This window comes from Leucopleurus acutus (genome assembly GCF_964270905.1).
Source record: "Leucopleurus acutus genome assembly, chromosome: 13".
NCBI classification, from domain to species: domain Eukaryota; kingdom Metazoa; phylum Chordata; class Mammalia; order Artiodactyla; family Delphinidae; genus Leucopleurus; species Leucopleurus acutus.
The window spans coordinates 88560279-88631638 of record NC_139155.1 but is presented as its reverse complement, the minus strand read 5'-3'; the positions used below and the strand labels follow the sequence as shown (position 1 = coordinate 88631638).

Genomic DNA, 71360 nt, shown 5'->3' with positions numbered 1-71360 from the left:
CACTGCAACAAAAAGAATAAAATATCTAGGAATAAACCTACCTAAGAAGACAAAAGACCTCTATGGAGAAAACTATAAGACACTGATGAAAGAAATTAAAAATGATACAAACAGATGGAGAGATATACCATGTTCTTGAATTGGAAGAATCAACATTGTGAAAATGACTCTACTACCCAAAGCAATCTACAGATTCGATGTAATCCCTATCAAATTACCACTGGCATTTTTTACAGAACTAGAACAAAAAATTTCACAGTTTATGTGGAAACACAAAAGACCCCGAATAGCCAAAACAATCTTGAGAAAGTAAAATGGAGCTGGAGGAATCAGGCTCCCTGACTTCAGACTATACTACAAAGCTACAGTAATCAAGACAATATGGTACTGGTGCAAAAAGAGAAATATAGATCAATGGAACAGGATAGAAAGCCCAGAGATAAACCCATGCACATATGGTCACCTTATCTTTGATAAAGGAGGCAAGAATATACAAATGCAAAAAGACAGCCTCTTCAATAAGTGATGCTGGGAAAACTGGACAGCTACATGTAAAGAATGAAATTAGAACATTCCCTAACACCATACACAAAAATAAACTCAAAATGCATTAAAGACCTAAATGTAAGGCCAGACACTATCAAACTCTTAGAGGAAAACATAGGCAGAACAGTCCATGACATAAATCACAGCAAGATCCTTTTTGACCCACCTCCTAGAGAAATGGAAATAAAAACAAAAATAAATAAATGGGACCTAATGAAACTTAAAAGCTTTTGCACAGCAAAGGAAACCATAAACAAGACAAAAAGACAACCCTCAGAATGGGAGAAAATATTTGCAAATGAAGCAACTGACAAAGGATTAGTCTCCAAAATATACAAGTAGTACATGCAGCTCAATATCAAAAAAAACAAACAACCCAATCCAGAAATGGGCAGAAGACCTAAATAGACATTTCTCCAAAGAAGATATACAGAGTGCCAACAAACACATGAAAGGATGCTCAACATCACTAATCATTAGAGAAATGCAAATCAAAACTACAGTGAGGTATCACCTCACACCAGTCAGAATGGCCATCATCAAAAAATCTAGAAACAATAAATGCTGGAGAGGGTGTGGAGAAAAGGGAACCCTCCTACACTGTTGGTGGGAATGTAAATTGATACAGCCACTATGGAGAACAGTATGCAGGTGCCTTAAAAAACTACAAATAGAACTACCATACAACCCAGCAATCCCACTGCTGGTCATATATCCTGAGAAAACCATAATTCAAAGAAAGTCATGTACCACAATGTTTATTGCAGCACCCTTTACAATAGCCAGGACATGGAAGAAACCTAAACGTCCAGGACATGGAAGCAACCTAAGTGTCCATCGTCAGATGAATGCATAAAGAAGATGTGGCACATATATACAATGGAATATTACTCAGCCATGAAAAGAAACGAAACTGAGTTATTTGTAGTGAGGTGGATGGACCTAGAGTCTGTCATACAGAGTGAAGTAAGTCAGAAAGAGAAAAATAAATACCGTATACTAACACATATATATGGAATCTAAAAAAAGAAAATGTACTGATAACCTAGGGGCAAGACCGGACTAAAGATGCAGACGTAGAGAATGGACTTGAGGACATGGGGAGGGGGAAGGGTAAGCTGGGATGAAGTGAGAGAGTGGTATGGACATATATACACTACCAAATGTAAAATTGATAGCTAGTGGGAAGCAGCCGCATAGCACAGGGAGACCAGCTCGGTGCTTTGTGACCACCTAGAGGGGTGGGATAGGGAGGGTGGGAGGGAGACGTAAGAGGGAGGGGATATGGGGATATATGTATACATATAGCTGATTCACTTTGTTATACAGCGGAAACTAACACACCATTGTAAAGCAATTATACTCCAATAAAGATGTTTTTAAAAATAAATAAATATATTAGAGTCACAAATTTTAAAATAGGCAGGAACTTTGCTAAGTTCAAATTCAAACTCTGCAGCTGGCCAGAAATTCACAAACCTGTAATTTGCCGTTAAGTTTCCCACCACGGTAATAAAGTTTACTTTTGAATGAATACATGTATTAAGCAAATTTTGCAGCATAAGTTGTTCAACAAATATTTATTACACACCTCCTATGTGCTGGGCCCCATTCCAGGTGTTGGCGAGAATTGCTGAGCAAAGTGGACAAAAATCCCTGCCCTAGATGGAGTTGACATTTCGGAAGAGAAAGACAAATAATAAGCAGCATACAAAATAAGTGGTCAGAGGACATAGGACATAGTTGGTCGGAGGGTGTAGGTGTTAAGGAGAAAAAAGAACAAGGTAAGAGGGTTCAGGGTGTGAAGAAGAAATGGCAGTTCTTAACAGGGTGCGGCAGGACTGGCCTTGCAGAAAAGGTGTCACTGGACCAAAGTCTTAAAGGAAGTAAGGGACCAAGCTACACAGGTATCTGGGGGAAGAGCATTCAGACAAGCACAGCCAGTGCAAAGGCCCTGAGGTGGCACATGGCTGGCTGGGAGTCAGTGGAGGGAAGTGCAGAGGGAAACAAGGCTCTGGAGGTCTTGGAGGATGATCAGATTGGGCAGGACCTTGCAGGCCACCATAAGGACTTTAGTTTTTACCCTGAGTGAGTAATACTTTATATATATATGGTTTATAAATGGTCCCATCAATCTGCACATCATGTTATCAGTGTGCTGTAACCTCCAGAGTGTTGGCTTCAACTTCAGTGTACTGAAGAATCAACCATTTCTGATGGATGAATCAGGTGGGAAAAATAAAAGCGATGATCTAGATGAAAATTCTAGGCTGTGTAAGAGAAGGCTGGAGCCAATGTGTTGGGGTGTACGTCACCCTTAACTGTGAGTCTCTGCCCTGTGAATTGTCCATGATTCCCACCGTGATTTCAGGAGGCATTCAGTTCTCTTCTAGCTCTGTGTAGGCCCTTCTCACGCTGTGGCACCTAAATGTATGATTTATTTATTCAGTTCATGTCAACCCAAAACACAGCTATGTGGGGAGGACATATAGAAGGATCAGTGTGTCACCATCCTTGCCCTATTCATTCTTTCATTCATTTATTTGTAACACTCCTTGAAAAGGGACACATAATATTAAGAAATATGCCCTATCTTCCAGGAGCTAAATTCCTAATTTTAGTAAATGACTATATTAGTTTTCTATTATTGACATAACAAGTTATTGAAAACTCAGCAGCTTCAGACAATACATAACTATTAGCTCACAGTTCCGTAGGTCAGAAGTCTGGGTGGCCCAGCTGTGTTCTCTGCTTGGGTTTCATACGGCTGAAATCAAAGTGTCAATGCCCGGGCCCTTATAGGGAGGTATAAGGAAGAATCGGCTTCCAAGCCCATGCAGGTTGTTGGTAGAACCCAGTTCCTTGCAGATATTGGACAGAGGGCCCCATTTCCTTGCTGGTTGTCAGCTGGTGTCCACCCTTAGTGCCTAGAAGTCTCTTGGGTCCTTGCACATGACCCTTCATTTCAGAGTCAGTGATGGGGCATTGACACCTCACATTTGCAGTTTCTCTGACAGCCCCTTCTGCCACACCTTTTTCACCTGCAGAAAGTTCTTTGCTCGCGAGGGCTCAGGTGACTAGACTGGGCCCACCCCTACTAATCCAGGAAAGTCCCAGTGCCTGCAAGACCCCTTTTGCCATATAAGGTAACACAGTCACAGGTTCTAAGGATTAGGGTGTGGCCATCTACAGGGGGCCATTATGATGCTTATCCCAATGACTAATGGCCTTTCTCCTTGCCCCCATTCTCTCTGCCTTCTCTCCTTTCTAAGGTGGCCTACTGTAGGAGAGGATACCTTTTCAGGCCTTGTCTAAGTCCAACTCACAATGACCCCCTTTCTTCGAGAACCACCCCCATCCATCATGGGGGTGGTAATCAGATTCTCTTTCTTAGGAACACAGGCCTCTTTCAATCTTGATAAGCAGCTGTTTTGAACGCACTACCATGATCTGACTAATATTTTGACCCCCAGAGACGTTTGACTGACTATGTATGGAAGTAATAAGGAAAAATTGACAAATTATGTATTAGTAGTCACACCCTCATTCTTCCCCTGGCAGGATAAGAAAGTTCTGGTTGACAATTCAACGTTATCCAACTGCTCCCCCTATTATATGCTTTCGAATAATCTGTTGGGGGGAGGCGGAGGAAAAGGTAGGGCCAATACTTATTGGAGAGAAATTAACGATCGCGGTGGATGGATGGAAAGTGCTGACCCAGTATGAGTGCCCTGGTGGGTAAGTTTAGAGGGTGCTGAGTGAGAAAAGAGTACTCTGAGAACTGTAGGGTATAAAAGACATGAAACACTAGAAGACTGTAGAAAGGATTTAAAGAGTGATCTTGGGGGTTACAAATGAGACCTCTTTTAATATTCGTAGGGATAACTTAATAAAGATTGGAATCATTTTTAATTGCTTTGACTGTGGGACTCCATTTTTTCAAGTGAGATACCACAGAGACTGGATGTTTAGATGCCACATTCAGAATCCAGGGAACATTTATGGATAAACACATTTAGTCAAAATTGTTCTGACATCAGTAAGGATTCATTAAGAAAGTGTTTTCCAGAGGGAACCGTGTTAGGGTAATTCAAGGCCTTAATTAGGGTTCTACACAACAATGGAAAGACCACAATGTCTTCCTTTTTCATTTCTTGCTAGTGAGTTTATCTTCCCTGGGATGGAGTGGCATGGGGCGGTTACTCCGCTCCGCAGAAACCCTTGTCCTTTTGCAAGGTTTGGCCCTGTTCATTAGACCTCCCTCTGCCAGGGAATTCGAGTCAGGCATTTCCGGTCCCAGGGAGGTCACATGACCGGGTTTGACCTATCACAGCCGCAGAGCCACCTGACCGGTGATTGGTTTGGGGGTAGACAAATGACCCCAGTTGATCCAATCAGAGTGAAGTTCGGAAATCTGAGCCTGCATCCCAGAGAAGGTGCTCTTTTCTTTTCCCTAGGACTGAATCTGGCTCCCGCTAGAGCCAGAGCCCGATAAAGAGGAGTCACCTGCGGGATGAAAGCTGAGCCCTGATGGCTGTCTGAGTACCCGGATCAGACCCGCCTGTCTGAGTCACTACTCAAACCTGAGTAGTCTACTACTCAGTACACTACCCCTGTATTTTCCGCTACCAAGATTTTACTCATTAATCAGCTCTTCAGTATAAAACGTTTGTTTATTACAGCTTCTGGCATTGGAAAGTATTGGTGTGTGTGCAGGTAGTTAAATAAGTTTTACTCAGTGCAGTTTCTCCAGGCTTCATTTTGCACATCTAAGGTTTGTTAAGATTTGATGCTTTCATCAATTTTTAAAGAGCAAATTTTGCAGTGTGCATTTTTAGGATGTTAATTTTATGTTAATGATTCTTTCTACGAAGGCTAATTTTCCTGAGTAATTTTTTCTGCTGTTGCTAACCAGATATAACTTTTCAATCGGTTTTTAAAATTTGTAACACATTTTACCATGTGTAGTTTAGATTTCTATTACTTGTTAATTGCTTCTAAGAGTAATAAGCATAAATTGATTAAACAGACATCATTCATACTTATTGTTTGCAATTAAGAGGGCAAATGAGTAGGGTGAATCAGTCTCTGGAGGCATAGTGGGGTCAAAATGGGAAAGTCACAGCCTTTCAGCTTGAAAGCTGCCTTTTCACCGCTTCACAGGCAGGAAAATTGAGGCTTAGAGAAATTCGTCTTTTTGTCCTGTTAACCTGAAACAATAAAAGTCAGTTATTTTACCAGCAAAATGGGTTTATTCCTGAGCAGCAAAGAATTTCAATTTGGGATGTGCAACTATGGCAACCTACAAGCAAGTCTGGTAAAACAAAAGAAAGGAAACTCTTATAGAGGAGAAGGGGAACTTGGGAGGGGCTGTTATGAACAAAAAGTCCGTTGGAAGAAACTGGGAATTTGAAATACAGTGGCTTTCATTGGCTGAGGTGTGATGGTCTCTCACTGGCTGAGCTGTTGCCAGGCCAAGAGAAAATCTTCCTCTCGCTGGTGGTAGTAATGTCACTTCCCACGGGATGTGAGGTACCATCTCTTCCTGCTGGGATCTGTATTGACATTGAGTGAGAGCACCCCCTCTGGCCTCTTGACTCCATTTTAGTGAGGTTTCCCTTTATTAATTTTCACAGTCCAAAGTTGCACAGAGAGTACATAGCAGAACTGGGATTCAAAGCCAGGACTGGACATCTATTATTATTATTATTTTTTTTAATTTTATTGAAGTATAGTTGATTTACAATGTGTTAATTTCTGATGTGCAGCAAGGTGATTCAGTTACATATATATATATATTCTTTTTCATATTCTTTTCCTTTATCACAGGATATTGAATATAGTTCCCTGTGCTATACAGAAGGTCCTTGTTACAATATACAGTATACAATTGTATATACAATCCTATATACAATAGTTTGCATCTGCTAATCCCAAACTCCCAAGCCATCCCTCTGCCACACCCCTCCCCCTTGGCAACCACAAGTCTCTTCTCTATATCTGTGAATCTGTTTCTGTTTCATAGATAAGTTCATTTGCATCATATTTCAAATTCCACATATAAGTGACACCATATGGTATTTGTCTTTCTCTCTCTGACTTGCTTTACTTAGTATGATAGTCTCTAGGTCCAACCATGTTGCTGCAAATGGCATTATTTCATTCTCTTTTAATGGCTGAGTAGTATTCCACTGTATATATGTACCACATCTTCTTTATCCATTCCTCTGTTGATGGACGTTTAGGTTGCTTCCATGTCTTGGCTATTGTGAATAGTACTGCTATGAACATTGGGGTGCATGTATCTTTTTGAATTAGAGTTTTTGAACATCTATTATTTTATTTTACAAATTGTGTATTGAGTGCCTACAATGTGCCTGACATTTTTTAGGAATCGGAGACACAATAGTGAACAAAACAGATCAAAGCCCCTATTCCCTGGGACCTTACATTTCAGAAGTAGCTTACCTCTTAGTCTGTAAATTCTCACAGCAATGTATTAGGATGTCTTCATTCTAAGTGAAAAAACTGAAAAAGGAATTCATTGGCTCGTGAAAGTCCTGCGGTATGTGGGTTTCAAGTACTGCTTGACACAGGAGCTCAAATGCTGTGTCCGGGACCAGGTGTTTTTCTACCCTCGCTCAGTTTTACCCCCTGTATATTAACTCCAGTCTCAGAAAAGCTCTGTACAATGACTGCCCCCCTGCTCACACCTCATTTTAATTGCTTCGTCAAAAGGGAGGATTTTTGTTCAACCCAGATCCATCAAATTATTGATTTTGATTTAAATTATGAAAAACATAACAAAGTCATAAATTAAGAAGAGACAAATTTGCCCCTGGTCCACCCAAGTTTAAGTCCCTATCTTTGGTTTCTAAACTGTCTAGTCTCTGCTTCCCCTGCTCCCCTACTCTAATCCAAGAACCCAATCATGCCCAGAACCAAACCCCAAATTCCCTGCTTTTTCTGTCTAGACTATTCTCAAATATATTTCTTATGGCTGCTTTCTTTACCTTAGATCATAGCACAAAAGACACCTATTCAGGGAGGTAGTAAAGAATTTAACCTTGTCCAAAAAGAAATCTGTCCTTTGCTCTCACTCCTGGAAGTAGTATTTGTTTGCCTGGGGGCCTTTGGACTAGCCAAAGGAGAGAGCGCACATGAGAGCGCACATTTGGAGAGCACCAATGTGATTTAGGATGGGACTTTTGGGTTACATGGGTACAGGTCAACCTGGAGACTTAGATCAACCAGGAGGGTAATCAATCAACAGTCATGCCTATGCAATGGAGCCCCAATAAAAACTCAGAATTTGGTGGCTTGGGTGAGATTTCCTGGTTGGTGACTTCGTGTATATTGACACACATCAATGCTTGAAAGTAATGTGCCCTGACTGCCCAAGGAGAAGACAACAGAAGCCTCCCATTTGGTGCAACCGGTCTCCCCCCATGCACCTCTGCCCTTCGCTGATGTTAATCTGTATCCTTCCCCTGTGATAAACCCTGTCAGCACTGCAGTTTTTAGTGAATTCTGAGTCCCTCCAGTGAATTATTGAACTTGAGTGTGGTTGGGGGAACCCCCAGAACTTGTAGTTGGTGTCAGAAGTGAGAGTGGTCTTGGGGACTGTTCCCTCTAACTTTGTTGGCCTAAACTCTGGCGCCTCTTACGCCCACCTTTCTGATGTAGCCAGCCCTCTTTCAGCTCTCCTCCAAGTGCATGCCCCTATTTTCTTTGCTTATTTATTTATCTGCTTCTGTATCCTATTTCTCCACTAGAACTGCATCCCAAGGCCTGAGTCCCTGCATATCACCATCCCATGCCATTTTAAGTTATATTCTTTGTTATGTTCGTTAAGCATTACAGGCCTTACTTTATCTCTTGTCCTTTATTCACACAAAAGGCTGGTATGAAGCCTTAAAGAGAAGGCCTATGTTCAGAATACGCATATGCAAAGCTGCACCCAGCTCATCTCCATAGGCTTGCTAAATTTGTCACCAAATTTACCACGAATTTTTAAAATAAATAAAATGAATGCGAAAACACAAAAGCAATCAAGAAGGGTAAAAGGTGCATCTATTTGACCAGGCTAAGAGGCCGCCAGAACGCAGCTCGGCCGGGCCCCGCCCCTCCATGCCCAGCCCCGCCTTTTCCTCAACAGGCCCCGCCCCTCCACTTTCATTGAGGTTCTGCCCTTTCCCCCACCAGGTCCTGTCCCTGTCCCGGCCTAAGACGCCCCGCCTCTTTCCCCTCTCTGGCCGGCCCCTTCCCTCCCCGATAGTCCCCGCCCACCCCGCCAAGGCTCCTCCCCTCCCCGGCGGGCCCCGCCCCTCGGGCCCCGGCATTCCCGCAGGAAGGCTCCCGCCGTCTGCGTGGGCCTGGGCGCGGCGCGGGCCGGGCGTACGCAGAGCGCGCCGGCGCGGTTGCCGTGGCAGCGCCGGCGGAGGGGACGGCGACCGGCGGGCTGAGGCGGCGGCGGGGCCACCGAGAGGTCGCGGGCGGCCGGAGGCGGCGCCGGGCAGGCCTGAGCGGCGGCGCGCGGCGCCCGGCCCGCGGGGATGCGGGACCGGCTGCCGGACCTGACGGCGGTGAGTGGCGGGCGGATAGCGGTTCGGGCCGGGAGCACGGGGGCGCGGGCGTTGGCCGGGGCCTGGCGGGAGGGGGTCGCGGGCCGGGCTGGGGGCGGGGGCGCGGGGACGGGCGGGAAGGGGAGGCCAGGTCGGGGGGCGCCGGCCCGTCGGGGCGGCCTAGCGAGTGGGGTCGGGGCGGGGGCGCAGGGCTCCCCCAGCCCGCAGCGCCCCGCCTAGGTCGCCGTCCCCCAGTCCCCCGGACGCCCCGACAGCCCAGAGGCGGGCGCTGTTCTGCCCTCGCTTCCGCGCGGGGGGGAAAACAGCTTTTGAAAGGGCGTCTCAGGGGAGCGGCCGGACTGGACCTCGAACCCCTTTTCTGAGCTGGGCTCTGCCGCTTCTTCAGCTTGATTCGTTCCCTGGAGTCACTCCATCCTGTCGCCTGGTTTGAATCCTTGCACAGCACTCAGCACGACCAGAAATTACTTGCTGAATTATGGTCCGTCCCACCCTAGTGGGTGTCAGCTCCTGGGGAGCAGGACTTGTCCCCTCGCCCCCTGTCTTGTCCCTGGGGTCTAAGACGGGGCCCCGCGCGGTGGGAGTGAATGCACCTGACGCGCCTCCGTCGGGGGGGCCTTGCAGGGCTGGATGCTGGGAGGGAGCGGCGAGGCAGGTACGGAGCGGCGCCTTTTGTTTCCCCTGTAAATAGTTTGCTTTGTGCTTGTTTACTGCCAGTAAGCCCAGCTAGTGGAGCGTGTAGGTGCTCAGTGAGTAGCGACAGCAGATAACCGATTATTTTAGTAAGAGAACAGTGTTTTGTTCACTTAGGCGTTGGACTAGTGTTTGATGCATTCCACAGACAATACTGTGAATGAGATGGTGACGTTGAAACTGTAGTGGATGTTTATACTGTGGGAGAGTTGAAAAATTTTAGGCCAACAGAATTAATTCTTTTTCTTTAAAAATATTCAATACAAGTACTAATTGTGCTGAACGTTTGCATTTTGTTTCCCAGTGCACAGAATCCCTGGCAGCCTCAGACCTGCGCTAGGCCCACTGCCCTAAGGCATCCATTGAATGTCATGAATTAACTTCTCTTCTTTGCTTCTAGAATGGATCTAGCTGTGCCCCAGGCTTAGGAAGTAGAGAGAATAGTCAGATTATTATCTGTGTTCTGTCCGCCAGATGAGGAATCTTAGTTCAGAAAGGCAGTGAATTATTCATTCTTAAGATTATGGAAATTATGCTTTTACAGTCATCCCCAGAAAGTTTCTTCATAGTGATTTTTCTTTCCTTCCTTTTTTTGTTAACGGTCAGGTACTTTGACCTCTGCACTTTGCAGGTCAGCATCCTGTGAAACAGCAAATTACTGTTCTGTTATCTCACTCAAGGGAGTATCTTTCCTTGTTAGAATTAGAAGCTCAAATATTTGTTAAGAAATGACGAATGTATCATGAGAGGATAGCCAAATTTTTGAATGTTGGGGAATAGTAGAAAAGATCTGTCAGTGGAGTATGTGACAAGCTTTTCTTGGCTTGATTAGCAAAAAATAAAGAAGACATTTATTACTCTTCAGTGTATGTGTATTTCAGCTCTCATGGCAACAGTGTTGGTAAGACATGTTTTGATCTAGAATTTTAGAGCACGAAGTGACCTCTTCTGGTCCAATATCATCTTGCAGTAGATGAAGGCTAAGCAGCTGTAGAGCGAGTCAGCAAAAGTTTCTACGTCTGCAGTCGTCGAATCTTGGGCAGAGAATTTTTAAACCTCTCAAAACTTCACTTTTCCTGTATATAAAGTGGGGATAGTAACATCTTTCTTGTCTACTCTCATGGAAGAAGCTGTGAAACATAAAATTATCTGTTGCGTGTGCCACTCTGGGAGAAGGTGGGAGAGAGAAAATGGTCTGTAATTACAAGTGCTCTTAATATTTATTAGTTTTTAAAAATGTTTTCAGGAAGTTATAAAAAGGAACCTTCTCCCTGGCATAAAATATTAAGTTAAAATTGAATTTGAAAGTTTGATAACTTTTAATATTTAAAAACTTCTCTGAAAATTATCAGATATAAAAGATAATTTTTTTTCCAGGAAATGTGTCCTCTCCAAGTAGTTCTTGGAGAAGTTGACAGTCCTTTCACAACCGTGTTTCTAAATGGCTGGTGTTTTTTCCCTAGGTAAAGTTTAATATTTAATTTTGGTAGTTAAAATGCCTGTGATGTCCACATTGACAAAATATTTGTGATGCGTTCTAAAGATTTCTTTATTAGCTGCTAAGGATTCCTCCTGAGAAGAAGATTCCCACTGATAACTACTCAGAAAGGACTTAAAAGTTAGTTTGTCTAATACAGTTTGTCAAATATAGAGTTAGCTGCTTCTAAGCAGTGATTCTCCTTTTGAGCAGCCAATTCATCTGGGTGCAGAAAGTTTAACTGACTTGCCCAAGATTGCCTAAACTCTAAATCCAGAAAGATGTTTCTGGATTATAAAAAAATAAAAGGACGACCCATTCAGCAGGCACTTGAGTGCCAGTGCTCTACGAGGTAATGTGCTAGGTGCAGGGGACACAGAAATGAACTGGGTGTGTGCGGTGGGTGTGCACAGCCCGGGGAAGGAAGAGTGAAGAAGCAGAAGGAAATACTGTTTAGGAAATAAGTCAATCAGAACGGAATTGCTGTCCTGTAAGATAATGACCCCAAATATATTTTGATTACCTTTAAGAAAAGTTTGCAAATGCAAATGGCTATATTTATTATAGTTAAAAATAGAAAAATTGCATATTTCAACTGTGGGAACTTGCAGGGTAATAAACATAAACACACAGTAGCTATGTGGTATTCATTAGTAGATGTATGAGAAAATTACCTTTTTAAAAACATTTTATTGAAGTATAGTTGATTTACAATGTTGTATTTAATTTCTGCTGTACAGCAAGGTGACTCAGTTATACATGTATATATTCTTTCCCATTATGGTTTATCACAGGATGTTGAATATAGTTCCCTGTGCTATACAGTGGGACCCTGTTGTTTGTTGAGAAAATTACTATTTTTTTTAACATCTATATTGGAGTATAATTACTTTACAATGGTGTATTAGTTTCTGCTTTATAACAAAGTGAATCAGTTATACATATACATATGTTCCCATATCTCTTCCCTCTTGCGTCTCCCTCCCTCCCACCCTCCCTATACCACCCCTCTAGGTGGTCACAAACCACCGAGAGTATCTCCCTGTGCTACGTGGCTGCTTCCCACTAGCTATCTATTTTACGTTTGATAGTGTATATATGTGCATGCCACTGTCTCACTTTGTCACAGCTTACCCTTCCCCCTCCCCGTATCCTCAAGTCCATTCTCTAGTACGTCTGTGTCTTTATTCCCCTCTTACCCCTAGGTTCTTCATGACATTTTTCTTTCTTAGATTCCATATATATGTGTTAGCATATGGTATTTGTTTTTCTCCTTCTGACTTACTTCACTCTGTATGACAGACTCTAGGTCTATCCACCTCACTACAGATAACTCAATTTCGTTTCTTTTTGTTTGTTTTTTTGTTTTTGTTTGTTTTTGCGGTACGCGGGCCTCTCACTGTTGAGGCCCCTCCCGTTGCGGAGCACAGGCTCCGGACGCGCAGGCTCAGCGGCCATGGCTCACGGGCCTAACCACTCCGAGGCATGTGGATCCTCCCGGACCGGGACGTGAACCCGTGTCCCCTGCATCGGCAGGCGGGCTCTCAACCACTGCACCACCAGGGAAACCCTCGTTTCTTTTTATGGCTGAGTAATATTCCATTGTATATATGTGCCACATCTTCTTTATCCATTCATCTGTTGATGGACACTTAGGTTGCTTCCATGTCCTGGCTATTGTAAATAGAGCTGCAATGAACATTTTGGTACATGACTCTTTTTGAATTATGGTTTTCTCAGGGTATATGCCCAGGAATGGGATTGCTGGGTCGTATGGTAGTTCTATTTGTAGTTTTTTAAGGAACCTCCATACTGTTCTCCATAGTGGCTGTATCAATTTACATTCCCACCAACAGTGCAAGAGTGTTCCCTTTTCTCCACACCCTCTCCAGCATTTATTGTTTCTAGATTTTTTGATGATGGCCATTCTGACTGGTGTGAGATGATATCTTATTGTAGTTTTGATTTGCATTTCTCTAATGATTAATGATGTTGAGCATTCTTTCATGTGTTTTTTGGCAATCTGTATATCTTCTTTGGAGAAATGTCTATTTAGGTCTTCTGCCCATTTCTGGATTGGGTTGTTTGTTTTTTTGGTATTGAGCTGCATGTACTACTTGTATATTTTGGAGACTAATCCTTTGTCAGTTGCTTCATTTGCAAATATTTTCTCCCATTCTGAGGGTTGTCTTTTTGTCTTGTTTATGGTTTCCTTTGCTGTGCAAAAGCTTTTAAGTTTCATTAGGTCCCATTTATTTATTTTTGTTTTTATTTCCATTTCTCTAGGAGGTGGGTCAAAAAGGATCTTGCTGTGATTTATGTCATGGAGTGTTCTGCCTATGTTTTCCTCTAAGAGTTTGATAGTGTCTGGCCTTACATTTAGGTCTTTAATCCATTTTGAGTGTATTTTTATCTATGGTGTTAGGGAGTGTTCTAATTTCATACTTTTACATGTACCTGTACAGTTTTCCCAGCACCACTTATTGAAGAGGCTGTCTTTTCTCGCGTCCTTTAGCAAAGATAAGGTGACCGTATGTGCGTGGGTTTATCTCTGGGCTTTCTATCCTGTTCCATTGATCTATATTTCTGTGTTTGTGCCAGTACCATACTGTCTTGATTACTGTAGCTTTGTAGTATAGTCTGAAGTCAGGGAGCCTGATTCCTCCAGCTCCATTTTTCGTTTTCAAGATTGCTTTGGCTATTCGGGGTCTTTTGTGTTTCCATACAAATTGTGAAATTTTTTGTTCTAGTTCTGTGAATAATGCCAGTGGTAGTTTGATAGGGATTGCATTGAATCTGTAGATTGCTTTGGGTAGTAGAGTCATTTTCACAATGTTGATTCTTCCAATCCAAGAACATGGTATATCTCTCCATCTATTTGTATCATCTTTAATTTCTTTCATCAGTGTCTTATGATTTTCTGCATACAGGTTTTTTGTCTCCTTAGGTAGGTTTATTCCTAGATATTTTATTCTTTTTGTTGCAGTGGTAAATGGGAGTGTTTTCTTAATTTCACTTTCAGATTTTTCATCATTAGTGTATAAGAAGGCCAGAGGGCTTCCCTGGTGGCACAGTGGTTGAGAGTCCGCCTGCCAATGCAGGGGACACGGGTTCGTGCCCTGGTCCAGGAAGATCCCACATGCCGTGGAGCGGCTAGGCTCATGAGCCCTGGCTGCTGAGCCTGCAAGTCCGGAGCCTGTGCTCCACAACGGGAGAGGCCACAACAGTGAGAGGCCTGCGTACCGCAGGAAAAAAAAAAAGGAAGAATGCCAGAGATTTCTGTGCATCAATTTTGTATCCTGCTACTTTACCAAATTCTTTGATTAGCTCTAGTAGTTTTCTGGTAGCATCTTTAGGATTCTCTATGTATAGTATCATGTCATCTGCAAACAGTGACAGCTTTACTTCTTTTCCGATTTGGATTCCTTTTATTTCTTTTTCTTCTCTGATTGCTGTGGCTAGAACTTCCAAAACTATGTTGAATAAGAGTGGTGAGAGTGGGCAACCTTGTCTTGTTCCTATCTTCATGGAAATGATTTCAGTTTTTCACCATTGAGGACGATGTTGGCTGTGGTTTTGTCATATATGGCCTTTATTATGTTGAGGAAAGTTCTCTCTATGCCTACTTTCTGCAGGGTTTTTATCATAAATGGGTGTTGAATTTTGTCGAAAGCTTTCTCTGCATCTATTGAGATGATCATATGGTTTTTCTCCTTCAATTTGTTAATATGGTGTATCACGTTGATTGATTTCCATATATTGAAGAATCCTTGCATTCCTGGGATAAACCCCACTTGATCATGGTGTATGATCCTTTTAATGTGCTGTTGGATTCTGTTTGCTAGTATTTTGTTGAGGATGTTTGCATCTATGTTCATCAGTGATATTCGCCTGTAGTTTTCTTTCTCTGTGACATCTTTGTCTGGTTTTGGTATCTGGGTGATGGTGGCCTCGTAGAATAAGTTTGGGAGTGTTCCTCTCTCTGCTATATTTTGGAAGAGTTTGAGAAGGATAGGTGTTAGCTCTTCTCTAAATGTTTGACAGAATTCGCCTGTGAAGCCATCTGGTCCTGGGCTTTTGTTTGTTGAAAGATTTTAAATCACAGTTTCAACTTCAGTGTTTGTGATTGGTCTGTTCATGTTTTCTGTTTCTTCCTGGTTCAGTCTCGGCAGGTTGTGCATTTCTAAGAATTTGTCCATTTCTTCCAGGTTGTCTATTTTATTGGCATAGAGTTGCTTGTAGTAATCTCTCATGATCTCTTGTATTTCTGCAGTGTCAGTTGTTACTTCTCCTTTTGCATTTCTAATTCTATTGATTTGAGTCTTCTCCCTTTTTTTCTTGATGAGTGTGGCTAATGGTTTATCAATTTTGTTTATCTTCTCAAAGAACCAGCTTTTAGTTTTATTGATCTTTGCTATCATTTCCTTCATTTCTTTTTCATTTATTTCTGATCTGATCTTTATGATTTCTTTCCTTCTGCTAAATTTGGTTTTTTTTTGTTCTTTCTCTAATTGCTTTAGGTGCAAAGTTAGGTTGCTTATTTGAGATGTTTCCTGTTTCTTAAGGTAGGATTGTATTGCTATAAACTTCCCTCTTAGAACTGCTTTTGCTGCATCCCATAGGTTTTGGGTCATCGTGTCTCCATTGTCATTTGTTTCTAGGTAGAAAATTACTATTTTTAATACCTGAGTTCATGGTGATGAATTGCAAGTATAATTTATGTATGTATGTATGTATGTATTTATTTTTGGCTGCACTGGGTTTTCGTTGCTGCGCGCGGGCTTTTCTCTAGTTGTGGCGAGCGGGGGCTTCTCATTGCGGTGGCTTCTCTTGTTGTGGAACACGGGCTCTAGGCATGCGGGCTTCAGTAGTTGTGGCTTGCGGGCTCTAGAACGCAGGCTCAGTCGTTGTGGCACATGGGCTTAGTTGCTCTGCAGCATGTGTGATCTTCCCAGACCAGGGATCGAACCCTTGTCCCCTGCACTGGCAGGCGGATTCTTAACCACTGCGCCACCAGGGAAGTCCCACAAGTATAACTTTTTAAGCGGCAGGAAAAACTGCCCAGATATTTTTAAGGTTCTTTTTTGGCAGCTCAGATAGCACGCAGAGTGCAGATTGTTATGTAGTAAAGTTTCAGGTTCCAATTTATAAAATAAAAACATTTTTTTCTAAGTACTTCACTGAAACTTAAAATACTGAGAATTTCATAATACATGTATAATTTAATATATGAATATATCTATAATTTTGAACGTTTATGGTTTAGAATTTCATAATTTACTAAATCCTGTATCATCATACAGACAGTTCCCACAGTTGGAATCTATATAGTTTCTCCAGGAAGTATAATAAATATCTGTTTGTATACAAAATAAAAGAGCAAAGCCTGTACATTTCCACAGGTTAATTACTTCTGGTTTTTAACTTCAAGTCTATTCAGTCTGAATGTAAGGAATAGAGAACCTAAGCGATAACCAGCACCCTCTCTCCCGCAGATCGCCTTGTTCCAGTCTCTGTTGTTCCCATGTGCCCTTCCGTTCCGGCCCTTGCACACGCTGCTCCATGTGTGTGTCTCTCTCCCCCTTTCTCTGCCGGCCCCACCCCTTCTTTTGTTTTGTTTTGTTTTGTTTTTTGTCCTTTGCGGTACACGGGCCTCTCACTGTTGTGGCCTGTCCCGTTGCGGAGCACAGGCTCCGGATGCGCAGGCTCAGCAGCCATGGCTCATGGGCCCAGCTGCTCTGCGGCATGCGGGATCCTTCTGGACCGGGGCACGAACCTGCGTCCCCTGCATCGGCAGGCGGACCCCCAACCACCGTGCCACCAGGGAAGCCCCCCCAACCCCTTCTTTTGGCCTCAGTTCAGACATCACCACCAGGAAGTCTTCCCACCCTCCTTCCCCCTTGGGTCCCCAGAGATCTTCCTGTCTGTGCATCTGAACACACACGAGGTCCTGTTTTCTTCCTGCGCCCTCCCTCAGACTCTGCACCGTTTCCAGGGCAGATGTGTGCTGTCAGGTTTGCTCTGAAGCCTCAGGATTCTGCACAAAGCACCTGCTAGGTGTGTATTGAGTCGTGTGTTTGCTTTTGAAAATGCACAGGGCTAGGGAGATGCAGATGACAGTGGAGTCTGTTGTCTTCAAGGTTCTTTGGGTGGCAAGGGACAGAAACCCCTTAGCTAAAGCAGAAAAGGGAGATTGATTAAAGGGTAGAATGGGGCCCCAGACTCAGGGCGGGCTGTGCCGTGAGACCTCACGAGGAGACGGAGCCAGGGCCAGCAAGCAACCGAGCCCGCCTCTGTCCTTGACTTCCGTCTGCCGTGCTGCTTCTCAGTGTGTGTCTGTGTCTTTGTCTCCTGGTTTCTCTGTCCTTCTGTGTGTGCTTTCTCTCTGCTCCACCCCCATCTCTGTCTCATCTCTCTGCTCTTCATTCATTCCTTCAGCTGATCTCTACTGAGTGGCTGCTCCGTGCCAGGCACTGTTTCAGGCGTGAGTTATGACAAGACCCTTGAAGTCCTTGCTCCCTTGAAACGTGTCATGGTGGAGGGGACAAGAAACAGCTAAGTCAATGAGCAATAAAATGCCTTTCCTGGTAACTGCTGGGGAGGAAATGAAACAGGGGGAGTGGGTGTGGGCGTGGCTGTTTTGGGCTGGGCCATCAGGGGTCTCTGATGGGGGAGGTCTCTGAGCTGAGATCTGAATGAGAAGGAGCCAGCCGGGCACAGGTCTGGGAGGTGGGCACTGGGCAGAAGGCACGGCCAGCCCCAGGGCTCTGCTGTGGGCACAGGTTGGTGTGAAGGACAGGAAAGTGGTGAGTTTGATTGTCAGTGGTGAGCAAAACATGAGAGATGAGGAGAAATCTTTAAACATACCTTCAAGAGGAGAAAAACAGAAGCATTTGTGCAATACAGTGTTATTTATGTAAAGTGTAAGTACCTGCAGTATTTATATAATATTAATAATGGAGACAAATATGAAGTAAAAATATAAAACATGAAACAGTGTAATATTCTACCTAGGGCATGAAACTACGACTGATTACATACATATATGGGAAAGAAATGCTACTGGCATTCTACGGCACAATTACCACCTGGCCAACAGTCAGCTTTTACCTATTTTTAATTACAAGTATTCGTCTATTACTGAAGTAATGTAATTTTGAAATTAACGTATTGTAGCAGCAAAGCTACTACAACCATTGTACATATTTCAAGATAATTATTTCCTCACAATTATCATTTGCATGGAAGGCCCTAGTGTATGTGTATTTGGAGAACAACCTGGAGAAAAATCCAGTGTTTTATCCAACTTTGGATTCTACTAATTTGTGATAATTCAGCTTCTGAATTATCTAAACGGCATTCCAGTGACAACTGATTCATCTCTGTTAAATAGTCTCTAAACATGGAAGCTACTTGATGTCTCTTCCTCAGAACAGTTTTTACAGAGAGAATTGTATTTTAATATACTGCTGCTTTTAAGGAGAATTGTTTTAAAATTTAACAGAAATGGAAAGTTGACATTTGGATGTTTATCTTGCACTTTGACACTTTAGAAATCAAGTTGGAGAGTATTCCCACTGCTCATAGTAAATGCTTTGCCACAAATCGTTTTTTTATATATGATAAGTACACTGTCGTAAACAGCAGCTACTGTACAGGGATCACACCGTCTCCACTAGAAAGGTTGAACGTGGGCTTCACTGAAGACGGGGCGATTGTGCAGCAGCTTAAACAGCGTTGTTTTCTTCTTCTTTTTTTTTTTTGGCCTCGTCGTGCAGCATGTGGGATTTTAGTTCCTTGACCAGGAATCGAACCCTGGCCCCCTGCAGTGGGAGCACAGAAGCCCTGAACCACTGGACCGCCAGGGGAGTCCCTAAAGAGCATTGTTTTGGTAGTCACTTCTTTGTTTCTTTTTTCATTAATGGAAAAGCTAAGACAGTATTACTAGGTCTATTTCCTAATGTCAGGTAATTCTGAGAATTCCAGATAGAACTAAGAAATATAAGTAAAGGGTTAAAAATGAGAAGTAAAAAGAAGACATTAGAGGAAACAGATTCCAAGTCATTGGCTCCCTCTTGGTCTGCAGGTACAGAAACGAATGATTTACCAGGAAGCGAATGACTGAATAAAGGTCACGCATGAGACCGTGGGCTTCAGCGGCGAGGAAGAATTGAGTTTCTTTGGTAACTGTTTGTTCACCGCCTCCTGCACGGAGTGTGGTCTGTGTGTGATGTGATAGTAAAATGACCGACTGCCCGTAGGGAGAGTGTCATGTTGGAAACCGTCTCTCCTGAGCCTGGAAATGAGTGAGTGTCTCTCCCGGAGCAGGTGAAGTAGCGGGCTTAGGTTCACGACCGACCGTGTCACACACACAACAGGCATCTTCGTGTGGGCTTCGCCTCGAGGTGGTCTAGTGCCGCAGGGGTCAGGGGTGGGGCTGGGGGCGAGCAGGTGAAGCAAGACAGGTGTGGACTGATCGTCGTTGAACCCCTGCGATGGACCCATCGAGGGCCCAGTATGTCATTCCTTCCGCTTTTGTGCGTGTTTGTCATTTTCCACGGCAGAAAGTGAAACAGGCCGAACGCCGAGGCCTCTGAGAACCGCGAGTGGCTGTCAGCGGGGTGAGATGTGCGCCCCTGGCCCCGGGGAATCCCAGCCCTGCTAGAACACGTTCACGTTCACTCTCTCCCCTCCCCCGCTGAATCTGCAGGGAGTTGGCTACTTACAGTTAAGTCCCTTGAGCCCTATGAGCGCCCCAGCTGAGAAGCGACTGGGTGGGGCGCGGGGAGGCAGTGACGTGCGGGGCCACTCGTGGTGTCGAAGGCCCGTGCGAGGCCGCCCGGCCGGAGCTCGGAGGAGAGCTGGGAAGCCCGCTTCGCCTGGAGGACCCTCCTGCAGCCCTTTCTTCCGGGAGGAGGGCGGGGGCGGGGTTAAGAGCAAGGGCGTGGGCTGGAGTCAGAGGGGCAGGGCGGCCCCTCCTGGCAGAGGGCGGGTCGTGAAGTGGCGCGCGAGCGGGTGTGGGAGGTAAGTTATGTCGTCCGGTGACTGAGCCAGGCGAGGGCAGCTCTTGCCGTTGGGGAGTGAGCGCAGTGTGGGATCTGTGAGGTCGAACCCACCTGGTGCCCAAAGAGGCTGGGTGCTCAGCCGTCCATGGGGTGCTGTGTGCGTGAAGTGGGGATGCTCGCAGGCCTCGGGCGGCGCTGGAGGACCGGTGAGACAGCGCGCGCGGTACCCAGTAGCAGCCGTCTTTCACTTCAGGTGCCTTGGGAGCCCGGAGAAAAGCACTGCGGAGTTGGTGGACGGGTCTGCACATAACTTTCTGTCGCTTGTTAGCCGATTGCCGATCTGCCTTTAAGTGCTTTTTTGCTCGGAATTAAGAGCATGGACCAGAAGTGATTTTAAGAGCCTTTATTGGAGGTATGCATGCCCTGGGAAAATAACGCCCTTCCGAAACCCACAGCCCCGCCTCTGGGGGCGGGGACGGGGACGGGATGGGTGTTGTCCCCGCCTCGTCGCCGGTTAGAACCCACATCTGCGACTCCCGGTAGGTACAGGGGTTTTTCCTCCGGACAGCGCTGTTCACAGGCTGCAGAGTTGAGAGGAGTGTCTCGGTTAGCACGCTTGATTGGAGAAAGGATGGCGTGAGCGTGCTTCAGCCCGTACTGGTGCGTGCGCGTCCTTGGCCTCTCGTGCCGCGGGCCCGCAGACTGGGGCCTGACCCAGGGAGATGTGCCCTCCCGGCTCTGGAGGCCAGAAGCCAGGGTGTCGCGGGGCCGCACGTTCCCCGAACCTGCGCCAGAGCCCTGCCTTGCCTCTCTCACCTTCCCGTGCGGGCGGCGGTCCTCAGGGGTCCTCGGCTTGTAGGTGCATCGCGGTCATCACGGGCCGCCTCCCCCTGTGCGTCTCTGTCTCTTCTCATAAGGACGCGAGTCACAGTTGGGTTAAGGGCCCACGCTGCTCCAGCACGACCTCATCTTGACTGACTGCATCTTCACGGACTCTTTTTCCAAATACGGGCCCCAGGCTGAGGTCCTGGGGGGTTGCAACATCTGTGTTTAGGGGACACAGTTGAACCCATAGTGCTCGCCCTGCTAGCAGAGCTCACAGAAGACGTTTGCAGTGCTGCCTGACTGCAGGCATCTTTCCCCGCAGGTGGCGCCTGTGAGAGCAGGGTCCCTCAGCTCTGAGAGGTGCCGGGGGCCTCCGGCCCGCAGCTGAGGGAGCTTCTGCCGGAGTCCTGCGTAGGTGGGTCTCTGCTTTTCCCTCCGAGACTGCCCCACGGCTGTCCCAGCGCGAGGTGTCGCCTGGTGATAACACGTCGTTCACGGTCCTCTCGTAAAAGCCCCTTGTGTGAGGGAGCTCGCGCCTCCCGTAGAGGAGCACGCCTCTTCTCCCTTGCCGTCCTGGATTGTCTCCTCGAGGAGGCCCTGGGGTAGGGCAGGTGCCGAAGCCTTCCCTGGGGTGGTGAGAGATTATTGTTGATTTTTAGGCCAAATCGATTTGCCTTAGTGAGGGCCCTGGATGGGTGCAGAGGGAGGCTGCATTGTGCTTTCTTGACACATTTATTAAATTTTGTAGATGTTTTCCTAGATAAATTTAGTGGAATTTTGTTTCCACATTATTTCTGGGTTGTAGATCAGTAGAGCCACACTTCTGACTTTCCGTGGTTAAAGACTCTGATTTCACGAGGGTTGAGAGAATCCCCGAAATCTGGCCGCCTCGGCTCTCGCAGGGTTTGAGCTGAGCTGACTCACCCTGCATGTCCTTGGGGAGACAGTTCCTAACAGTTCCCTCCTCTGTACTCTGGCAGGTGTATTTCCTTTTTCCTCCTGAGTCCCCAGCTCTCGCTGGTGGATGCTGTGTAACACGTCCTTGACAAACACTGTGATTCCGGTACCAGGTCCCGGGTTCTGACGTTGTCTCCTGTCCCCCGTGGCTGTAGACGGAGGTCGCTTTCTTCCCAGGAGAGACTTTCCACCGTTAGGTTCTTCTGCCTCCCTCAAGGGGTGGGGAACCCAGCCCGGCAGCATCACTTGGAACTTAGAATGTGACGATGTTCCCGACGTTCTAGGACAGTCACGAGTGCATGGACTGCCTCACCCCAGCCCCGCTGAGTCAGAGACCCAGCCCTCTAGGCGGAGCTGATGCCCCTCAAGTTGGAGACCCATTGGTCTAGAATAACATCTCCTCATTCTTTCTTCTTCAGTGTTATTTTAAACTGATGGTACCTGTTTGTCTACGTGAAAAATTTTAAAACCAGAATTTTACGTTTTATATTTTTCCATTTTAGTGTAGGAAACATGATGATGGAGACACAACTGTTGTTGCTGAAAAGGACGCTTTTATGGATGACTTGTAAAGTACGGTGTCATCCTGGGTCTTCCCAGCGGTCAGTTGCTTTCTTCCTCCGTGTTACTTACTCAGGTCTTCGCTACTGAGTCTTTCCTTAGTAAAGTGTTCCTTGATTATGAGTGTGGCCGTGACTGGGAGTTACTCACGTAGGGAAAATTGGTAAGCACCAGCTAGCATATGTGATAGTTCCTTGAAAATTATTACGTAGTCTTGAAAAGTGAGCTGGTGGTATCAGTATTTTCAATCTTTATAGAGAGTGTGCAATGGAAGCAGTTTCACTTGTTGAGGATAAACCTGGCCTGTGTTAAATGGACGTACTCAGCACGGGTGATTCTGCGTCTCTCAGTCCTGAGATCTCGCCATCGTTTCCCCAGGACGTGGCTGCTTCTCAGGGCGTGCAGCCTGGTCTGCCTGCCTTGACTGTGGCCTGGTGCGGCCCTGGCACACATCGGAGTCATTGCACTTTGGTGCTCTTAGTGAGTTGGGATCCTGTAGGTACCGAACTGCTCTTGTCTTTCAGTTCACTGTGTCTATGTGAAAATTTTTAAAACCAGAATTTTACATTTTATATTTTTCCATTTTAGTGTAGGAAAACTGATGATGGAGACACAACTGTTGTTATTGAAAAGGACCATTTTATGGATGATTTCTTCCATCAGGTAAGAGCCGTTTAATGAAACCCAGACGGACTTGTTTTCTTTAAACATAGTTAAACTAATGTAACTGTGCACTTCTCATATTTGAAATAATACCCTAATATTTTTAAAAGTTGGTGTTTGAATTGCAAACGTTCTCTAGACTTTTTAGTGCTAGGAAAACATTCTTCTTAGTGATGGACTTGGTGGGGTGGGGGGTTGAGAATGGTGATCGTGGGTGTGGAGGGCACGTGCGGAGACTGATGCCCGCAGGCTGGGGTGCTGGCCCGGCGGGGCTGCTGCTCCAGGGCCGTGCTGGGGGAAGGCGCGTCCTCGGAGCACGGGAAGGCCCCGGGGAGATGCTGCTGCACCCTTGGCCAGCGGTGTTCTCCAGACTCGGGGCGGTTTGGTCCCGGGGTGGGGAAGGCCTGGGGGCGGTGCTGCCCCTCAGCTGGTGGTCAGGTGTGCACGGTACACACAGCGAGGCTTCCCTTGCTTTCCTCCTGCAGAATGGCAGTGAGTCCCACATATCAAAGAGCTCACGTTGTATATTTCCTAAACTCTTTGATTGAATTTTAAATTCCTCCCTGCGGAGTTTTCCACGTTTCAGAATGCCGGTCTCTAGGTCATATGGACTTCTGTCCTGAGAGGTCTTATCCAGAAGCAAAGATGCGATTGTGGCAGCTCTGCTCTGCTGTTGCTGTCAGGCAGCACGGCCTTTCTCTGGGCTGTCTGCGTGTGGGCCCGCGCCCTTGGATCTGACCTCACACCTGTCCGTTCCTTCGGGCTTCCCTGCGAGGCCTTTCCCTCTCCCTCTTAGCCCCCCAGGGCTGTTTCTAGGCTGGCTCCTGTTTAAATTGTTAACCCTAAGTCATAGTTGATCAAATTTTGCATAATTTAAAATTTTTGAAATTGAGTCAGAGAACAAATATTTTGACTTTGTTACATATGAAGAAAAGAAACGGGTTCAGTGTAATTTTTTAATGATGAAAGCTTCATTTGCAGGACTTGTTTTGATTATGTTGAATCTCGTCTACAAGTTTCAGTTAACTCAAATCTGTTGACAGTCTAAACCGGTCTGTCAATACGTGGATTTGAAAATATGTAATATGTTAATAAAAAATATCTTAGAAGTTATCTAAGATAACTTTAGAAGTTACCAGTTTTCCAGATCCAGTCAGAATTTATTGAATACCTAGTGTAAGAACCTATTCATTGGGTTTCAAGCATTTATGTTAGTTCTTAATCTTATGTAATGGAAAAAACATGAAATTAAATCATTAGCTACAGGAACTTACTTTAAGGTACAAAAGAGTTAAGCTGGTGGATTTCCGGCTTTCACTTCGGAAATGAGACTCTCTACTGTCTTGAGCTCACCTGCCCACTTCGTAAAATCACTGATTCCCTGATTTTACCCCCGTTACCTAGATGCTTCATTCTTCCTTACCAGTTCTCCGGAAAAACATATTTCTTATTTTAAGAATCTCCCAGCATTAAATGTTGTCGTTGTACTTTGTAGAAGAATTATGTAAATCACTCAGTCATTAAGCTGCAGTAACTTCGCGCTAACCCATTCCGGCTGTGGGCGTCTCAGAGCTGCAGACAGAAACGGGTGACTCGTGTTAGGGAGGTTTGAGGGCCATCGATTGTAACGTAAGTTCCAGTTTCATTTGTTAAATGGTTGATTTATTATACAGTTAATTTCTGTGAAATGACTTCTTAGACAGATAGAGAAGCAAATGATGTTTGTTAATACAAACTCTTTCTTAGAAAATGGCATTCAGATCTTACATACCACATAGAACATTGCAAAAGGTAGGAATTTTGCACGTGGCCAGTGTTTGCTGAAGACTAGCATAGTGCTGTAATGAGCGGCCAGGAATCTCCTCTCTGCGAAGGTGGTTTGTAGTTGTGGGGCGGGGGGGGGGGCGCCCCCTGCGTGCTGTGCTTCGCAGGCGCAAATGGACCTGGTGGACCTGGCGCCACAGCGACGGTGGCGCTTCCCTCCTGGTCCCGAGTCGGTGGTCCAGCAGTTTTCTTTTTGGACCACGCTGGGACTTCTGCTGCACAGATACTAGTGGCATGTGTACTGCAGAACCCTCCAAGAGGTAAAACAGTGTCTCTCCTACTTTGTGACAGTTGCGTGCTACTGAATTTATTTCAGAAATGCTGCTTTAATGATGCCTCGTTGAAATGTAGATCTGTGCACTAAAACCCCAAAGTCATCATTTGTGTTGAAGCCTGCATGATACAGTAGCAAACATTTTAAAAGATGCCGTTTTAATTCTGTGTACTGTTTTTACATGATTAATTAAATTATAAGTATGTGAAATGTATGAAGTTCTGTAGAAATTGACTGTAAATAAATGGAAATAACACCCAGGCCTAATGAAATAGCCGTTCACTGCTCTATGCAAGTAGAATTCTGTGTTCAACTCTCCTCTAAAACTTTGGTTTTCAAAATGTGCTGTGGGGCTTGGTCCCAGTGTCCCTGGGGTCCCTAAGGCCTTTCCAATGAGTTCGTGTGGCTGGTAACGATTTTCATAAAAATACCAAGATGTTTACCTCTTTCCTCTCACTCTGTCGTGAATGGACAATGGGGGAGTTTCCCAGAGGCTACATCAAGTGTGTGATACGGCAACAGACTAAACACAGAAGCAGGTATCAGAATCAAGATGCCTTCCATTAAGCTAGAAATTAGATTTGCAGAAAAATGTAGATCAATGCTCGTACTTTCACTGATTTGGGGGGGAGGGAATTCTGCTTTTTCCGTAAAAATAGGTTATTGGTATTAACATCTGTATTAATTTCCTACTGCTGGTGTAACAAATTACCACAACCGTAGTGGCTAAACCCAACATACACTTAGAGCCTGACAGCTGCAGAGGTCCGAAGCTGAAACGAGCCACTGGGGCTCCTGTCAAGGTGCCAGCAGGGCCGCGCCCTCCTGCAGGCCCGGTGGGGAGAGGCTGCATCCTGCCTTCTCCAGCTTCTGGGGGCACCTGCGTCCTTGGCTCGGGGCCCTTTTCCCCAGCGTCGGGCACCTCACCGCAGCCTCTGCTTCTCCTGTCACGTCGCTTTTTTCTAAGTTTGGTCCTGTTGGCTTCTGTTTTATAAGGACTCTTGTGGTTACACTGGAACAACCCAGATAATCCAGGGTAATCTCCCATCTCGACTCTTAACTCATCACACCTGCGAGGTGCCTTTTGCCCCGTAGGTGACATTCTGAGGATGAGAACGTGGACATCCACCATGGCATGTTGTGGGCTTGTAATTAACTGTCTTCAGTGAATTAACGCATGTCGGAGCTGTTTCTCCCCTATGGGAATTACCCGAAGCGAGCTACAGCCTACGTGAGCCAAAGCTCTTTGGGGTCTTCCGTAACTTTCAGGATTAAAGAGGCGCTGAGACCAAACACACAAGAGCCGCTCTAGTCCGTAGGGCTCCTCACGCTGGCATCTCACCTCCCCACTGGGATGTGCGTCCCCGTTGCTCAGAAATCAGGATGGTGGGAGAGGATGCACTCGCACGAGAAGCCTCGCCCGCACTCCTGTCTTCATCTGCTGGTTTCCTCACCTCTCCCCTCGGAAGGTGACCCTTTTCTTAGTTTCTTATTTAGACATCCCAGTGTTTCTTCATGTAAATGTTAACACTTAACATCTGCAGGTTAATCTCTGCTTATTTTGACCTCTTCCTTGCATCGTTGCTAACATGTATACGTGTCGTCCTGCACCTTGTGGGTATTTTTTTTCCGGCGTGTTTTTAACTTGGTAATATATCCTGGAGGTGTTTTCGTATCTTTTGTTAGAGTTCCGTAATGTAACCTAACGAGTCCCCTGCTGATGGGCTTTAGGGTTTTCCTCATCGTTCAGATGGAGAAGCTGTGCTCAGTTTCCTAGGGCCGCACACACTGAGCGGCTTCAAACAGCACAGATGTACTGTCTTCATCTCTGGAAGCCGGAAGCCCAGGCTGGCCCCACCGGGATGGAGCCGCATTGCCAGCAGGACCGCGCGCCCCAGGGGCTCCGCGCAGAGCCCGCCGCCCTGCCTTCCCCGCCTCTCGAGCTGCACCCCGGGTGCCCCTCCGCCTGCCAGGCCGGCAGCAGACCATTGTGCTTCACTGGTGTCGCGTGGCCGCCTTCTCTCGTCCCATCTCCATCCACTTCCCTCTTACAAGTACCCTTGGGGTCATACTGAGGGCCCACGGGGGATCCGGGATTGTATCTCCCCATCTCAAGGCCCTTTGTTTCAGTCACATCTGCAGTTCCCTTTGCCATATAAGGTAACCATCCAAGGTCCCAGGGGCCAGGACCTGGACATTTTGGGGGACAGTATTCAGCCTGCCACACTTGTTATGAATCCATCTGGGCAGATCTTGCTAATGAATACGTTACATTTTGAGACAAGTAGTGAATACTTTAGACTATCCGAGGCAAAAAATAATGACTAGGAAGGCTTGGTCTTATCAGCTGTCAGTACCTCCCCGCATGAGAATATGATGGTCGGCCTCTGCTGCAGGGTGAGCTCCCTTCTTGACTGCACGGAGACCTGGCGTTGGTAGTAGATGCCTCTGGCTGCCATCATCTGTGGTAATACTGGGTCTTGATTGTAAAACTTCTTACAACCAGCAACGTCTTCCCGGTGGCTGATATTGCCTTAGCCATAAAGGTAGATATTTTAATATGGCGCATTTCCCTTTATTTTTTAAATTAAATGAATGGGAAAAGGTGGTTGTTTCTTTTTGTGGTAATTATTCACTTATTTTCTTCCTCTTTTATCCTTCTCTTTTTAGGTAATGGAAAGTGGTTGCAAATGTGCATTTGCCGCAGTGGTGATGACTTTCTCTCTCTGTCTCCTAGGTTGAGGAGATCAGAAACAGTATAGCTAAAATAGCTCAGTATGTTGAAGAAGTAAAGAAAAACCACAGCATCATTCTTTCTGCACCAAACCCAGAAGGAAGTAAGTTGTTGGTTTTAAAAAGAAGTGTGTCTGTCTATCTGTGTGCCTGTCCCTCTTGCTGTCCACAGCATAGGCCTTAGCCTGGAGACACGTGAGATTGAGCTGGGAGCTTGTAAAAAGTGCCGGCGGCTGGTGGGCCACCCCTCGGGATTCTCCTGCCTCTGGTCTGGATGAACCAAGGCATCGGTGTGGTTTTCTACAGCTTCTGCGGGATCTGGTGTTCAGCCGGGCTGAGGACCACTGATGTGTGATATCCACGAGCATACATGGATGTGGCCTTGCAGAACTTCGGGGTCACGTCAGTGACTGGGCCTTAGATCCGTATTATGTCCACAGTTAAACAGGAGTGATAGAACTTTGTGTTTAGATGAAAGTTAGTAAGAGGTTGATTTGGAAAACAGTACTTGTTAGAGCAGGTTTAAAGATGAACAGACTGAAGTGATCTTAAGTCTTCAGCAAAGGCTTCTGTATGGAGCGTGCTGTTCATAGTGTCTGTTGAGGGCAGCATGTGAGCAAGTGATTTAACATTAACTGGACATCAGGGCGTTGTTAGTTATAAGGAAGTGTTTCCTTGATCTACAGTGACAAATTTTGAAAACTTGAAAGGGAAGATGGATCTGGATAAGCTAGAGACTGCAAATTGGAATCCATACATCATTTGGGGGGATAATTGATATCCTCACAATGCTGAGTCTTCTAATCCGTGCAGCTGGTCTGTCCCTTTGCTTCATCTTCTGTAATTGCTCTCAGTGATGTTCTGTAGGGTTCTCTGTAGAGGTCTCACACACCTTTCATGGTAGGTGATGCTTTCGGTTTTAACGTGAACAGTATCTGCTGTAAATTTTGTTTTCTACTTGTCTCCATATATGGAAATACAGTGGGTTTTGTATGTTGACCTTGTATCCCGTTATCTTGCCTAATTACTTAATTAGTTTTAATAATTTGTTTGTGGATTCTGTTAGGTTTTTTTCTGCACCCAGTCATGACACCTGTGAATAATCACAGTTGTCCCTCAGTTCTTATGCTTTTTATTTTCAGTTGACTTACTTCACTGACTTTCCGTACAGCATTGAATAGAAGTGGTGATGGGAACACGCTTATTCTCAGTCTTGGAGGAAAGTTGAAAGCAACTTTGTTAGGTTATTTGGTGTGGCCTTACATTGAAAAAATAACTTGGTATTAAATTGAAGAAACTCATTTTGAAGATTTTGCATGTCTCGTAAGATAACGCTCTGGGCGTCTGTAGGTGCCTTGTCTTACGATTTAGAAGGATATTTTCCAAAGTGTGTTCCCGGAGCATGAATCTCAGTAGCTAGTATGTGAAACAAGACTTCTGTGGCCAAATGCATTCGGAGTCCTTTTCACACCACATCTCCACTTGGAAGGTTGCAGAGTAATAAAGGCTCTGAGAAGTCCTGCCATGAAGAAACCTTTGCTTAGTGGAGTGTTTCACAAATGTATTTGCTCACAGAACTTTTTGTGTAACACCTGTTAACATCTTGCTCAATTCTTGGGGAAGCTGAATTTGAATACATATTACTGTATTTTTTTCTTTCGAGAAGTGTACCTCCGAAAAACTCTTGCTGCCAAGTTACAGCAGCTTCAACAATGTTGGAGTGAAGTTGGGGCTCTTAACGCTTCGTAGTAGTCCCTTTGGGCTCTGAATAAGACTGTTGCTTCCTGTCTCTGTTTCACAGCAGGGTGTGAACCAGAGCGTAAGAAGTGATGTCTCGCTGCTCCCTGAGTTGCTCTATGTAAAGAGCAACGCGGTTACTCCTGCCCCACGATGCTGGGCCCTAGGAAGTGCCCAGGGTGGGGCAGTGCAGCCCTTCGTCCTGGCGGGCGGGGAGGGGCAAGGTGGAGCTCCAGCTCTTCGGTGCCGGTGCCCTCCCTGCCTGGGGCTCCTGGGTGGGCCCGCAGAAGGGGTTCCAGAGCACAGTGGCCACCGGCTGGCGCCACCCCATGGCCGGGCCCTGGCCTGTTGGCTTCTGCTGCAGAGGCAGGGCTGGCTGGCCGGCCAGGTTGTTTCATTAACCTCAGTGACAAGATCCCAGAGAAAGATTTGCCTGAGAAGCTAGCAGAGGGCCCCTTTACTCTCACTTTTCTTTATTGACTTAACATTTCTGTACTTTCTTTTTTTAAGAGGGCCACTGAAAATGTGTAAGTTTCAGGCCCTCCAAAACATGGACCCCCCTGGTGGGAGCCTGAAATGTGTGTTATTCAACTTTCTGGGTCTTGCTGGTGATAGTGTTACGGCTGGCATCACCATCAGAGGATGGAGGGGATGTTACTCATCAGTAACACGTCTTGTAGTTCCTTTGAATCAGGAGTCAGAGCCCTTCTTTTCATCCCATGTTTTAGGTATGGGCGTCCTAAACAGTCACACAACCTGCTGCTAACATTTTATCTGCCCTTCTTCTCCGTCTGCGTTGTCACGCTCCTGGGCTGGCCTCTCGTCTCTGAGCTACGACGATTACATCTGGTTGCCTCCCGTCTCTAAATCCTCCTCCTTGGTGCATTTTGTGCTTTTCTGCTGGAGTACACGTTTCAGGCTCGCTTGAGAACTGTGTGGTCACCACTTAGTGTAGAAAGCCTCTTCTCAGGTGAGCGGTGGGTTCAAACCCCAGTTCCACCGTGAATTCACTGTTTACCGCGGACAGATCGCGCACCATTCCGTGTAAATGCCGACTGCTACTGTCGTCAGTGTGTTTCCCCCCATCACCTTGTTTCCATCCCATCCTTCCTCCTGCTTCCGCGTGAGAGGTGTGTGTCTCCTTTTTAAGGACAACTGTGGCATGTGGCCTTGGGCCACCTCTCGCTGCACTTCCGTCCGGGCTCCTGGACCGGAAGGCCGCCCGTCTGCCCGTCCAAGCATGCCTGCCCGCAGCCCTGCCTCGCCCCGCGGCGGCTGTTGCTTCCCGAGAGGGGTCTCGCGGGCCTCCCCTCACCCTGGGTGCGCCGCAGGTCCTGCCGGCAGCCTCAGCCCTGGCCCTTGTCCTCCCTCCTTAGCGTCCAGCCCTGCTGACTGGCTCCCCCGCCCCGCCCTCACCCTCTTCATCTTTTAAAGTTAACCTGGGCTTCCCTGGTGGCGCAGTGGTTGGGAGTCCGCCTGCCGATGCAGGGGACGTGGGTTCGTGCCCCGGTCTGGGAGGATCCCGCGTGCCGCGGAGCGGCTGGGCCCGTGGGCCACGGCCGCTGGGCCTGTGCGTCCGGAGCCTGTGCTCCGCGACGGGAGAGGCCACAGCAGTGAGAGGCCCGCATACAGCAAAAAAAAAAAAAAAAAAAAAGTTAACCTGTTTTACGTTATCAGAGTTAATTACGTGCTTTATCGTGGGCATTTTGGAAGAAAACAGAAAGGAAGAAAAAAAAAACAATGCTCGTAACCTGTCCCGTGGTGATAAACACCGTTAACGTTTCGGTAAATATTTTTCTAGCAAAAAATATGTATAAAACATACACTTTTAAAGAAGTGTACTGGACTTCCCTGGCGTAAAATGGTTAGAACTTCGCCTTCCAGTGTCGTGGGTACGGGTTCGATCCCTGGTCAGGGAGCTAGGATCCCACATGCCTCGCAGCCGAAAAACCAGAACACATAAGAAGAAGCAAAATTGTAACAAATTCAGTAAAGACTTTAAAAATGGTCCACCTCAAAAGAAAAAAAAAATCTTTAAAAAAGTGTAGAGTTTGGAGCACCCAGTGCCTGTTGCCTTACAGTGTACCTCTTTTGCTGATGAGCAGAGCGTTCCAGGACCCTTTATTTAATGGCTGCCTGGTGGTCATTGTCGGCCGTTTCTGTGGGAGCAGAATGGCCTGGGGCCGGATGGCAGTGTGCCTTTTATTGTTTACAGATAGATAGCTTGCTCCCAGTGTGTGACGGGTATTGCCGGGACCTCGCATCGTTGTAGTGTCATATATGATTCTTAACTTAGACTTGCTGCTGTGCAGAGCAGCAGGGACCAGGCTGAACACTGGACGGGTGGAGGCCCGTTCACTCCTTGTGCTGGCCTCGCGAGGCCTGTGCTCCCCTTGGGTGTGTCCGAGAACCGAGGATGTTGGGGGATGGAGAGGGTGAGCAGTTAGTGCAGAGTCTCGAGCAACCTGGGACTCAGCCGGCTCTGCCGTCCCGCTGCTGCCCTGAACCGCAGGCAGCACCAGGTGGAGCCGCGGGCCCACCCAGCGTCCGGGTTTCACGGTTACAGACCACTCCGCCCCGCGCATCCTCGCCTACCTGTGTGTCCTTGAGTACTTGTCAGCTCACCTCTCGGGCCAGCATTCCTGGGAACATCGTGCTACATCAAGGGACTCGTCCCATTAAATGTTCTTTTCACATTTTTAGTTTGAAACTTTTCTAATTTATGGAAAAGTTGCAATTACGGTACAGTGAAAACTCACGTTCCCTTCACTGAGATTCACCAGTTGTTAACATTTCGCCACGTTTGATTTCTTTCTCTTTGTGTATGTGTGTGTGTGTGTGTGTGTATGCATATGTGTGCCTGTACACACACACTGCACATGTATATATACACACGCATACATACACACGTTATTTTTGCTGACTCATTTTAGAGTGAGTTGCAGGCCTTGTGACCATCCACCCCTGAGTACGCCAGTGTTCATCTCCTAAGGAGGAGGTTCTCTTGTAATTTTCTAATTCAGAACATTTGATGTTGATAAAAACGCTGTCTAATCCACAGTCCATATTCTCAGTCAAAAATCATCACGTTGGTAGCCTTTATAGCTGTTTTACCCTCTTTCCAGGGTCTGATCCAGACACCTAGGCAGATAAAGCCTAGACACAAATGCCTTTATTTTTATTTACTTATTTGTTTATTTATTTATTTGTTTGCCTGCACCGGGTCTTTGTTGCGGCACATGGGATCTCCGTTGCTCCGTGTGGGATGTCTTTTTCTTTTTTGCTGTACATGGGCCTCTCACTGTTGTGAGAGGCCCCGCTGCTCCCGCTGCGGAGCACAGGCTCCGGACGCACAGGCTCAGCGGCCATGGCTCACGGGCCCAGCCTCTCTGTGGCATGTGGGATCCTCCCAGACCGGGGCACGAACCCGTGTCCCCTCATTGGCAGGCGGAATCTCAACCACTGCGCCACCAGGGAAACCCTCCTGGTTATTTTTGATTGAGAACTGGGCTTGGTATATGAAGTCTTGTGGCCATAGTATGAGTCTTAGGATAATATTTTCTTTTTTTTGAATTTTATTTTATTTATGTTTTTATACAGCAGGTTCTTATTAGTCATCCATTTTATACACATCAGTGTATACATGTCAATCCCAGTCACCCAATTCATCCCACCACCACCCCCCTTCCCCCCTTGGTGTCCATATGTTTGTTCTCTGCATCTTTGTCTCTATTTCTGCCCTGCAAACCGGTTCATCTGTACCATTTTTCTAGGTTCCACATGTATGCGTTAATATACAATATTTGTTTTTCTCTTTTTGACTTACTTCACTCTGTATGACAGTCCCTAGATCCATCCACATCTCTACAAATGACCCAATTTCGTTCGTTTTTATGGCTGATATTCCATTGTATATATGTACCACATCTTCCTTATCCATTCGTCTGTTGATGGGCATTTAGGTTTCTTGCATGACCTGGGTATTGTAAATAGTGCTGCAGTGAAGATTGGGGTGCATGTGTCTTTTTGAATTATGGTTTTCTCTGGGTATATGCCCAGTAGGATTGCTGGGTCATATGGTTATTCTGTTTTTAGTTTTTTAAGGTTTTTTATGGTTTTCGCTGGGTATATGCCCAGTAGGATTGCTGGATCATATGGTTATTCTGTTTTTAGTTTTTTTTTTTTTTAAACATCTTTATTGGGGTATAATTGCTTTACAATGGTGTGTTAGTTTCTGCTTTATAACAAAGTGAATCAGTTATACATATACATATGTTGCCATATCTCTTCCCTCTTGCGTCTCCCTCCCTCCCACCCTCCCTATCCCACCCCTCCAGGCTGTCACAAAGCACCGAGCCAATATCCCTGTGCCATGCAATATCCCTGTGCCATGCGGCTGCTTCCCACTAGCTATCTACCTTACTACGTTTGTTAGTGTTTTTAGTTTTTTAAGGAACCTCCGTACTGTTCTCCATAGTGGCTGTATCAGTTTACATTCCCACCAACAGTGTGGGAGGGTTCCCTTTTCTCCACACCCTCTCCAGCATTTGTTGTGTAGATTTTCTGACGATTCCCATCTGACTGGTGTGAGGTGGCACCTCATTGTAGTTTTGATTTGCATTTGTCTAATAATTAGTGATGTTGAGCATCCTTTCATGTGCTTCTTGGCAATCTGTATATCTTCTTTGGAGAAATGTCTGTTTAGGTCTTCTGCTCATTTTTTGATTGCAATGTTTGTTTTTTTAATATTGAGCTGCATGAGCTGTTTATATATTTTGGAGATTAATCCTTTGTCCATTGATTCGTTTGCAGATATTTTCTCCCGTTCTCAGGGCTGTCTTTTCATCTTGTTTATAGTTTCCTTTGCTGCACAAAAGCTTTCAAGTTTCATTAGGTCCCATTTGTTTATTTTTGTTTTTATTTCCATTACTCTGGGAGGTGGATCAAAAAAGATCTTGCTGTGATTTATGTCAAAGAGTGTTCGTCCTGTGTTTTCCACTAAGAGTTTTATAGTGTCCAGTCTTACATTTAGGTCTCTAATCCATTTTGAGTTTATTTTCGTATATGGTGTTGGGAGTGTTCTAATTTCATTCTTTTACATGTAGCTGTCCAGTGTTCCCAGCACCACTTATTGAAGAGACTGTCTTTTTGCCATTATATATTCTTGCCTCCATTGTCATAGATTAGTTGACCATAGGTGCGTGGGTTTCTCTCTGGGCTTTCTATCCTGTTCCATTGATCTGTATTTCTGTTTTTGTGCCAGTAACATATTGTCTTGATTACTATAGCTTTGTAGTGTAGTCTGAAGTCAGGGAGTCTGACTCCTCCAGCTCCATTTTTTTCCTTCAAGACTGCTTTGGCTGTTGGGGGTCTTTTGTGTCTCCATACAAATTTTAAGATTTTTTGTTCTAGTTCTGTAAAAAATGCCACTGGTAATTTGATAAGGATTGAATTGAATCTGTAGATTGCTTTGGGTAGTCTAGTCATTTTCACAATATTGATTCTTCCAATCCAAGAACATGGTATATTTCTCCATCTGTTTGTATCATCTTTAATTTCTTTCATCAATGGCTTGTCTTATAATTTTCTTCATACAGGTCTTTTGTCTCCCTAGGTAGGTTTATTCCTAGGTATTTTATTCTTTTTGTTGCAGTGGTAAATGGGAGTGTTTCCTTAATTTCTCTTCCCGATTTTTCATCATTAGTGTATAGGAATGCAAGAGATTTCCGTGCATTAATTTTGCATCCTGCTACTTTACCGCATTCATTGCTTAGCTCTAGTAGTTTTCTGGTGGCATCTTTAGGTTTCTCTATGTACAGTATCATGTCATCTGCAAACAGTGACAGTTTTACTTCTTCTTTGCCAATTTGTATTCTTTTATTTCTTTTTCTTCTCTGAGTGCCATGGCTAGGACTTCCAAAACTATGTTGAATAATAGTGGCGAGAGTGGACATCCTTGTCCCGTTCCTGATCTTAGAGGAAATGCTTTCAGTTTTTCACCATTGAGGACGATGTTGGCTGTGGGTTTGTTGTATATGGCCATTATTATGTTGAGGTAGGTTCCCTCTGTGCCTACTTTCTAGAGAGGTTTTATCATAAATGGGTGTTGAATTTTGTCAAAAGCTTTTTCTGCATCTATTCAGATGATCATATGGTTTTTATTCTTCAGTTTGTTAATATGGCATATCACATTGATTGATTTGCATATATTGAAGAATCCTTGCATCCCTGGGATAAAACCCACTTGATCATGGTGTATGATCCTTTAAGATGTTGTTGGATTCTGTTTGCTAGTATTTTGTTGAGGGTTTTTGCATCTATATTCATCAGTGATATTGGTCTGTAATTTTCCTTTTTTGTAGTGTCTTTATCTGGTTTTGGTACCAGGGTGATGGTGCCTCATAGAATGAGTTTGGGAGTGTTCCTTCCTCTGCAGTTCTTTAGAAGAGTTTGAGATGGATGGGTGTTAGCTCTTCTCTAAATGTTTGATAGAATTCACCTGTGAAGCTCTCTGGTCCTGAACTTTTGTTTGTTGGAAGGTTTTTAATCACAGTTTCAATTTCATTACTTGTGACTGGTCTGTTCATATTTTCTATTTCTTCCTGGTTCAGTCTTGGAAGGTTATACCTTTCTAAGAATTTGTCCACCTCATCCAGGTTGTCCATTTTATTGGCATAGAGTTGCTTGTAGTAGTCTCTTAGGTTGCTTTGTATTCCTGTGGTGTCTGTTGTAACTTCTCCTTGTTCATTTCTAATTTTATTGATTGGAGTCCTTTCCCTCTTTTTCCTGATGAGTCTGGCTAATGGTTTATCAATTTTGTTTATCTTCTCAAAGAGCCAGCTTTTAGTTTTATTGACCTTTGCTGTTATTTTCTTGGTTTCTATTTCATTTATTTCTGCTCTGACCTTTATGATTTCTTTCCTTCTGCTAATTTTGGGCTTTTTTTTGTTCTTCTTTCTCTGGTTCCTTTAGGTGTGAGGTTAGACTGTTTATCTGAGATGTTTCTTGCTTCCTGAGGTAGGCTTCTATTGCTCTAACCTTCCCTCTTAGAACTGCTTTTGCTGCATCCCATAGGTTTTGGATCATCGTGTTTTTGTTGTCATTTGTCTCAAGGTATTTTTTGATTTCCTCCTTGATTTCTTCAGTGATCCCTTGGTTATTCAGTAACATATTTTTTAGTCTCCATGTGTTTGTGTTTCTTACATTTTTTTCCCTGTAATTGATTTCTAATCTCATAGCATTGTGGTCAGAAAAGATGCTTGATATGCTTTCAATTTTCTTAAATTTAATGAGGCTTGATTTGTGACCCAAGATGTGATCTATCCCGAAGAGTGTTCCGTGCGCACTTGAGAAGAAAGTGTAATCTGCTGTTTTTGGATGGAATGTCCCATAAACATTAATTAAATCTATCTGGTCTGTTGTGTCATCTAAAGCTTGTGTTTCCTTATTAATTTTCTGTTTGGATGATCTGTCCATTGGTGTAAGTGAGGTGTTAAAGTCCCCCACTATTATTGTGTTACTGTCGATTTCCTCTTTTATAGCTGTTAGCAGTTGCCTTATGTCTTGAGGTGCTCCTATGTTGGGTGCATATACATTTATAATTGTTATATCTTCTCCTTGGATTGATCCCTTGATCATTATGTAGTGTCCTTCCTTGTCTCTTATAGCATTCTTTATTTTAAAGTCCACTTTATCTGCTATGAGCATTGCTACTCCAGCTTTCTTTCGATTTCCATTTGCATGGAATATCTTTTTCCATCCCCTCACTTTCAGTCTGTATGTGTCCCTAGGTCTGAAGTGGGTCTCTTGTAGACAGCATATATATGGGTCTTATTTTTGTATCCATTCAGCGAGCCTGTGTCTTTTGGTTGGAGCATTTAATCCATTCACGTTTAAGGTAATTATCGATATGTATGTTCCTATTACCATTTTCTTAATTGTTTTGGGTTTGTTTTTGCAAGTCCTTTTCTTCTCTTGTTTTTCCCACTTAGAGAAGTTACTTTAGCATTTGTTGTAGAGCTGTTTTGGTGGTGCTGAATTCTCTTAGCTTTTGTCTTGTCTGTAAAGGTTTTGATTTCGTCATCGAGTCTGAATGAGATCCTTGCCAGGTTGAGTAATCTTCGTTGTACGTTCTTCCCTTTCATCACTTTAGATATACTGTGCCACTCCCTTCTGGCTTGTAGAGTTTCTTCTGAGAAATCAGCTGTTAACTTTATGGGAGTTCCCTTGTATGTTATTTGTCATTTTTCCCTTGTTGCTTTCAAGAATTTTCATTTGTCTTTGATTTTTGTCAGTTTGATTACTATATGTCTCGGCGTCTTTCTCGTTGGGTTTTTCCTGCCTGGGACTCTGTGCGCTTCCTGGAATTGGGTGGCTATTTCCTTTACCATGTTAGGGAAGTTTTCGACTATAATCTCTTCACATATTTTCTGGGGTCCTCTCTCTCTTCTCCTTCTGGGACCCCTATAATGTGAATGTTGTTGCGTCTAATGTTGTCCGAGAGGTCTCTTAGGCTGTCTTCTTTTCTTTTCATTCTTTTTTTTTTATTGTGTTCCGTGGCAGTGAATTCCACCGTTCTGTCTTCCTGGTCACTTACCCCTTCTTCTGCCTCCGTTGTTCTGCTATTGATTCCTTCTAGTGTAGTTTTCCTTTCAGTTACCGTATTGTTCATCTCTGTTTGTTTGCTCTCTAATTCTTCCAGGTCTTTGTTAAACATTTCTTGCATCTTCTTGCTCTTTGCCTCCATTCATTTTCCGAGGTCCTGGATCATCTTCATTATTCTGAATCCTTTCTCTGGAAGGTTGCCTATCTCCACTGCATTTAGTTGTCTTTCTGGGGTTTTATCTTGTTCCTTCATCTGGTACATAGCCCTCTGCCTTTCCATCTTGTCTGTCTTTCTGTGAATGTGGGTTTTGTTCCACAGGCTGCAGGATTGTAGTTCTTCTTGCTTCCGCTGTCTGCCCTGTGGTGGATGAGGCTATGTAAGAGGCTTGGGCAAGCTTCCTGGTGGGAGCGACTGGTGGTGGGTAGAGCTGGCTGTTGCTCTCGATAGTATTTTCTTTTTTACGAGATGATTCTTAAACGTTTCTGCTGGTTGGCCCTGTGCACTGGCGTTCTGGGCCTGCGGCTCCCCTTTCTCCAGCATGTGGTCTTTAGCTTCAGCTCAGCTTTTCCTTGGCTTCTCAAGGCCGTGGCTGCCTCTGGCTCAAGCAGCTCCCTTGCTGGGCTCATTTCTCTGGGTTTCCTTCTTTTGAGTCTTCTTTGCTGCCTTTATAGGTTGATGACGTCCAGCTCTTCTGCTTGTTCTCAGCAGGAGGACTCATAGGAATGACCTAGTTCCCAGTATTGCCCTTGTTTTCAGAGATTTGAAATCCTGCCGTTATCAAATATAACCTCATGGCCAGCTTCTGTAGCTTGAAGGGTTAAGCGTTGTAACGCCTCTTGTATTTCTGTGATTAATGCTTGAGCCCCTGCGCACCTGTGTTAGCAGGAAGGTCCAGGAGTTCCGTCCTGAGTGACCCCCAACCCTGGGGCTTTCTTATCCAGAGAGGTGAGCCCTTGGAATGTCCCCCACACTCTCAGTCCTCAGTCATGTGTCTGCGGCTGGTCAGCGTCCCCGGCTGTCCCCCAACTGGTGCGTCGTGTCCTCACTGGGTGGACCCTGCACAGACCTGCTCCACGCGCACTTCCCCTTGGACCCCTTCCCCGACCCTCCTTCCCCGCACGCGGAGGCGGGGCCTCTGGGGGTGTGAGTTCAGCCTTCCCCGGTGCAGGAACCCACGCTCCTGCCAGGAGCCCGCTTTGATGAGAGAGAGGACAGCAGGAAAGAAGTCAAACACGTGGAGGCTTTTTTCCTCCCAGAATATGGTTAAATTTCTGCTTTCCTTTTTCAGGTCTAGGTGTCAGCACTGGGTTCAAGGAACTGTTTCATCAATTAATTGGTATAAACCAGGTATCCTGAAACTTAGGTGTGCACCAGAGCCGCCTGGAGGGCTTGTTAAGTCACAGTCCTGGCCCATCTAGTGAAGTTCCTGTGAGTAGGTCAGGGGTGGAGTCCAAGAATTTTCATTTCTACTAAATGCCCACCTGATAACGGAAGCTGCTGGTCCAGTACCCACACTTTGAGAACCACTGGGGTGATCAGTAGTTTTTCTCAAGAAACAAACAAACGACTATTTACCAAGAATATTGTTCTGTTTAAGTTTGTTGAACACTGCTGTTGGATATTATAACTCACGTCTTTTTTTTTTTTAATTTTGTAGAAATAAAAGAAGAACTTGAAGATCTGAACAAAGAAATCAAGAAAACTGCTAATAAAATTCGGACCAAGTTAAAATGTGAGTGTAAAGTTGTGATTACATGTAATCATTGATGGTGGGAATGTGGGTAATTATTATTTTCTTCTTTATAACTTCTTATTCTTTTACAGTTTCAAAAGTTAAGATTGTGACCGCTTTAAAATAAGTTGTATGTACTTGGAATAGTAAGTCTTGTTTAAGTTCCTCATTATTCTAGAATTCTTAAACGAGGAGCTAAACCTAAGGGCTGTTAACCCTTAAATTTCAGAGTGAAGCACTAATTCGTGCCCAACAGGAGTTAGCACTCGCTTATAAATTGTTAATCTGTTATATTTTATGACATTTGGGGCTAAACTGCAGATATTTGAGAAGGCGACTAGCCTTTGACATGAGTTGCTGGGTTCTTCTTGAATGCCCTCGTACTCGGTGAGCTCCTTTGAACCTTTCGTAGATTCATCTCAGCTGACGGTGCCGGGTGGAGGTCCACAGCTTCCCCGTGGGACCGAAACAGACGTGGGTTTTCTCCCTGTGGTAGAAAGACAGACTGTATTTAATTTTTACAAAATGACATTCAAATCAAGAATATTTCTGAAGATCAAAATGAACCTTTATTAAGGAGAATTTCAGACGTATGTCGGGGGAGGGGGTCACCACCACAAGCCCCGTGTCCATGCCCTTGAGCTCTGCAGGTCCCAGTGGCCCTCACCCAGCCGGTTTCACAACCAATCCCAGACATCTGGGTCTTCATCAGCATATAGTTTTCTGTGTGTATTTCTAAGAGAAGGATTTTTCTCCCCCAAGTACAACTATAATACTACTTTTTTTTTTTCTTTTTTTTTTTGGGGGGGGTACACGGGCCTCTCACTGTTGTGGCCTCTCCCGTTGCGGAGCACAGGCTCCAGACGCGCAGGCTCAGCGGCCATGGCTCATGGGCCCAGCCACTCCGCGGCATGTGGGATCTTCCCGGACCAGGGCACGAACCCGCATCCCCTGCATCGGCAGGCGGACTCTCAACCACTGTGCCACCAGGGAAGCCCTATAATACTACTATTATATCTAAGTCACATTAATTACTATTTTTTATTATAAAATATCCAGTCAGAATTCATACTTCCCCAATGATCTTTTTATTTATTTTTAAATTTTTTTAATAGTTTGTTTGAATTGGGTTCCTTATTTGGACCGTATCCTGTGATTGGTTGATATGTTGCCATGTTGCAGAGTTTTGCTGATTTCACCCCTTTAATGTCACTTAACAGGTTACACTGTGCTCTGTATTTCCTGTGGATTGACAGTTAAATTCTCCAAACTTGATCAGATTCATGTTGCCTGCTTTGAAATGTGAAGCTGTAACATCTGGTTTTATTTTCTGATATCATCAGCAACTGACAATTACCAAAACTCATAAATTTACTAGGAGTTGAAAAGATAAGAAAATACATTTGAGGTTAGGCTTGAAAACCTTTCATTTTTTAGTTTAAAAGATAACTCTTGGGCTTCCCTGGTGGCGCAGTGGTTGAGAGTCCACCTGCCGATGCAGGGGACACGGGTTCATGCCGCAGAGCGGCTAGGCCCGTGGGCCATGGCCGCTGGGCCTGCGCGTCTGGAGCCTGTGCTCCGCAGTGGGAGGGGCCGCGGCAGTGGGAGGCCCGCGTACCGCAAAAAAAAACAACAAAACTCTTTCCTGTTTGTTTCTAGCTATTGAACAGAGTTTTGATCAGGATGAGAGCGGGGACCGGACGTCAGTGGACCTTCGGATACGCAGAACCCAGGTTGGATTGTTGGCCGTGTCTGGATTGAAGCAGTGCTGAAGAATAGGTCTTCATACTTCTTCCAAATTCAAAATAATTTCGTCTTTACCATCACATTAGTTCTTTCAGCATTTCTGCATAAAAAAGGCATCGTATTTAATAGACTCCCTCTCTAGATTATGATGAAAAAAAGTGTATTCAGCCCAACAGCAGAATTCTGTTCTGAAGAGCAAAGAATTATCCCAGTCATTTTAGTGTTCATGGTAAAATCCTCACCGTCTATAGGTTTATGGTGCAGCAAAGTGGAATTTAGTCCCCTTAACTCTGCCTGACAAATGGGGATTATGTGCTCAGGCTCTGGGGACAGTCTGCCTGGGTGCCAACCTGACCCAGTCAGCCTGTAGCTATGGGCTAATTGACTTCTTGAAATGACGGTTTCACTTCTATAGAATGAGGGATAGTAATAGTATAGTAAGATTACTGTGAAAATCAAATAAGATAATGCATGTAAAGTTCTTAGCATAGATTCTGTTATACAGTAAGTTGCTGTTAATCTTATTTTCCATTTGAAGGAGTAAGGGGCATATTAGTTTGAATCTCTATAATGTAAAGTTTTTATATATCACTTTTAATAGAAGCAATGACCAGTGTATATTGATCTATTTTTTTTATGTTAAAAGCATTCAGTGCTGTCTCGACAGTTTGTGGAAGTCATGACCGAGTATAACGAAGCACAGACTCTCTTTCGGGAGCGAAGCAAAGGCCGGATCCAGCGCCAGCTAGAAATAAGTGAGTCAGTGAACGTGCTACTTTTGTTAAAAACATATTTTTCTTCCTTAGGGTCTGACATGAAAGTGTGTAACTTCAAAAAAGTAATTCCATCTCTGTTTTGGTCAATAATGTAAGCCTAAAGTGCTTTCATAGCTTCCTATTCATTGAATCAACCAACCTATTATTTATGTAAATCCTTCAGAAAGTTCTAGGTGAGTGGACTTTAGATTACTTGTAGAGCGTTAATGAGACCTGGAAGACTCTCAGCCGTCATCTCTTCCTGTATTTTTTGTGTCCCCCAACTCTTCCTGCCCCGTCTCAGGGGACAGTTCCCTGTGGGTCTCGCGGTTCTGCATGTCTGGTGAGCAGACACTCGCTGCCTTTTTGCTCCAGGCTTTCTCCCGCGGGTGTCTGTCTGTGTAACAGGCAGCCTTAGAAGATGCAGCTCGTGGTTCCCTCTGGGCGGAAGGCAGTTTGCTTGCTGAATAAAGGTTAGGCAGCTTTGCTTACTGCCCACTACGGAAGGTCAGGGTTCCTCAGCTGTGACACAAGCCCCCTGTGGGTGCACCTTCCACTGGGGCTGCTCTGCGTCTCCCACGGGCTTGGGGAGGGGGGAGCAGCCGGAAACGTGAACCTCGTTAAATGACATTTTAGGACCTCCCTGGTGGCGCAGTGGTTAAGAATCTGCCTGCCAATGCAGGGGACACGGGTTTGAGCCCTGGTCCAGGAAAATCCCACATGCTGCGGAGCAGCTAAGCCTGTGTGCCACAACTGCTGAGCCTGCGCTCTAGAGCCCGCGAGCCACAACTACTGAGCCTGCGTGCCGCAAATACTGAGCCCACACACCTTCTCACCGTGATGAGAAGCCCGCGCATCTCAATAAAGAGTGGCTCCCGCTCGCTGCAACTAGAGAAAGCCCACACGCAGCAACGAAGACCCAACGCAGCCCCCCAAAATAAATAATGACATTTTAACATCTTTATTGAGATATAGTTGATGTACCATGTGAATGGTACTCAAATTGTACAGTGCAGTGGTTTTTAGTATATTAGCACAATCAATTTTAGACCGCTTTAATCACTCCAGAAGGAAGCTTGGTGCCCGTTGTTGGGCACTTCCCATTTCTCCCCTGAGCCCTAGGCTACTGCCAGTTTATTCTCCTGTATCTGTAATTTTGCCCATTTGGGGCATCCACATGAATGGAATCGCACAACGTATGGTCTCTTGTGACTGGTCTCTTTCACTTAGCACAGTTTTTTCAAGGTTCAACCACACTCCAGGAAACACCAGTGTTTTATCGCTTTTTTACGGCTGCATCATGTTCCATTGTGTGGATGGACCACATTAACATTGTTTATCCATCCATGAGGTGATGGACATTTGGGTTGTTTCCACTTTTTGGTGATTATGAATAATGCTGCTGTGAATATTCACATTAAATGATATTTTAATTATGATGATGTTTCAGTTGGGTTTTTCCAAACTTCTGTGAACCTGTTCATACACAGCATTACTACATTTAACTCAAGGAAAAAGTATTAACGCCCAAACTACAGAAAGTATTAGAGCCTCTGATGCTAATTTTGCAGTCTTTATTATGTGCATTTAACATATGCTGGATCTAGCTTACCCCCTTTTCCTATAAGCCAGAGTTAAACTTGTAGGAAAACTGATACGCCAGAATGTATTATCAGTTTCGTTTTTATAGTTGTTCCTTATTCAGACTAAAATTGGATTTTATTAGTCATTCCAGTTATAAGATTTTTCATGAGTGTTTTCCAGTTCTTCCTACTTCTTAGGCTTATGTTAATTTCTCTCATCGTTAATATTTGCCTAAGAAAATACATTGGAGAGGTTAGAAAAACATTGGTTGAAAATATTAACAACTCAGATTTTAGTTGCTAACTTATGGTTGCAAAAGTCATTTTTAAATATTGCTGCATTCTGAATGGAGTTTTTAATTGTTAATATTTTAGCTGGAAAAACTACCACTGATGATGAACTAGAAGAGATGCTGGAAAGTGGGAATCCTTCCATTTTCACATCGGACGTGAGTATGCAGGTGGCTTTGTGGCCTTGTGTGTTTGTATATATACAGATGATTTTTTTCTTTAACTTCCAGAGCAATCGTAAGTTCATTAGTATTTCTCTTCTGTTTTTGTTTTTCAAAGATTATATCAGATTCACAGATTACTAGACAGGCTCTCAATGAAATTGAGTCGCGTCATAAAGACATTATGAGGCTGGAGACCAGCATCCGAGAGCTGCACGAGCTGTTCGTGGACATGGCCGTGCTCGTTGAGACTCAGGTAGTCACACACGTCTCTGCTTCTCCGAGACAGAGAGCTGTTTTCTGTAAAATCTTACGTTTGATTCCAGTATACCTGAGAAAGCCAGTATTCTGGATGCGGTCTCGTAATTCAGCAGTTGTAGTGTTATTGCCACGTGAGACTGAAACGCTGTAAACAGCTTCAGCTTTCAACAGTGGGGGACTGGTTTACTTAAGTTGTGTGTGGTGTGTCCGTAGGACAGCCTGTTAGGCAGCCACAGGCAACATCGTCTTTGTTCATGGAGGACTTTGAATGAAATATATAAACGTTATGTGCCAGAATTTCAAGTTGACATAAGAGGGAGATACTAAACCTTACACGTGTATGTATAAACGTGAATATGTACACAACACACGCCCTTCTACTCCTGTGTGTATGTATATATGGCATGAACTCAGCTGCATGAAACAGTACTCACAGAAGGAAAGAAATATACCAAGCACTATAATAGCAGTGGGACTATGGGAATTTTAGTCTTCTTCTCTAAAATATATGTATTTTCAAGTTTTCTGTAAGGACCATATACTAGAGTAACAATTGGGAGAAATGTATGAAAGAATAAGCCCCAAAGGGGATACACTGTGACGTAACTAGAAGCTTATACTTGCGACGCGGTGTCTAGTACCACCGGCACGGGGTGACGGGGGTGTGAGGAGACCCTGTGAGGAACTGAGGAAGTTGATACAGATTTTTGAAAACAGAAAATTCAGTGTGAAGCACAAGCCGGTGGTTCCAGTTAGGTTTGTGGCTGTGCTTGCGCTTCCTCTCGTGATGCTGAATGAGGTCCTCCGTGACTTTGCAAGCGCGTGACGCTCGCCCTCGGTCACTCACTGATCAGTGGGCCATTGAGTTCAGCTGACCGCCCCGTGAAGGGGGAGCATTCGTACCAAGTCATCTTAGGATTCACGTCACACTCACGTCCTCGCTCCCGCGGAGGCTGGTTTCAGGATCTCTTGTGTCCTCTAAGAAGGTTCGAGTCTGACTGGCCTATTTCTCATTGCCTGGGTTATGTAAGGATCACTGGGAAGTCCATCCAGGTGCCAGGTTCATCCTCCACATCGCCACTGACATTTGAAGAACAGTGTTTACTTTGAGGAACCTTGTCATAAAAATGTGTGCAGAGCTGCAGTGCGGTGCATTTGCAGTGCAGGGCGGGGACGGGCAAGCTCACCCCTTCTGCTGGGAGGGCCGGCGCCACTCACGGCGCAGAAGGGGGAGAGCTGGGAGTCTGGCTGCCACCAGCTTCTTGCTTTCAGGAAGGAAACCAGTTAGACAGTAAGACAATCAGTGATTCGTTTGTTATTACTGAAGGTTTTAGAGTGCCCTGGACTTTTAATTAGGATTGTTCGATGTAGATGCATTAGTCGCCATTAGACAAATCGATGTGTTCTTAGCTTTGTTCCATTGTTTCCTTTTAGAAGTCTGTTAGTGCCGCGTTATATTGGCTCGTCTAATTCAACATGTGCGTTTAATCAAAGCTTACTAGTAAGTGTACATGTGTGAATGAGTGAGTTAACTGCGTCATTCTTCAATGCTTTACCACTCACTGCTGCAGATTGTGTCTGCCGGTGGACAGAAGACCAGGTAATGTGTCTGTCACTCGCATTTCACTGGATGCCCCTCATTAATTTAGTCAGCTTAGTGGCCACCGTAAGCTATTCTGAAGAAATTGCAGCAATTTTCTACCCATTAGAAAAGATGTCATTCTTCGTCCACTGTATGTACGTGCATAATAGTAAATATTCGCTTAGCCTAAAGCTAGCCGCCTCCCGTTCACTGCGCCCATCTTTGAAGAGTGTTCTCATGTTAAAGCATATCTCAAAGTCTACGTGATATGCCTTCAGTTATCAGCATTGTTGCCCATCCCTTTTAGTTCTTTTTATAGTATAAGTTGGATTTTGATTATTCTGCATATTGTACATTTATAATGGTCTCATCTTTTCGTAAATGTGAAAAAAAATTCGGTGTCCATTACACGCACATTATGTTCCTGTGGAAACTTTACTGCTGCTCTGTGGCTGTCTTAAGATACACAATTAAGTCATTTGAAAGTATCTCCTAAGTTTGAAACTTTCTGTTTTAAGGGTGAAATGATCAACAACATAGAAAAAAACGTTATGAATGCCACAGACTATGTAGAACATGCTAAAGAAGAAACGAAAAAAGCTATTAAATATCAAAGCAAAGCAAGAAGGGTGAGTTTGGTCCTTAAGAATTGAAGTGTGTTTTTCTCTGGATTTGGTTTTGAGTGTGCGTACATCGATGCAAGCCCACTTAAAAGGTATTCCAAGAAATGAAAATGTCTTACATTAATGTTTCATTTGAAAACTGAAGTAATTCTTTTTGCTAAAAGGTTTGAAGTTTATCAGTTATGTTGACTGTGAACCCTGTTGGTTTTAAGTAATGAAAACCCTTTGCAGCCAAAGTCGGTCTCTCTGCTTTTCTCAGTTGCATGGGTTCCAATTCCAGAGTTCTCTGTGTCTTGGGCCATTATGTGGAGGGACATAACAAAACTCATGGGACTGGAAGTTCTAAAAACCATTGGTTACACATCTTACGCAGTGAGCACTTTATTCTTTGTTTACGTTATTTGCTAATCCTTTGGTTTGGAGGAAAGAAGAGAATTATTTGAGACCGTGGACCAAAGACGTTACGTAGCACTCGCGTTGAAGCTTTGTAAACGAGTTTTAGTATCTTTACCTGAATCTTAACGTGTGTCGTGTGTGAGTGAAAGCTCTTCTAAGAAAACAGCGAAACCACAGAATTAAGTTCTGATGCAGGGACTGGAAAGCTGTGTGTCTCACTGTGTGACCTCACCCGTTACTTCTTGGTCCCTTTGTCTCCAGTGTGGAAAGGAGCAACGCGAAGCACCAAACCCGTGCTTTCAGGGCCTGTCGCCCTCCCACCTGCTGGGGGCGGCTGCCTCAGTGCCAGGCAGGGAGGTTTCCAATGTGACGGCAAAAAAGGGAGTTTCACAAACTCCTTGTAAAGAGGGAGTTGCAGAACGTTCAGGAAACATAGTCAGATTCTGAGCGCGGATTTACCCGTAACAATGGCCCATGGACGTTCTCAAATAAGATGCACGTCTGGGCTTTAATGTCAGCCTGCAAAGCATCTCACCCTGCTTTTTCTTGGGAATATCTGAGTGTTAATTATCTCTGAGACGTAAGACATGGTTTCTTACATAATTCTGTGTTACCACCTTTTGAAATATTGACCTTTAAAGTAAAGTGAGGTGATGAGGTCCGCGTGTGAAGTGCTTTGGCTGGTCCAGGCACAAAATGGACTTTCACTTAAAAAAAATCATTAAAAAAGGGCAGTTCCCTTCCTTTCTCCATGACCTAAACAGCACGTCAGTCCAACGAAAATTTCCATGAGAAGTTCCCTGGTTTTACAGAGATAAAAGGTGGTCGGGGGATACATCTTATCCTGAACCGGCAGAGCAAGCCTCGTTCTGGCAGGTGGCTGGGAGCAGTGCGCTACCTGGAGTGGCCACTGGTCAGAACGTGATGTTTTGTTTCAAAAATTGTCACCGTCTCTCTGACTCAAGGCCTGGCATCTGAAACCACACACAGCTTGCTCGGCTTCTCCCTCTGCTGTTAGGTGCGTGGTTGTTGAGATGTTGGCCGTCCCTCCCCTCTCCTGGTGTCCTGGTTCCATTCCCGGGGCAGCCCCTGAGAGACCAGACGGCACTAGTGGAGTGTGGTTTGTTTTACACGGTGTGGCAGGGGCAGTGAAGGACTTAACGGCCAGTGACAAACAAACAAGAAAGAAAAGAGTGTAGGGGCTTATTACATAGATAACTGATTTCTGAGTTCACTGACCTGGCTACATAGCTCTGTATACGTGAAAAAAAATCAGCTGTGTGTCTCAGTCCATCAGAAATTTACTGAAAGAATGTGGTCATGCAGCTTTCTCATTGATGAAACCTAATATTTGGAGTTCTATAACAGTTTATCTCCAAGTAGTCTGACCTCATTAAATTAAAAACCCATCTTTATGAGAACTGAAAGTTGTCAAGCAGAATTAATCGATGTCCCATAACTTAGATTTTAAAACGAATTCCAATAGAGTCTTTGATTTTAAATGAATGATGCCTTCTGACACGGCGGTGTGGAATTAACCACGATATAATCGGCTTGCTTTTCTTTGACAGAAAAAGTGGATAATTGTTGCTGTGTCACTTGTTCTGGTGGCTGTGATTGCTCTAATTATTGGCTTATCAGTTGGCACGTGATGTGGTGGCTGACGTCAGCATGCATGCCTCCCTGCCGGCGCGGCAGTAAGTAACTCATCAACTAATCTGCTTGTTCACTCGCCCAATTAGCTAATGGTGGTGCTTTGCCCAATTAACAACTACTGGATTCCTGACTTCAGACTATACTACAAAGCTACAGTAATCAAGACAGTATGGTACTGGCACAAAAACAGAAATATAGATCAATGGAACAGGATAGAAAGCCCAGAGATAAACCCACGCACATATGGTCACCTTATCTTTGACAAAGGAGGCAGAAATGTACAGTGGAGAAAGGACAGCCTATTCAATAAGTGGTGCTGGGAAAACTGGACAGCTACATGTAAAAGTATGAGATTAGATCACTCCCTAACACCATACACAAAAATAAGCTCAAAATGGATTAAAGACCTAAATGTAAGACCGGATGCTATAAAACTCTTAGAGGAAAACATAGGCAGAACACTCTATGACATAAATCACAGCAAGGTCCTTTTTGACCCACCTCCTAGAGAAATGGAAATAAAAACAAAAATAAACAAATGGGACCTAATGAAACTTAAAAGCTTTTGCGCAGCAAAGGAAACCATAAAGAAGACCAAAAGACAACCCTCAGAATGGGAGAAAATATTTGCAAATGAAGCAACTGACAAAGGATTAATCTCCAAAATTTATAAGCAGCTCATGCAGCTTAATAACAAAAAAACAAACAACCCAATCCAAAAATGGGCAGAAGACCTAAATAGACATTTCTCCAAAGAAGATACACAGAGTGCCAACAAACACATGAAAGAATGCTCAACATCACTAATCATTAGAGAAATGCAAATCAAAACTACAATGAGGTATCACCTCACACCAGTCAGAATGGCCATCATCAAAAAATCTAGAAACAATAAATGCTGGAGAGGGTGTGGAGAAAAGGGAACCCTCTTACACTGTTGGTGGGAATGTAAATTGATACAGCCACTGTGGAGAACAGTATGGAGGTTCCTTTAAAAGCTACAAATAGAACTACCATATGACCCAGCAATCCCACTACTGGGCATATACCCTGAGCAAACCATAATTCAAAAAGAGTCATGTACCAAAATGTTCATTGCAGCTCTATTTACAATAGCCCAGAGATGGAAACAACCTAAGTGTCCATCATCGGGTGAATGGATAAAGAAGATGTGGCACATATATACAATGGAATATTACTCAGCCATAAAAAGAGACGAAATTGAGCTATTTGTAATGAGGTGGATAGACCTAGAGTCTGTCATACAGAGTGAAGTAAGTCAGAAAGAGAGAGACAAATACCGTATGCTACCACATATATATGGAATTTAAGAAAAAAAAAAATGTCATGAAAAACCTAGGGGTGAAACAGGAATAAAGACACAGACTTACTAGAGAATGGACTTGAGGCTATGGGGAGGGGGAAGGGTAAACGGTGACAAAGCGATAAAGAGGCATGGACATATATACACTACCAAACGTAAGGTAGATAGCTAGTGGGAAGCAGCCGCATAGCACAGGGAGATCAGCTCGGTGCTTTGTGACCGCCTGGAGGGGTGGGATAGGGAGGGTGGGAGGGAGGGAGACGCAAGCGGGAAGAGATATGGGAATATGTGTATATATATAACTGATTCATTTTGTTGTGAAGCTGAAACTAACATACCATTGTAAAGCAATTATACTCCAATAAAGATGTTAAAAAAAAAAAAAAAAACAACTACTGGAAAGCAATGAGAGGCTGCCAGCGGAGCGTTTGCCTGACTTCTGTGCCGAGAGCCAGCTTAGGCCGGGCGGCCGTGCACTTCTAAACCAGGGTCGTCTCCCTGTTGGTTTTGAAGCCTCGGCTGGGTTTGCCTCTGTTACTAAATGTGACGGTGCAGGCGGCAGCCCCTGACTCTCCAGTCTTCTGTTTTTGGTCCGGGAGGATGCTCCCTTCTTAAAGGAGCCTGTCATTAGTGGAATAACCTTAGCAGTGAGGATTAATTCTCAATTAAAAAACTAAAATGTAATGTTTAATTTATCTCTTAAGTTTTAACTCTTCAATAAGTGCAGCAGCCGAAAGTTGCTCTGTGAACTCTGTTTATTTACTCATCATTTTACTGTGGAATTAGAGGGAATGGAACGAGAGCTGTGAAGAATACTCAGTGGAATTGAAAGACTTCGTCTCCCTTGTTTCCATTTGTCAGCGTCTAGTTTGTTGTAAATGTGGCCGCATTAAAGAGAAACCTTGTGCTGAGTGAGCATGCCTGTTAATTCTTAAGGATTCGGAATACAGAAGATATTCAGTTCTTTATTTAGAGTATCTTTATTTTTGTTTTCTGTGTATCACTCCTCTCCAAACTTCAGTAGATTTTGTGTTTTTCCTCCATTTTTTTTATGCATTTGGAATCACCCTTCTTGCATTAACTCTTAAGTTAGAATGCTGCCTGGTGTATTAAATTTGGACATACCAGTTATTTACCTTAAAACGTTTGTTTGGCGTGATCATTGTGATTAAAATTATATCTAGATTGTGACAAGTGGTCCTCGATGAATTCATTATTTTATCGTGAAAGCAACTGCTGGCTTGGTAGACACTTGGCACTTTCTTAAAGAGAAGACAAGGAGTTTCTCAGTGTGAGCATCTGTGCACTGAGGACCCGCCACAGGCGAGGGGCCCTTGCAGTTACTGTCCCAGCGTTCACATGAGCCACCACCTTGCACTCGAGGTAGTTCCCGTTAGAAGCTCTGGGATGTTGAGTTTGTTAGTGATCCACTTTTTCAGAGGCAGAAGGAAGGAAGGCTCTCTGTTTTCATCAGGCAGGATGTTCATGTATCCTTCCATGCTTTCCTATTACGTCTGCTGAAAAAGTGGTATATGTGATTTCCCTTCATTAATAATGATGGTATTTAAAAACTATTTTTATAATTTTTTATGAACTATGTATTTTCTTAGCTTTTCCTAGTGGCCATAATATGGCTAGTTGGATGTGCTTCCACTAAAGATAAACTTAATTTTAGATTGGATGCTGTGGTGATGCGGTGGAACGAGGGCAGGCTCCTCCCAGCAGGGTTCCCTGGGAGCCTTGGGCTTTGCTCTGTGCCCTGGGCCTGGCCCGGTGGTGTACCTTCATGCCTTTAAGCACGAATGAACACAAAACAACGCTCATTAATAAGAAGCACATCAGAGAGCACACCAACAGGTTTTTTTTTTTTTTTTAAATACAAACGCAGTGGTTGGTGTCTTTAATTATACTTTTGAAAAACTATTCTTGCAGCAGGTAGTTCGGCACAGCCCTCCTCGGGGCCTGTAGGCCTGTGTGGAGGGAATCCTACTCCCTGGAGCCCTGCAGCGAGGCCAGGGTGCCCGTTTTTCTATCCAACGACACTGCTAAGAGGACACGTGGCCCAGGATTTACGTGTAGTAGGTGGTGGCTTGACTCCCAGGGGTGTGCGTGGGCCACCAAGGAGAAGTCCAGGCATTTGGCTTGAGTTGTGAGCAGGTTATTGGGCAAGAATGGTCATTAAATCTATGGCATTGAGAGTGCAGGAGCTCAGCTATCGTGGAAGTCAGGAGAGCACCTCTGAAAGCCAGATGTGGAAGCAGGCACGCACTTACGTGCTACCCAGAGACTCGGCAGTGAGAGTCAGAGTCTCCTGGTTCTCTAAGGTGGTTGGGGGCAGTGAGGTTGACAGGGGCATATGGAGCAGGTTCTGGAGCTGAAGGGCGATGCCAGTGGGAAAGGAGGGGTGATAGGCTGAAGGAAAAAGGTGTGTCTAGAAAGGCGCTGAGAGAGGCTCCCCGAGAGACACGTGAGGACGATGCGAGCATGGTCGGGACCACGTCCTCGCTTTCCAGGAAATGCCGTAACGTTAACAAGCAACAGGAAGTTTGAGGGCGTGATGTCCTGAAGGCAGTGGTCCCGGGGTTCTGCATAATGGACGTGAAGGTTTACCGAGGGGCCCGGCCGTGCTCCCCTTCATGCAGTAATCGATGGCGCTCTTGGCAGGCTAATACCGATGCAGAGCTGGCCAGTTTGAGCAGCTGTGATTTCTCAGATGAAAGTGTGCCATGAGTTCGGTAACTGTAATTTAAAATGATGAATCTCTGCTGTTTACAAAGAGAACTGGAAGTCAGACAGCGTGGTGTGCCTTTCATCTTCGTGAATTCCTCCTGTTCTCCCACAGACCAGACGGGCTTCCCGGAGAGGCTAGATTTCTTAAGCCAAAGGTTGTTTAGCTTTTCAGCTGTGCGAGGGCTTGTTAATGGACAGCAAAAAGTTACTGTTAATATTGCCTTGCTCTGGGCCCTGGATGCAGCAGGAGACCGAGTTAATGGCTTGTTGATTTCTTCCTTGTATCATACCTCAATGTAAAAAGAGGTATAAATAAGATTTTTTTCAGCAAGTGAGAAATAAATCCATTTAAAGTTTTAAAAAGATGTACAACGCATCCAAGAAATAACTGTTGGGGATTTTCTTGTGATCAATAGAACGTGTTCGTGAAGACCCCACATGGTGTCAAGTAGACATTGCCTTTTACCTCCAGGAGTAAATAGTTGTTGTCTTAATAATACGTATTTTAAGTTATTAAATTCATTTAATATACATGTGTCTATAACTTAGTGCTTTGCCTCTGGAACTTTCCTTCCCCACCCCTCCCTTTTCTATGACCTGTAGGGGTTCTTTCTTGATGATGGGCTTGTATTTTAAACATCTCAAATTCCAGGAGAATTTTGTTAGGAAATGACGTTAGTGATTTCTTTCCTTTGATATCTTGCAAATTAATAAATGTTTTTCTTTATCTTGCAGAAAATGATGTTCATTATTATTTGCGTAGTTATTTTGCTTGTGATCCTTGGAATTATCCTGGCAACAACATTGTCATAGCAACCATGTCCCAAGAGCCGTTTATCCTTGGAGTCAGACCACATCTGCAGCAAATGAGCCTCCTCCCATTTCATGAATGAATCCTAGACATTGTGACACGTGGCATTGAGTGCTGACTTTTTATTAGTGAATTCAAGGAGAAAACGCAACAGAATGTATTGTTTGGTGAGAAAAGCAGAATGGATGTGATGAGTTAACCCAGACATCCTCGGACTCTACGTAACACACCACGAAAAATTAACAATGTGAAACTGGTTTCAGTGGCCTTAAAATAAGGAATTATTGAAATTTTCAGTTTTTTTTATATTTCAGTGTTAAAAATGTATGTGAGGTTTAATTAGGAATGTCTTATGTTAAGAAGCTATTAGATGTGAGGTCTAAGACTTTCTTCCCTCTCCCAGCTAACATGCTGATTGAGACGTTTTTGTACTGTGTTTGTGTTTATGTTTGCAAAAATTATTTTTATTATCACAGAGCTGTTTTGTAAGATATCTATAATTTTAAATGTTTATAAATTGTTTAATATATTAACATCTTAATTTACTCCAATTTTATATATTAACTATTGCCTTTTCAAAGAAATAGGAAGGTTCACGATATTAGAGCCATTTTTGCACAGTTGTTTACAAAGTTTGCCATCGGCCTAGAAGACATTGGTTGCAAGGTTCCCCCAAAAGCCTTTGTAGTGCCTTCTGTTAAAATTGATTTATAAGGTTTAAATGCGCCCAACACCCTGCGGGAAAAGCTCGATTATTGTACTCAGCTCCATTTCTCGCTGTGTCATTACCCAAGATAATAAATTAGTTACTGCACTGTAAAGACAATGGTCTCTTCTTTTACTCATTACAAAATAAGGTTTGTGATTCCCTGTTTAACACTAATAAAGTCTCAATTTAAGATGGTGATAAAACCAAATTTTAAACTCCCAGACAAATTTTAAATTCCCAGACATTACGTAATTCTTTTAAATTTCAACCGTTGTACAGATCACCTAAACATTCTTGTTCAGTACCTACTCTTCTGCTGAACTTTAAAAGTTAATTCCCAAAGTTTACAGGAATCTTTGATAATTAACATTTTTATTACTCATTATTTTTAGTATAATATGCTTTATTTTTAGACTGTAAAATGTATGAAATCTTACTAGTGAATGGACATCTATAAGATAGCATCTCGTCAAAATTTTAAATGAATATGTGAAGGATACTCAGAATATAGTTAAACTCTTGTTACTTCTGTATGCGATTGTGTAAGCACAAGACTGTATTTAACATCGGCTTGAAAACTGATATAGATACGCTTGACTGCAAACTGTGTGAATTATATTGGACTGTTTAGAAACTGTGTTCCTTATTCAGTACAATTATGAATTTCACTCATTCATACTTTATACATCTAACTGCTTAGCTTAGGCTTAAGTCTGTATTTATGCATTTTATTTACTTGCTGGTCATCACTGTGTAGTCCGAATTCCTATAGGAGTATCCTGGCTCTAGCATATATATTTCTTAAATCTTTAAAAAGCCTGTCAGTGGGACACGCTCCCTGATTTGTGCTTAAGTTGAAGGTGTGACTTGTCCTGAAGGATATTTAAATTTCTAGAGATCATGCTTGTATTAATGTAACTTTTGTACATCCAAACATTTGTCTGTATGATTATGTCCCTGTGCGGAGGAACTTTGTGCTCCCCCTGTGTCCCACTTTTCAAGTTAAGTCTTTTTAGTCCCCACCTCTCATAATAATTCTTACAGTATTTTTTCAAGACATTCTTTCTGGATTTGAAGTACTTACTGAATCTGTGTTTTCTAGTTGAAGATATGGAAGTGCTTTTTGATTTGTACTTAGGTGTTTAAGTCATCCATCAGGTAACACATTTTGTATGTCTAAGCCTCATGTACCTATTTGAAATGAGATTTTTAAAAATACATATACAGGTTCATTTGTTACTTTTTATCATTTCTTCAAATATTTCATGTTTACATTTAAAAAAATCTCAGAGAACCAAAAAAGAAATATTTGCTTTCTGCCTTGTGTTCATTTCTGTAAAGATTTTTGGGGAGATATTTTATTGCATATCCATTAATAAATTCTACTATGAAAATCACCTCTGGCCATTATGTGTAATGATATAATGTGAGTTAATAATTTTAGGTGTTTTTGATAAATTTTTGACTGTTTTATTTATTACTGTTGTTATTACAAGCTTCTGTGGTTCGTGTCTCAGATATCAGCAGGACATACTAAGGCACCCACCTGAGTTCTTGCTATTGACAACAACTGCCAATCCAGGGGTTTTGGCTTGAATGCTTTTGCCAGTGTGACAGGTGCTCATGAACATTTATTAACAGGGCGACCCCCTCCCCCCATATTCTGAGTTATTTAGCCTCTAGACTTTCCTTAATCCTCTTTCAGTTTTTATTAGGTGGAATTTCCTTAATCCATAACCCTTACTGAATTCTAACCATGCTGGAAAGTGATGTTCAAAATCCAGAATATAAAAAAAGAAAGAGGGGCTTCCCTGGTGGCGCGGTGGGTGAGGGTCCGCCTGCCGATGCAGGGCACGCGGGTTCGTGCCCCGGTCCGGGAGGATCCCACGTGCCGCGGAGCGGCTGGGCCCGTGAGCCATGGCCGCTGAGCCTGCGCGTCCGGAGCCTGTGCTCTGCAACGGGAGAGGCCACAACAGTGAGAGGCCCGCGTACCGCAAAAAAAAAAAAAAAAAAAAAAGACAAATAAGCTAGTCCCGGAGCACATCAGTCCACCAAAAAAAAAAAAAAAAAAAAAAAAAAAAGACAAATAAGCTAGTCCTGGAGCACATCAGTCCATGGAGGGGGACCCCGACACGTGACCTGTAAATGCCTTTTCCTCTATTTCGCAGGGACTTTCCTTTCAAGCTGCAGTCTTGATGTGCACATTCAGTAATTTAGTGCCTTTGTCTATGCTTCTTCAAGAATACGAAGCTTATCGCCTGAATGGAGTTTTCGGGTTCGCACCCTTGGGCATTTCCGGGTGGAAAGGTACCCAGAGGGCGGGGAAGCAGCCCCTCCGGGTGGGAGGTGGCCGTTCAGCTTCCCTTGGAGGCTTTGTCTGGGGCACTGAGGGGCAAGGTCACCGCCCGCCGGCTGCATCTCAGAGCTCAGAGAGACACGCCTTCCCAGGGTTCAGGCACCCACGCCGCGCCAGGGTCTCCACACCTGCTCTGTCGACGGTGGCCCCGGAGGGTGGAGCGGACATCCGGGGACGGGGCGGGGGCCAGCTTGCTAGTCAACCAGCGGTCGCGTCCTTTCTGGGACCTCTTCCAACGAATTGTTGTTAATTTCTTCCCTAAAGCGAAGCCCACATCCTTCCACAGGTTTAAAGCGTGGCACCCCCAGGTCAGGGGGCCGGGCCCCCGGGGGTTCAGGGGTCAGGGTCGGGGGGCAGGCCGGGGGTCAGTCTGCATCTTCTCCTGGCTGTGACTCGTGTGCTTGGCGAGAACCCCTGGGACAACTGAGGCTACTGTTTCAGCTAACACGCAGCACGCTTCCCTGGGCCATGACGGTGAGCCTCAGGGAGAACGGACTCCAGAGGGAGACGAGGGCGAAGCCCGGCCTCTGGAGGGCAGCCGAGCAAGGCCTGGGGGCGTCTCCGCCTGGCTTCCAGAGCGCAGCGCACGCCGCACATATGTTGCTTCCTCCAGCGCCGGGGCCCGCCTTGCTTAAGACTGGACGCAGGGTGTGATGTGCACGGGACGGCGCGCTTTGCGGAGGCGTCCCGCGTCCGAGCTGCCGGCGGGCTGAAGACGCGCCTACGCCTCCGGAGAGGACGCCGTGTACGTACGTCTACGGCCGTCGTTTCGTCTGCCGCTCGGGCAACATCCGGTCGTCATTTCCGGTCTTGTCTCCCTTGAACGAGCAGGTTTCTAAACCAGGAAAACGGTTAAGGGCCGGCCTGTGAGAAAGGGGTAAGTTCCAGAAAAGGCAGCGTGGTCCGGGCGAGCGAGGGCAGTGGGTCGGCAGGTTCAGCCGGCGGGCCTGTGACCTCTGTCGACTGCAGAGAAACGCACAACCTAAAAGTGAAGGTGTTTTATTTGGTGTCTTTATTGAGGCTGTAAGCCCGGGGTACGGCCTCTCAGATCGCTCCGAGGGGCCGCTCCAAAGAGGTCGGGGAGTAGCCAGGAGGTATAGGAGTTTTTCTTGGAAAAAATCAAAAAACAAAACAAGTAGTCAAACATCAGGAGATTGCTGCTAATCACAAAAACAGACACATCTCAGCGTAATGATTTTAGTGCTTTTTTATGTTTGGGAGATGCAAGAGTCTGGGCTCATTGAAGTGATACCTTGGATGTGCACCTTAGCTGTCTAGGGCCAGTGTGCTGCTTTTCTCCATCCTGAATCCCCTCAGGGTGCCCAGTCAGGGCGGCCACAGTGGTGATGGCTTGAGAGTGGCCAACATTCACTGTTTACTGAAATGGCAGGCGATGTATATATTTTTAATTGAAGTCTAGTTGATTTACAGTGTTGTGTTAATTTCTGCTGTGCAGCAGAGTGATTCGGTTACACATAAATGTCCACTTTTTCAAATATTCTTTTCCAGTTTGGCTTATAGCAGGCTATTGAACATAGTTCCCTGTGCTCTACAGTAGAACGCTGTTGTTGATCCATTCTATATATACTAGTTTGTCTCTGCTAATTCCAAACTCCCAATCCTTCCCTCCCCCATCCCCGCCCCCTTGGCAACCACAAGTCTGTTCTCTATGTGTGTGAATCTGTTTCTGTTTTGTAGACAGGTTCATTTGTGTCATATTTTAGATTCCACGTGTAAGTATTATGACAAATATGGTATTTGTCTGACTCACTTCACTTAATATGATGGTCTCTAGTTGCACCCATGTTGCTACCAATGGCATTACTTTGTTCTTTTTTATGGCTGAGTAGTATTCCTGTGTGTGTGTGTGTGTGTGTGTGTGTGTGTGTGTGTGTGTGTATACACACACATCTTTATCCATTCCTCTGTTGATGGACATTTAGGTTGCTTTCATGTCTTGCCTGTTGTGAATGGTACTGCTGTGAACATAGGGTGCAGGCAATATTCTTTCCCCACACCTCGGTCCCCTCCTCTGTGGAACGGAGGGTGGGAGTCCTTGAGAGCCTTCCCGGACTGTAGTTGAGGTTTACGGTTACCTCACCTAAGTTGGTCCTTTTGGAAGGAGACTGTGGAGAACGCTCCTGGGCAGAAACCCCTATGGAGACAGCGGCTGGCACGGCGGTAGCGCTGCTGCTATGTCCCCGTGCCAGTCGTGCTTCCGGCTCGTCATGGAGTTCCCTGGGCAGGTCCAGGCCCTGTCGTCCAAGGGCAGATTTGGGGCGATCTGAGATGACTGGATTCAGTGTTGATAGAGCAGCGAGGAGGCCTTGGTAGTGAACAGCCTGGAGGAACAGCTGCAGACACAGCCCCGCCTGCCGAGCGGGAGGCCAGGTGGCCAGGCAGCGGCTGAGACTGTGGACGGAGATCCAGCTGAGGGTCTCAGTGTCCAGTGTACCCGGGTGGGGGGGGGGGCGGACAGGCAGCGGCTGAGACTGTGGACGGAGATCCAGCTGAGGGTCTCAGTGTCCAGTGTACCCGGGGCGGGGGGGGGGGCGGGCGGGCGGACAGGCAGCGGGTGAGACTGTGGACGGAGATCCAGCTGAGGGTCTCAGTGTCCAGTGTACCCGGGGCGGGGGGGCGGACAGGCAGCGGCTGAGACTGTGGGCGGAGATCCAGCTGAGGGTCTCAGTGTCCAGTGTACCCGGGCGGGTGGGGGGGGGAGGCCAGGTGGCCAGGCAGCGGGTGAGACTGTGGACGGAGATCCAGCTGAGGGTCTCAGTGTCCAGTGTACCCGGGGCGGGGGGGCGGGGGGGCGGGCGGGCGGACAGGCAGCGGCTGAGACTGTGGACGGAGATCCAGCTGAGGGTCTCAGTGTCCAGTGTACCCAGGCGGGGGGGCGGACAGACAGCAAAGGCTGCCTGAAGTGCAGAGCACAGGTAACGGGTAGACCAGATGGGGGACCGTGACACCCCGCAGCAAAGATACGAGTGATGGGGTGTGGCCAGGGAGGCAGGCAGGAGGCCGAGGACAATGGCCGCGTGCGGACAGAGCTCTCCAGCTGCTTCCCATGTGCCCAGAGGGGATCTGCTCCCCCTGGGCTCAAAGCCCCCCAGAAGTCCCCGTCTGCAGGCTGGGGTGGCCTTGGGTCGTAGGGCTGGGTCTTGCAGGACCAGGACTTGGTCCACGTAGCTCCCGGCACCCGTGTCTTTCTGTGCTTCCCCAGACGTAGAACTCTGAGCCCCTGGCTTGTGCTGGAGGCCTGGGTACAGTGAGGCGGGGGTGGGAGAGGGGAGGGGAGGGTCTCAATTTGCTTAAAGGGCAGAGGCCGAAGGCCTGGGGTGATAGGAGTGTATTATTTATTTATTTGGTTGCACCGGGTCTTAGGTTGCAGCATGCGGGCTCCTTAGCTGCAGCACGCATGTGGGATCTAGTTCCCCGACCAGGGATCGAACCTGTGCCCCTTGCACTGGGAGTGCAGGGTCTTACCCACGGCGCCACCAGGGAAGTCCCTTAAGTGCTTTCTGAGGTATAATTTACCATGAATTCATCCGTCATAACTGCATAATTGTATGATTTTTAGTAAATCTGTAGACTTGTGTGACCATCACAGTCTTCCAGCTTCGGAACATTTCCATCAAAAATGTCCACTTGTTGCCAATCCTTGCCTCCCGCTCCCAGCACGAGGGGACTCTGGTCATGCTTTCTCTTTATAAATTTGTCTTTTCTGGACGTTTCATGTATTGAATACTTGGAATCATACAGTACGTAGTCTTTGATATCTGCGTCCTTTCACCTAGCATAATGTAATGGAGGGCCATGCATTTTGTAGCTTGAATCAGTAGTGTGTTCCTTTTTATTGCTTTTTATGGTGGACCACACTTGGTTTATCCATTCCCCAGTTCACAGACATTTGAATTATTTCCAGTTTTAGCGTTTTAGCTATTACACGTAATGCTGCTATGAACCTTTGTGTGCATATATCTGTGGACATCTGTTTTCATTTCTCTCGGGTAGGTTCCTAGGTGTGGTATTGCTGGGTCATATGGAAGTTTATGTGAAGCTGCCAGACTGTCTTCCCAGTGCTGTGCCATTTAACACGCGCCCCAGTGATGGGTAAGGATTCCAGATTCTCCGCGTCCTGACGCTGGGTCTCGACTATCTTTTTTAGTATAGCAGTGCTTGTGGGTGTGGCGTGCTATCTCACTGTGGTTTTAATTGGTATTTCTCCACCGTTTAATGACGCTGCACATCCTTTCATGTGTTCGTTAGCCACTCGTACATCTTTTGTAGTGAAAGATCCGTTATATCTTTTGTACACTTTAAAGATTGGGCTGTCTTATCTTTGGGTTTTAAGAGTTCTTTGTGTATTCTGGGTAAAATGATTGTTTCACACAATCTTGTGACTTAAAGAAGTTAAGAGAAGGCTGTCTTTGCAGCGCCTTTTATGTCAACGCACCTATTTGCATTTCTGGCGCCTTTCATTTCCCCCTGCAGATTCAAGTCACTGTCTGGAATCATTTTATTGCAGCTGAAGGGACTTCCTTTAGTATTTCTGTAAGACAGTCTGCTAGTAGCAAATTCTCTCAGTCTTCCTTTATCTGGGAATGCCTTACTTTCACCTCCAGTTCTGAAGGGCTCGTTCTCTGGACGTTGCCCTGTTGGTTCACAGTTCTTTCCTGATTTCAGCTCTTTGAATATGTCATCCCATGGCTTTCTGTTCCCCGTTGTTTCACTGAGCTGTTATCGTTGGGGTTTTAATGGCATTGATGCTCCCCTGTATCAGAAGTCATTTTTCTCTTGCTGCTTTCAGGGTTTTCTTGTTGTCTTTCAGGAGTTTGATTATGAGGGGTCCAGGTATGGATCTCTGAATATTTGGGGGAGCTTTTGCCCAGTATTTTTTCAAGTATTTTCTCCAGCTCCTTCTCTTCTTTTCTCCTGGCACTCCGCTTACATGTATATTGGTGTTCTTGACGCTCTCCTCCACGTCTCTGAGGGTCACTTCATTTGTCTTCAATACAGTAAGTCCCCTACATGTGAATGAGCTCCGTCCCAAGAGTGCGTTTGTAAGTCCAATTTATTCGTTAAGTCCAACAAAGTCGGCCAAGGTACCCAACTAACACAGTCGGCTACACAGTACTGTACTGTAATAGGTTTATAATACTTTTCACACAAATAATACATAAAAAACAAACAAACACAAAAAATAAAAACATTTTTGATCTTACAGTGCAGTCCCTTGAAAAGTACAGTCGTCCAGTACAACAGCTGGCACACAGGGGCTGGCATCGAGTGAACAGGCAGGAAGAGTTACTGACTGGAGGAGGGAGCGGGGTGGGAGATGGCAGAGCTGAAGGACCGTCAGCAATAGCAGACGGAGGGCGAGCTGCAGTTGCAGTCACGCCTGACGCTGACGGCTCACACGTACGCATCTTTGAAACTTCGCAGCTTGAAGGTTTGGATGTAGGGGACTTACTGTATTTTTTCTTTCTGTTCTTCATATTGGGTAGTTTCTACTGCTGTAACTTCAGGTTCACTGATTCTTTCTTCTACCACCTTGAATCTACTATGGAACCCTTGTAGTATATTTTTCTTCATCTCAGTTATCCTACTTTTCAACTCTATAATTTTTTCAAATGGGTCTTTTTTAGAAATGTAGTTTCTGTCCATTTGAGACTCTCTATTTGTTGACTCATTACTGTCATACTTTTAATTCTTTAAGCATAGTTTCCTTCAGTTCTTTGATCAGATTGATAATAGTTGCTATGAACTCTTTGCTACTTTGAAAATCTGGGGGCACTGAGAGACATTGTCTGTTGATTGCTTTTTTCCTGAGTATGAGTCCCATTTGAATGTTTCTTTGCGTATCTCATCATCTTTTGTCTCAAACTGGACCTTTTAGATAATATATTGTCTCTGCATTATTTACCTGTTAACCGCATCCTGATCTCCCGCTTAAGGCCTGTTGCTGCTGCATCTCAGTTTGTTTATTTCTTTGTTTCTTTGCTTAGTAACTTGCCTAGGCTGAATCTGTGAGGTCTCACTCTATGGTGTGTGGCTATCAGTTTTTTTCCTTAATTCTTGTCCTTATCTTAAGCCTACTTTCCTGAGGGTTGTCCCTTTGTCTGCATAGTTTAGTGGTCATCCAGTAATTGACTGCCTTGATCCAGGAGGGCTTCGTCTTCTGCCGATGGATCTGTAGGAGAGCAGGCAGTGTGTTCACGGTTCAGGCTGCTCTCAAGTCGGCCTCGGCTTTTGTTTTCTTCTGGGCCCTCTGAGGTCAGTACCAGGGCCTGCTGTTCTCTGTCTGTGCCACCTCTGTCCCTCCTCTGCCCTCCTCCTGCTCTACCCCCGAGAGGCTGACCCCTGGGACCACATCATCCAGCCTCTGACTCTCTGATTTCTGACTAGTTTGTCCAATGCGAAGCACTAGTAGGAGGAAAAGGTTAGGGTATTTCTTCACTGCTCCCACCTTTCTTCAGAACCACCTCTCTCTTGGTTGTCTTAGCCCACTCAAGCTGCAATAACAAAATATCACAGACAGGGTAGCTTACAAACGAAAATTTATTTCTCAGTTTTGGGGGCTAGAGGTCTACCATCAGGGTGCCTGCAAGGTTGGGTGAGGCCCTCTTCCAGGTCACAGACTTCTCGCCGTGTCCTTTGGAAGCTCTCTGGGGTCTCGTATAAGGGCACTAATCTCATCCCTGAGGGCTCCACCCTCATGACCTATCTAAGCACCTCCCAAACCCCTCTATCATCACTTGGGGCACTAGGATGTCGACATGTACATTTTGAGGGGACACAGACGTTCACACCTTAGCAGCAGCTTTGTTGTTTTGTTACAGAACCACACTTGGGTCCACTCGCCACGTGCAGTTAAGCCAGTCTACTGACGCCAGGTTGTGGTGAAGGAAAATGTGGTGTTTGTTGCAGGCACCAAGCAAGGAGAGCGGGCAGCTCATATTCAAAGGACCCAAACCCTCTGAGTTTGGCTTTGGCTGTTAGGGAAGGGTTTTTAAAGACAGTGTGAGGGAGAGGGTCACAGGGTACGTGATCAGCTCGTGCACATACCTCTGATTGGTTGGAGGGGAGGTGATCGGGAGCCAACATCCTCAGCCTTCTGGTTCCAGCCTTTCTGAGGTCTACATGCTTGTGGGCAGCATGCTGTCATCCTGGTAGGGGTCTCAGTGTTTGTAAAATAACTCAAGGATGCGGCTCAGGATATTATCTGTAGCCCTTGAGGAGGAGCTAAAGGCCCTTGATTTTGTTTTGTGGCTAAAAGGTTTTCCTTTTGTCTTGCTTGATTGCTTTTGTTTGTTTCTGCACTTCCTCCTTCTCTGATTAAATTTGCTCTTGGGAACTGGGGGGAGGCCTGGGAGGCTAAAGCTTGTCTACAGACAAGAGGTGGGGGACATGTGGGAGGGTTCCTGCTCAGTGACAGTTTCCTGATTACGCATCTCACCATGAAGGAACGCAGCTTTCCTGGCCTCTGAGAATTCTTTTTATCCTCTTACAGGTCTTTGGGCTCCTTAGCGTCCGTTGTACATGTATCTCCCCCGACCTTTCTCTGAAAGTAGCCCTTTCAGTAAAGGCTCTTCATTTAAACCATCTGTCATGAATCTGTTTCTTGGAGGGACCCTGGCTAGAAGAGAGAGGAGGCAAGGATGGCAGCCAGGTGTTCGGTCCAGGCCAGCAGGTGGATGGGGAGGCCGTTGGCTACGAGGAGGCGAGCTCGGAGGCCAGTGTGTTTGGAAGCGGATAATCAAGGGTGATGCTTGTTTGGGGCGCCTGTTAGACACGGAAGTCAAGGAGTTAAGTTGGCAGTTGAATATGGGAGACCAGAGCTCAAGAGATGAGGGGCTGGTGATCTAAAACTCGGAAGGCATCCGAGTATTGATGGTACTTAAACTGTAGGCATGAGATCATCTAGGGAGAGGCTGTGGAGAAGTGGTCCAAGGATGAAAACTAGGGTGTTTCCAAGTGAGAGGATTGGACACGGAGGAGAATTCAGCTCTGGAGACTGAGATGGGGTGACAGTGAGAGAATAAAGAGCATGACGACCCAGAATCCTGGGAAGAACGTGCTTCGAGAGGAGGGAGTTAATGCTGCTGGGAAGGCATGGGGGGCGGAGACCCCTGGGCTTGGGAGCATGGACATGGCTGGTGAAGGGCTTCAGGGAAGTGGAGCTTCGTTATGCAGAGAGCAGGGAGATTGGGGGAGAGCTGGGGGGAATGTAGATCCATGGAGTTTTGTTTTGTCTGTGTTGAATGGGAAAGGAGTGTAGAGAGAAGAAGTGATATGCAAGAGAGAGAGAGGGGTTAATTGTAGCAACCAAGACCTTGACCTTCAGGGTGTGGGACCCGGGGCAGAAGCAGAGAGTGGCAGGGGCAGCGCCTAGGCTGGACAGGGGAGTAGAGCCCTTGTGCAGGCATCAGTGCTCACGGTGTGTGTGGGGGGTGATGTTTGGAAGAACAGGTTCCTACATCAGGCACCGCTCTCCCCAGGGCTCTTTGCCCAGACTGACTTCACCTCTTATTTCCCGGAATCAATTGAGGCCATCAGGTGTGAATCCTCCCCTTTTCCTCCCAGACATCTAGCCCACCTCCCATTCTCCTGTCCTCCCTAGACAAGCTCCAGCAAAGGTGAGTCCACCCCCGGGGTCAGCACTGCAGAGCATGGCAGATTGTGTAAACAAGTGACAGGGGCCTCCCTGGCGGTCCAGTGGTTAAGACCCTGCGCTTCCACTGCAAGAGACGTGGGTTTGATCCGTTGTCGGGAAACTAAGATCCCACATGCTGCACAGCGAGGCATGCACGCATGCATACATACATACATACATACATACATACATAAACAAACAAGGGACAGCACCGCGGACAGGTCACACAGAGCCATGTGATTGTTACATTCTGTGCAGGAACCAGCCTCACCTCCAAGGGGAGGCTTTCTCTGCTTTCTTTTTTTATATATAAATTTATTTATTTATTTATTTTTGGCTGCGTTGGTCTTCGTTGCTGTGCGTGGGTTTTCTCTAGTTGCGGCGAGCGGGGGCTACTCTTCATTGCGGTGCACGGGCTTCTCATTGAGATGGCTTCTCTTGTTGCGGAGCACAGGCTCTAGGCGTGCGGGCTTCAGTAGTTGTGGCTCAGGGGCTTAGCTTCTCCATGGCATGTGGGATCTTCCCAGACCAGGGATCGAACCCGTGTCCCCTGCATTGGCAGGCGGATTCTTAACCACTGCGCCACCAGGGAAGTCCCTTTCTCTGCTTTCTTGAACACGCTGCCTTCTCAGATTGGGTATCATTTCTCCACATTTGACGGCAGCGCGTTTCAGGAATGAAGGGACCCCATCTGTACAACAGGATGATGGCTGGTGGTGGCTTAGTCAAAAGAAAATACCGCTAAAAATGAATAATTAAAAATAATACACTCAGACTATGAATAATTAAAAAGACGTGAGTGTACACACACTTTCCAAGCTTTTCAAAGAAAGGCGAACCTTTTCTTTGATTATGGGTCTGCTTATAGATTCCTTGGTCTTTTTTGCTTCCCTGAGTCTCTAATCTATTACCTCCCGTTTTCAGTTTCCTTCACGTGGGACGTGAGCCTAAATGTGTTGGGAAAAAGCTGGGCACAGCAGCTTAGATTTTAACTTACCGTTTTCACTTATCTTTCCTTTTGTCGCACACACCTTGTTGGGAGCCTGACACTTTGCAAATCTGAGACTGGGTCGTCCAGGAGGAAGTGCCCAGACCAAGTCAGAATGCCTTTGCCACTGCCTGGCTGGTGATCATGGGTACGTTCCAACCTCATGGTCCAGCTTGTCATCTGAAAAGGTGGGAATTAGAAAAGGTGATGTCCAAAAAAAAAAAGTGTCCAAGTCCCCCCCAGCTCAGTTATTGGGATTAATAACACAGCAGGTAATCTCAGGAAGGTCCCTTGAAATGCTCTAAATAGCTAGTAGTCTAAGAATATATGTGATTCATATAGCTAGAACTAGTATATCGTTTAGGCGATGCTCTTGGCTGCAGTACTAGAAAACCCAGTTGAAATGGCTTTAAACAGCAAGGAAAGTTTAGTATTCCACATATTAAGAAATTTGGATTCAGGACGGTTCCTGATCTAGTTAATTTTCTGGGTCTGTACCATCAAGGACCTTTCCATCTCTCAAGCTAGTTCTCCTCGTGGTTGCAGAATGGCTGCCAGAGATCCATGCGTAGATGGACGCAAAATATCTACAGAACAGAAAAGAATACAGTGTTATTTTTCCTGTGTTGTTTAAAAATAAATGTTCCAGTCTCCCCAGTTCTGCCCCCAGCCCACTTGCCCCAGTATCTCAACAGCTGAATTGGAAGGCAGGCCCATTCCTAAGCCAGTTATGGGACAGGAGAAGTGAAGTGGCCGGGATTGGCTTTGATCAAGCAAAGCTGAGCCTTGGGGGCTGGCTCCCAGCTCCTGGTGCAAAATCGTGATCTGACAAGAGTGAGCTGGCGTGGGAACAGGTAAAAGGCCTGCCAGCATTAAGCATAATCAGTGCTCAGAAACAGTAGAAATGAAAACATATGAAGGAAACAGAGTGTTTAAATAGGTGGTTCTTAGCTCCTCAGGGGCCACAGACAAGTCGGAGAACCTACTGAAAGCTATGGCCCTTCTCCTTAGGGAAAAAATGCTCAGATATACTTACTTAATAGGACTGCCTTGAGTACAGGCACCGGCCAATTAGAATGTTCCAGCTTAGTGCTGACCAATCAGAATGAGTGCCAACCTGTTACTGACCAATCAGAACAGACTGTGCTCAGGTACCAGTCAATGAAAATGGATGTCATACCCAAAGGATGACTAGGGCCCTCCACAGTGCATCCTCCTTGATGTATTCTGTTTTGTCAGTCAGTGTGTACATTTTCAAAATAATTGGCCCCCAATGTTTGAAATGGTAGCTTTTCACATCAAAAGCCAGATTTCTGCCCCTCTTTACACACTTGAAGATGTGGCCATGCTGCAGCCACCATGGCAGCTGACAAATGGTTGCCCCAGAGGAGGTTGGTACTTTCCAGTTTGCCACACTCTCCACCCCTCTCTATTGCCTGTTGCCTCTCCCACTTCACTTGGGTACATGTCCTGCCAGCCCTTGTAGTACTGGATTTTGCAAATGCTGGAACCGGCCATGGCCATCTTGGGGGGGGAAGGTGTTAATGGGGTGACTGGGTTCATGTGGTTATTACTCTTTGCTCCCCAGTGTGCCGGCATTTGGTAGGGACCAGTTTTTTTTTTTTTTTTTTTTTTTTTGCGGTACGCGGGCCTCTCACTGTTGTGGCCTCTCCCGTTGCGGAGCACAGGCTCCGGATGCACAGACTCAGCGGCCATGGCTCACGGGCCCAGCCGCTCCACAGCATGTGGAATCTTCCTGGACCGGGGCACGAACCCGTGTCCCCTGCATCGGCAGGCGGACTCTCAACCACTGCGCCACCAGGGAAGCCCTGGTAGGGACCAGTTTACCAGTTCCCAAGGGAAGTGCCCTTGACCACGGCCCTGATAATCCAGGCGCCCCAATCCCAGACATGTAATAACCCCCAGTGAGGTCATTCTTCCCACAAGGAAGAGGATCTTTTTACCCTATGGAACTAGAAAGGTGATTGAGTGTGAAGATCTCAGGCTCTGGAGCCAGATTTTCTGGGTTTGAATCCAGACTCTGCCACTTACTTGCTGTGTGATCTTGGGCGAGTTGCTTAGCCCCTCTGTGCCTTGGCTGTCTCCTCTGTTAAATGGAGTTGATAGAAGGATTAAGTGAGTGGCAAATGTACAGTGCTTAGATTTACACCTGACACACAGGGTACGTGTTCATTATTATCACGTGACCTTGATTTTTTGAACATTCTGAATCTGGACTAGGCTTTTGGCTTTACCTTTGTATGTAACCAAAAGGCTTATGAAAAGACTGGAAACAAGTCTTCCCTCCGACGATGCTTTCCTGAAGGGGATTCTTCATGACCAGAAAAATAAGTTACTGTGGATGCTCTGTAGCTGCTTCTGGGCGGCTGTGCAGTTTGGGGCGTCATCCCAGCCGGAGGAGGAGATTTTTGTGGTTTGTTTCGTTTGTCGGTAAGACACAGGGTTTGTTTGCTTTGCCCTGACTGTGGCATCAGAGCCATTCAGCGGGAGGCGGAATTTTCCGTGTCTCTGCTCAGAGGAGTTGTCCCAGGAACGTGGACGATGCACCCACTGGACTGGGACCCCCCCCCCCCCCACACACACAAGGAGTGCGCCCAGAGCGGGTGGCTGATGCCGAGACAACCCGGAGGACGAGGAGCTGGCGGCTCAAGACGGGCAGCAGGAGGGAGACTCTTCACATGGAAGGATCTGGGCATCTTCCCACCCTACCCGGGCTTTGATGGAGTTTTAGGAGTTGCTTTTCTAGAGAGAAGATTCCGGGACATTGTGATTCTGAGCTGCAGTTGGTGTCTGGACAATTGTCCACTGCAAGAAGGGAGAGTGGGCGGCAAGTGGGCTCCAGGTGGAGGGGGTGGGGGAGTCTAGCTTCCGGAGCGGGCAGGGCTCCTGCTGTTCCAGGCAGAGAAGGAAGGTAGGAAACCTCTGCTCCCCCGACTTGCTCCTGGTCCCTGCTCAGGAGTTTCCTGTGTGTTTGCATCTGAGCCTCTAACACAAGAACTGCCAACTCAGACCCTTCATCAGATCCCTCATCCTCCACCTAGTATGGCTGCCTTCATTATGCCTCTTAGGCTGTATTCTCTTGACGTGGGAAACACACAGCAATATTCTGCCCTCCCACAAGAGATGTGCACGCTCCCCTCCTCTTTTATCTCACAAAACATGAAGCTGTTTTGCTCAACAAATACTTGTAGAGCACCTGCATGCCAGGCAATATTCTATGTGCTGGGAATACAGCGGTGAATCGTCCGGGCAAAATCTCGAGGAAGCGGACAGGCAATAAACACAATGATTAGGTAAGATCTACGCCAGGTGTGAGAAAGGTTTTGGAGAAAAATAAATCTCAGAGCAAGAGGAGTGCTGGGGTGTGGGAGGGCCAGAGAAGGTCTGACAAAAAGGTGGTCTCGAGCTTCCCTGGCGGCGCAGTGGTTGGGGGTCCGCCTGCCGATGCAGGGGACGCGGGTTCGTGTCCCGGTCCGGGAGGATCCCACATGCTGCGGAGCGGCTGCGCCCGTGAGCCATGGCCGCTGAGCCTGCGCGTCCGGAGCCTGTGCTCCGCAACGGGAGGGGCCCCAGCACTGAGAGAGAGGCCCGCGTACCGCAAAAAAAAAAAAAAAAAAAAAAAAGGTGGTCTCTGAGTGATGACACGGAATAGGTCAGAGTGTGGTCCGTTTGGATTTCTGGGCCAAGAGTTTCCAGCCTGTGGAAGCAGCATGTGCAAAGGTCCTGAGGTGGGTGCATGCCTGGAGTGTTGAAGGCTGGCGGCAGGAGGTGGCAGGAGGTGAGACGAGAGATGATAGTGTGTGCGTGTGTGCCTGTGTGTGTGCTGCATGTACGTGTGTGCGTGTGTGTGTGCATGTGTGTTGGGGGTTGGGGGGTGGGGAACCAGATCACTCAGGACCTTGCGGCCACTGTAAGAACTTGACTTTCACTATGACGAAAATGGGAGCCACGGAAGAACGCGTACAGAGGTTGATTTATGTCTTAGAGGCGCCACCTTGACTCTTGTGTGAGGCATATCTAAAGCAGGACAAGGATGGATAGAGGAGGACCAGTTAGGTTATTGAAGCGTCTTTTATCAAATAGAGTAGGGATGTCTTTTATTTATTTGCTTATTTAAAATTGTTTATTTTTATTATTTTTATTGAAGTATCGTTGATTTACAGTGTTGTGTTAATTTCTGCTGTATAGCAAAGTGGTTCTGTTTTACACACACACACACACACACACACACACACACACACACACACTCTTTTAAATATTCTTTTCCATTATGGTTTCTCACAGGATACTGAATAGAGTTCCCTGTGCTCTACAGTGGGGCCTTGTTGTTTATCCATTCTATATATAATAGTTTGTATTTGCTAATCCCAAACTCCCAATTCATCCCTGCCCCCCAGCTCCCCCTTGGCAACCACAAGTCTGTTCTCTTTGAGTCTGTTTCTGTTTCGTAGATAAATTGACTTGTGTCATACTTTAGATTCCACATAAAAGTGCTAT

The 71360-nt window shown here is 45.5% G+C and overlaps 1 protein-coding gene across 2 annotated transcripts; it reads left to right on the top strand.

Annotated features, from left to right (window-relative positions):
* Window positions 1-23238: 23238 nt before the first annotated feature.
* Window positions 23239-56156, top strand: STX2 (syntaxin 2). Of its 2 annotated transcripts, XM_082853313.1 has the most exons (10): window positions 23239-23309; window positions 28145-28244; window positions 40140-40214; window positions 41874-41947; window positions 42607-42715; window positions 44674-44747; window positions 44869-45006; window positions 47112-47222; window positions 49184-49309; window positions 54058-56156. In XM_082853313.1, the coding sequence occupies exons 1-9, from the start codon at window positions 23289-23291 to the stop codon at window positions 49262-49264; spliced, it is 783 nt and encodes a 260-aa protein (XP_082709439.1). In that variant the 5' UTR covers window positions 23239-23288; the 3' UTR covers window positions 49265-49309; window positions 54058-56156. The 2 variants fall into 2 exon arrangements, with proteins under 2 accessions (XP_082709439.1, XP_082709440.1); XM_082853314.1 differs by lacking the exon at window positions 49184-49309.
* The last annotated feature ends 15204 nt before the right edge of the window (window positions 56157-71360 follow it).

Bases quoted from the DNA above. Each gene is read 5' to 3' on its own strand.
- STX2 (XM_082853313.1), top strand. From the start codon at position 23,289: ATGGATGATTTCTTCCATCAG. The intron at 28,245-40,139 runs GTAAGTTGTTGG...TTAATTTTGTAG, and splicing joins TGCACCAAACCCAGAAGGAA to AAATAAAAGAAGAACTTGAA. The intron at 42,716-44,673 runs GTGAGTCAGTGA...TTAATATTTTAG, and splicing joins CCAGCGCCAGCTAGAAATAA to CTGGAAAAACTACCACTGAT.